Genomic DNA, 59,684 nt, shown 5'->3' on the forward strand with positions numbered 1-59,684 from the left:
GTCTCTGTGGTGTGAGGTGGTATCTCATGGTTGTTTTGATCTGCATCTCTCTGATGATTAGTGATGTAGAGCACTTTTTCATGTGCCTTTTGGCCATTCGTATTTCTTCCTTGGTAAAGTTTCTGTTCATTTCTTTGCCCCATTTTTTGATGGGGTTGGATGTTTTCTTCTTGTAGAGCTCAACCAGTGCTTTATATACCATTGATATCAACCCCTTATCTGATGGGTATTGTGTAAATATCCTTTCCCATTCTGTGGATAGTCTTTGTATTCTGGTCACTGTATCTCTTGCGGTGCAGAAGCTTTTTAGTTTAATGTAGTCCCATTTGTTGATCTCTGTTTTTACTAGATTGCTTAGTTCCGTGTCACCTTTGAAGATACCCTTATCTTCAATATCGTGGAGGGTTTCGCCGACCTTGTCTTCAATGTACCTTATGGTTTGTGGTCTAATGTTGAGGTCTTTAATCCATTTTGATCTGACTTTTGTGCATGGTGTCAGGTCAAGGTCTAAACCCATTTTTTTGCATGTGGTTGTCCAGTTGTTGTGCGTGCTGATTTTATTGCCTCCTACTTTATCATACTGGTTGTTACAATTCTATTGTCTTTTGTAGTTTTTTTTTATCTTCTCATCTGCCAATAGTATCTGATGACTTCTGTAACGTTTAATTTCATTTTCATACCCAGTTTTTATGGCTAGGATTTCCTACATTTTTTCCCCTAACCAATCAATGAGTAAATTTAGTTCTAGAAGGATAATTATTAAATTAAATTTAATTTGGGGAGAGATACCAATTGGTACTATTTCTGGGGACTAATAGGGGACTATTTCTGGCTAAGTGCTTGGAGTGACCATGTGGTGCTGGAGACTGAAAGAAGAACCAAACTTTTAGAAAGAGCCCATTGAAGTTCCTTAGTTAGATTTTAGAGCTGAAGTTAAATTTTATCTTATAACTCCTTAAATTTCTGTTTCTTTCCCTAAAAGGGCAAAAGCACCTCAAAGTAGAAAATATTAAAAAGTATTGGTCTGGAGCAATAGTACAGCAGGGAAAATGCTTGCCTTTTACCCAGCTGACCAGGATTTGATTCCTAGCATCCAATATGGTCCTCTGAATCTGTCAGAAGTGATCCCTGAGCTCAAAGCCAGGAATAACCACCCCTGAGCAATGCTGGGTGTAGCCCCCCCAAAAAGACTAAAATGTTTATATTGACCTTCAATATGGGTCATGCCTAATCCATAATTTGTCATATTCAATCAGTGCCCTCTTTATATATATCCTTAGAATATCTGGAATTTCTGAAGAAATGAGATTCAGATACATCAAGAAGAATAAACTACATTTTATAAAGGTAGTTTATAATTATAAAAACATTTATCTTTAATTATAAAAACATTTAATCTTTAATTATAAAAACATTGACAAAAAAAGGAAATTTCCATAACTGAATTTTAAGTGATTTTTTTTAAAAGAAAATTATTTAAAAAGGATAAAAAATACTTAACAAGAACAGCCCCTCTGGCTACTGATTAAGCTGCTTAACGGTCATGATCCCAGAGACACATGAACGAATCTCTGAACCCAGTAGCTTTTGGCAGAAATGCATCCGGACTTCACATTAGGTTACCTGCGCTGGGCCGACCCAGGTGGGAAAAGGTGTCATCCCTCTGCCTATTCCTTCTGGAGACTTGGTGGCCGCCATCTTCCAGAGGTCATTGGACAGTCAGGTATCGGCTAGCAGTGACGAGACACACGGGGCCTCACGGGGTGGGGGTGGAGCCGGCCCTTGTCCTCCCCATCCCAGGGAGACCCCAAGTCACCACCCACAAACGGCCCCTCTGGCTACTGACTAAGCTGCTTAATAGCCACGATCCCAGAGACCCATGAACAAATCTCGGAACCCAGTGGCTTTTGGCAGAAATCCCTCCAGATTTAATTATTAAAATTTCAGAATTCCAAAACCACATGGACGCAATAACTATTCAAAATCAGCATAATGAGCAACAGAAAGCAAATTGTCTAATGTTGCCTTTTCGGCAGGTCTGAGTGTTGGGTGAAAATCCCAAATAATAATGGTGGGTCTGGTGTCGAAATACTGAATGTAATCAAAATAGAGAGTAATGTGGAAATCATCTGCCACACAAGCAGGGAGAGGGTGTGTGATGGGAGGCATACTGGGGGTTTTTGGTGGTGGAAAATATGCACTGGTAAAGGGACAGGTATTTCATCATTGTATGACCGAGACTTAAACCCGAAAGCTTTGTAACTGTTCTCATGGTGATTCAATAAATAAATTTATTTTTAAAAAAATACTTAACAAATACAATACCAATTAAATGTTAATGGAACTGTATAAATAAGCCTTACCAACATAATCTGAGTTTACAGTCCTAAATATGTGAATCCAAATCCCACACATATTTAACAATAACTTTCCAATAAACTAACATATAAAGGAAAAATTTTATGTACATACATTTAAAAACACACTGGGGGGCCACACCTGGCTATGCTCAGGGATCACTCCTGGCACTGATCTTCGATTGGGCTCGGGAAACTCTACGGAGCGCTGGGACTGAACCTGGGTCCGCTGCAGCAAAGCAAGCACCTACCATTGTGCTATCTCCTTAGCCTCCCCGGAATATTTTTTCAATTTTACAGTGTAAGTGACATAAACTATATTTTGCTTTGATTAGTAAGACACATAACTGCCTTTCATTAAAAACAAATAATGAACATAAATGATACCAATTCTTTTAAATTGAAACATATAAACATACGTGTGTATTCATGGTGAGGAAGATATACGTATAAACTCTAAGATAAAGTGAAATAGGTATATACTCTTTACATAAAGGCAAAGAACTTAAAATTCCTAGACCCCTTAAAACCTGACATCTTTATCCACAGAATAATCCCTTGAAAGTTGCCGTTTGATAAAAAAAAACTAAAATTCTTTGCAAACTTTTTAGTCTTTATTGTCTTTTTTCATGATCCCATTTCAAAAGATAAAATTATGTATTCTTTGTATTTGTAAACATCATACTTTCACATTATATGGCAGTCCTTTAGAAACAATTTCGTTTCACTTTTTAAAATAGGAGCCACACACAGCAGCACTGGGGGTGAGGAAGTCAGGCACTGACAGTTCAGCGCTGGGGTCCAGTGGTACTGGGGGCCCAACAGTTCTACCTCAAACACATCTGGTAGTGCTCAGGGGCCATGTGGTGCCAGGGATCAAACTCGGTCTTTGAGTCATATCCCCAAACCCCCGAATAATTCATCTCTTCAGCTCATGATACACATCTAGTTTAGTGAAGGTTTCAGCTTGGAATTATTTTATTTCTTCTTTTAAAACAAGTTCATCAGGTACTATTTTTTCCTGATCTCCAGATTTCACAGCATGAGCTGCATAGTTAAGACTGGTATTTTCTGTCCAGTGCCAGTGGCCTGAGAAAGGGTTGTACAGCATGCCCGCCACCATTTGAACTGATAGACCATCTGAAAAGAATCAGAAAGAGTACATTCATAATCAGAAATTGAGGTTTCTTTAGAGTAAACTGAGGAGGGAACTCATCCTGAGCTGAAAACCAGCAGCCTAATAGCATTCATTGATCACTTATGATTTGCTTTGCTTTGGGTTAGGAACCACATCAAATTAGTCCTAACTCTAATGAGTTTATGATATAGTTGAGATGAAACTAGCATCCAAAGAACAGTGGTCTATTTAATTAAATACCAGGTTGTATGATTAGTAACGTTAGTTCAGTTACACCTTGGGAACTGCAAACATTTTTAATACTTACTTGATTCCAGAATGCTCTCAAGCTTTTCAGGTGAAACAAACTTCTCCCAGGAATGAGTACCTCTTGCTACCAAACCAGCAATTTGCTCTGCAAAAACAATTCCCAAGACATAGGACAGCTGTGTTCTGTTGATTGTAGTAATGAACAAAGAACCACCAGGCTACAAATATATACATAAACAGAAGTAAAAATATTAATGTCAAGAGTCCCAGTCAGGTAAAAATGAGCTCATAGTCTGGCCTTCCTTTTAAATCATTTTAGTGGTTAAAACCCTTAAGGGGCCACTGGCAGTGGTCACTAGACACTGCACCTTAAGTATTAGTAAAGCGTAATTTACCCAAGTAGTATTGTTGCCTTGGGAAAGTGATTTTTAGAGGCAGTCTACCATGAACACACTGCATTATGCAAAAGTGCTTATAAATCCTAAAATCTTACATTACTATGACACACTTATATCAGTTCTTTCATACATATTAAATACTCTAATATCTAGGAATTCACGGCCAGGTTGTTTTCCTTGCTTTACATTTACATTTAAATTTTAATAAATAAACCAACATCTATTCTTTGAGTGGTGACCTCTTTTGACCTGGTTAGTACAAATGCAGCTATGCATCTTAAGGAAGCATGCACTGCCAAGAAGAAAGTCTGACCAAAACCAAAAATGACTAAGGTTCGAAAATTCTGTTTTGCTTTTATTTCATTTACATAAAGAAAATAACAAGGTCAAGATAAGCACTTGAGTAAATGCAAAATGTCAATGGGACTATCAAGTCTGACATTTTTTAATTAAATAACAGTATTTTCCAGCAAGGATAACTCCAGCAAGATTATTGTCCCCTCCCCTTTTACATACCCCAGTCTCGTTAACTTGATAGAGTCCCTCAAAATAACATAAGTTCTATAAGAGAGAAAGAGAGAGAGGAGATAGAGAGAGAGAGAGAGAGAAAGAGAGAGAGAGAGAGAGAGAGAGAGAGAGAGAGAGAGAGAATATTAAGGGGTGGGTCAGGGAGATCGCTCAAAGTGCTGGAGCACATACTGTCAGAATCTTATGTCTGCTCCTGGCACCACTGGGAATGGCCCCTAAACACTGCACCTGAAGAAGCCCCTGAGAAATAACAGATATGGCCCCCAAACCAAAATAAAGAAAGAGAGAGACACAGAGAGAAAGAGAGAGAGAGAGAGAGAGAGAGAGAGAGAGAGAGACAGAGACAGAGACAGAGAGAGAGACAGAGAGATGGAGAGAAAGAGAGAGAGAATATCAAATACCATCTTGAACCAAAATAAAAATGGTAAGAAGCAGTCCTAAAATGTATCTTAACTAAAAACTAAAACAGCAAACTGTTTTCTCTGTAAAACTCTAGTATACTAAAATACCTTATTAAGAAGCATTATGTGTGGATTCTCCCTCAACAGAACTAGGAAAAAAACACTGTATCAAAATCTTACTTTTAGGAAACAGTAACAGGAAAGAGTCTGGGACTTTTGTCCACTTGTTTTGGGGGCACCCTGCTGGTGCTCAGGACTGACTCCTCGCTCTGTGCCCAGGAATCACTCCTGCTGGTGTTCAGGGGACTACAAGTGGAGGCAGGGATCAAACCAGTGTTGGCCACTTGAACATTCCTGGCCCTAACGGCTTTCTCCTAGACCTTACAGTATCACTCTTGAATAAACAACAGAGTTGATACAGTAATAATAATAACAATGGCTGAGAGTTATTAGTTTTGAACCACCTTCAAAGGATTAAATTGTGGCAAATTAAATTAGCATCAGGTTCATGCAATGGCAAGAACCAACCATAATCGTGACTCCCACTTTTATGCCTCATGACCTTTGACTTAAAGACCTTCATTGTTTTGCTTTGTTTTGTGGTGCCAGAGATCAAACACAGGGCTTCACACATGCAAGGCAGTGCTGTGCCTCTGAGCCATATCTCCAGCCCTGACCATTACTGAGCTTAAAGAAAGTCAGAACAATACTTACCCTAACCTCCCCATTAACTTGTAGCTAAGAAAACAAGAGATCATATATTTGAAATATTCCTTTATGAGCTGAAAACTTTTAGAAGCATCAAGTCATTTGAAAATTCTATATAAAACCCAATAATGCTAATAATGGCTTTTATTGATTTTTAGGAACTACTACAAATCAGTATTTCAGAAATTTTCATTTAATAATACCTATCATGTATTTAATACTGATGCTACATTATTTGCAGTAAAACACCCATAGCTTCCACAACAGTGGATCTGGAAAATTCCAGAATTGAGGGCAAACTGAGAGGCAGACAGAATCTCTAGAAGATCTGCAGTCCCCAGTCCTGGTTTCGTGTATTCAAGTGCTATCAAACAACTTACTGCTATGAAGATTCACACATGTACTCAAAAGGGAATTCAATTCCGAAAGTCTTACTTTTAAAACTTGATAGCAGCACTGCACAAATGCTTCTTGATCGGTCACATGTTCTATAACTTCAGACGCTACTACGGCATCAAATGTTTCTGCAGAATCTTCCACAATGTCTTCCAAGGCACACACTCTGTACTCGACCCTCTTATCCAGGACTGGGTCAAATATTTTATGGCGCTCTGCCGTTTTAATGTTCTCATCCACGGGATCAATTCCAGTAACTAAAGCCCCAAGTCGCCCCAGAGGCTAATGGCACACACAGAAAAAAGAATCCCCCCCACAAAAAATGGTTAACTTCAGGAACAAATACAACACATTAGCAATAAAACAGTTTATCAGAAAGGAAAGGATGAGCTGAACAGGGTGATAATTGGAAATTATTTATGGGTATAAGCAGCTCATTATGACATCTTCTCTAGCTTGCAAATATTCTAAATTTTCATAATAGAAAGGTTAAACCTAATTAGAGAGAGAGAACAAAAGGGAATACCCTGCCACAGTGGCAGGGTGGGGTGGGGGGAGATGGGATTTGGGGGCTAGGAGGGATGCTGGGTTTATTTGTGGTGGAAAATGGGCACTGGTGAAGGGATGGGTTCTCGAACTTTATATGAGGGAAACATGAGCACGAAAATGTATAAATCTGTAACTGTACTCTCACTGTGACTCACTAATTAAAAAAAATAGAAAGGTTAAAAGAATAATCACAACAATAATCTATTTAAACTACTTAAGAAGCGTGCAATCTAGGTACTTTTACCTGCACAAAATACAGCATTAATATATGTAAGCACAGTAAACGTAAGGTCAGTTGCAAAAACAAAAAATTCAAGATAAATTTCCTGAAGATAAGTTTTCTTGACAGTTGCTTTTTCAAGTGCTTCTTCATATTTTAACTCTTATATTCAGTAACTTCCTCTGACATGTCAAGTTTTTAAACAAAGCTTTAGTTTCAATCAAAACTTGTATGACATTTACTTTATTTTTGCAGGGGGTGGGATGTTCCCAAGCAGTGCTCAGAGAATTGGGAGGCCACTCCTGGAGACAGCTGGCTGGCAGCTTGAAGGGTCAGTGCTCCAGCCCAACAATGTGGTGCTCAGGGGCCACTCAGGAGGCCATGGCGCTCAGGGCCATGGCAGAAAAGCAAGTGCTCCAGCCCCTGGAGCTATCTCCCAGGCCTTGCTTTTTCTTCTTTCACTTTTGGTGGGATGGAACCCAAGCTTCATGAATGCAAGACTAGTACTTTATCACTTAGATACTTAAAGTACATCTCCAGCTCATGGCACTTATACTGGGTCTTTCCCTTGAGTGGACTTTTAGGCCATGCCCAGTGATGTGCAGGGGTCAAGCTGCACAGTGCTCTGGAGATCATATGTGGTGTATCTCTCTTCTCTATGGAACTTATTTTGAATAAGAGTTAAATCAATAAATGAAAAATACAAACAAAATTATTTTAATTTAGAGATGTAAGAGCTACAAGAATATACTGAGATGACTGAAGAATATGTATGTAATATAATACTCATTTACAATCCCATACACTCTATTTTTTTGGTTTTATGGGCTATGTATCACTTTAGTTCTCCTAAAATTTTATACTTAATGTGAAAGGAGAGGTGCAGTTTTATAAGAGAAGAACATTTCCTATGCATTTGAAATTCAGCTATACCACAAAGACTTCTGTTAGCCTCACTGTTCACTTGGCTATTAAGGACCTTGATATGTGATGATACACATCCCATTGAACCCCAATTTATATTTGCATCCCATACTGTTGGCTAACTTATCTTTCAATTTGATTAAAATGTGCACTCGATGCCCAAGAACAGATGACTGGTTAAAGAAACTCTGGTACATCTACACAATGGAATACTATGCAGCTGTTAGGAAAGATGAAGTCATGAAATTTGCATATAAGTGGATCAACAGGGAAAGGATCATGTTAAGTGAAATGAGTCAGAAAGAGAGGGACAGACATAAAAAGATTACACTCATCTGTGGAATGTAAAGTAACAGAATGGGAAACTAATACCCAAGAACAGTTGAGATAAGGACCAGGAGGTTTACTCCATGGCTTGGAAACCGGCCTCAAATGCTGGGGGAAAAGGCAGCTCAGATAGAGAAGGGAACACCAAGTAAAGGGTTGTTTTGTATGACCTGCTCATGGGAGTTGTATGCCGAATGTAGACTACAGATAGAACACAATGGCAACTCAATGCCTCTACAGCAAACTACAACACTCAAAAGGAAAGAGAACAAAAGGGAATGCCCTGCCACCGAGGTGGGATGGGGAGAGGGGGTGTGGAGTGGGGGTGGTGGGAGAGATACTGGGATCATTGGTGGTGGAAAATGGGCACTGGTGGAAGGATGGGTACTCGAGCATTGTATGACTGAAATGCAAGCACGAAAGTTTGTAAGTATGTAACTACCTCATGGTGATTCACTAATAAAAAAAATTTAATCCAAAAAGAAAAATAATAAAATAAAATGTGCACTCGAGTAAATAGTCGCTGATAGAAGAAAACAAAACAGTGGTTTCTAAGCAGTTCTGAAAGCAGTGGTTTCTAAGCAGTTTTGAAAGCAGTGGTTCTCATCTTTTTTCTGACTATGCTCTCTTTTGGCCCTTCTTTTTTTTTCCCCCTCCGGCTTTTCAGGTCACACCCAGCAATGCTCCTGGCTCTGCACTCAGGAATTATGGTGCCCAGGGGACCATATGGGATGCTAGGGATTGAACCCTGGTAAGCCACGTCCTACGCTGTATTATGGCTCCAACCCCCTCTGCCCTTGTTTCTTCCTGATTCAAACCCCACTCCATCCTATCAGTTAGTGCCCTATTCTCATGCCAAGCCCCCCCACCCATTAATGAAATTTTTACCTAGCCTCCCCTGGAATATTCTAGGACTCAAAGGGCCATGTGGCTCCAGTTGAAAAATTCTGCTTTCAAGTATCTGAGACTAAGCACTCAATAAACAGGCAAAACACACTTTCAGGTTATAATAACACAGCTAGGGTGGGAGACAGGAGGTGGCTTAGAGAGCCACAGCACATGCTTTTCTGTTCTGGCCCCTAAGGGTCCTCTGAGCACTGCTGAGCACCAAGCAGGGCATAGCATCTGCGTGCAGCTGGGTGTGAGTCATATACCATGAAAATAACAACAAAAGCAAAAGGATGGCGCTCACTGAATTTAAATCAGTGAAAACTGTCTAATCTCACAGAACACAAAAGATGGCAAATGTTTAAAGCTAATCAAAGGACCAGTATGCCAATTTTTGTTTAAAAAAATTGCTCTGGTCTGAGAGAAAAAGTACAGGAGGGAAGGCACTTGCCCTACAAATGGCTGACCCAAGTTTGATCCCCAGCGGGTAGGGCGTTTGCCTTGCACTCGGCCAACCGGGTTCGATTCCTTCGCCCCTCAAGGAGAGCCCGGCAAGCTACCGAGAGTATCTCGCCTCCGTGGCAGAGCCTGTCAAGCTACCCGTGGTATATTCAATATGCCAAAAACAGTAACAAGTCTCACAATGGAGACATTACTGGTGCCCGATCGAGCAAATTGATGAGCAAGGGATGACACTGACAGTGACAGTGACCACACAAGGTCCCCTACACATCACCAGGAGTCATTCCTGAGCATAGAGCCAGGAAGAGCCCCTGAGAACCACCCAGTATGGCTCAAGAAACAAACAAAATAAACCCTTCTGGATTTTAGATATATACATACAGGGGCCCCAGCAGGTAGCATGCTTGCCTTGCATGCAGCTGACCAGGTTAGATTCTGACCCCACACCTGGTGCCATTTTTCCCATTTCCCCGCCACTAATAATGACACGGAAACTGAATCACTTACTTCTGTTAACAATCCACCGCCACAGCCAACATCAAGGATCTTCATTCCAGACAAGGGTATTCCTGGCTGATGACTAGCAACTGTTTTTAAAAGATTATCTCTTTTTAGAGGATCAAAAACATAAAAGCAAAAGATTAGTTTTATTGACAAAAATCTTAAAAGTGTATAAACTTGTTTCAGTGCCAAGAATTGAATCCAGAGCCTCACATGGGCAAAGTCACGAGCTACATCCCTGACCAAAACTTCCCCACATATATATATTTTTCTTTCTCTTTGGTTTACACCTCTGCAATGCTCAAGCTTACTCTAGCTCTATATTCAGGGGTCACTCCTAGCAGTACTCAGGGGATATGTAAGTCAGGGATGAACTGGGATTTAAGTGCATGCAAGGCAAGCACCTTAACCCTGTTTTATCTTTCTGGTCCATTAATGGTTTTTGTTTTTTTTTTTTGCTTTTTTTGGGGAAAGGTCACACCCAGTGATGCACAAGGGTCACTCCTGTCTCTGCACTCAGGAATTACCCCTGGCAGTGCTCAGGGGACCATACAGGATGCTGGGAATCGAACCCAGGTCAGCCGTGTGCAAGGCAAACGCCCTACCTGCTGTGCTATCACTCCAGCCATACCATTAACGGTTTAAAGAAAATATTAAACTTTAATTTAAAATTACTCTGAAGTAATCTAGAAGTAATTATGACTTATTACTCTAGTAATTATGGAAATAAAAACTTTTAAATAATGTAGTTTAAGTTAACATACTTTACTTGATATCAATTCCCCTGAGACATCTATTAGGTCAATACCTGTGAAACCATTCATGTCAGCAACATATAGGATATTTTATGAAACTTGAAGAAGCAGTGTGGAGACATGTTTTCAGAATATTTCTAAATTTCTAACTAAACTGGATTTTTTTGTTTTGTTTTGTTTTGTTTTGGGACCACACCTGGCAATGCTCAAAACCACATTCTGACTCTGCACTCGGGGATCACTCCTCGCAGTGTTCGGGGACCATATGCAGTGCGAGATATCAAACCTGGGGCAGCTACATGCAAATGTTCTACCTACTGTACTATCTCTTCAGTTCCATAAACTGTATCTTTTTAGTATTTTAAGTTAATGGAGTTTTCCTAAATGGGTGTATTTGCTTGAGCAGGCACCAGTAACGTCTCCATTGTGAGACTTGTTGCTACTGTTTTTGGCATATCAAATATGCCACAGGTAGCTTGCCAGGATCTGCCATGCAGGCGGGATCCTCTCGGTAGCTTGCCGGACTCTCTGAGAGGGACAGAGAAATCAAACCCGGGTTGTCTGCATGCAAGGCAAACGCCCTACCCGCTGTGCATAAAGAATAAATATGATTCTTTTAAATTTCTGTTTTGGTTTGGGGACCACACCTGGCAATGTTCAGACTCTATACTCGGGAATTATTGCTGGCAGTGCTCGGGGGACCACAAAGGGTGAAACTGGTTCAGCTGCGTATAATGCAAGCACCCTCCCCACTGTACTACCTCCGAGCTGCCTTAGGTGAATGATGGTTTCACAGGAATTTGAACAGCGTAGTTGTAAGCTGAGTATTCATGAGAAGTGCCTCGATGGTCTATTAAAACAGACTGCATACCTCCTGAAGCAGCACTTCCAGGGTCAGAAGTGGGAATCTGCATTTGTAGCCAGCTCCAGGTAATACCACTGTGTGTTCAGCCAAACCAGGACCTATGCTCCCAGTCAGGCACTACCTTTCGAAAACCACCAGACTTATAGATTGACATGTTTTGCTTTATTCTGTTTTTGTATTGGATAATGCAGTGACTCAGTAGTAATAAAATGTCAGTAACTCCCTTTTCTGGTACTTATTCTGGATAAACCTATAAAACCAAATTATGAAGTTCCCTGAGGGAGAACCGAGTCTGACATTCTTTGTCATCTAGAGCATCTTGTGCACACCAGCTGCTTGAAAAGGTTTACTCAATCAATAAATAAATACATAGTCTGTCTCAAATGAACTAACTCTGTAGCTTTTACAGCATCTGTCCCGCAGTCTCTGTAAAAATTTCTGTTCTGAAGATTTGTTGAAATGTCTGATTAGTGTTTCCTGCCTTATCACTTCTCAGCCTTTTGGCTAAGATCAAGCGTAGTGTTTCCTGACTCAAGACTGCTGAAAGGTAAGTCTACTATAAGATGACCCTGATGTCACAGACATCCAGCTCCCTTTCAGAAAGATTCAATTATAATTAACTTGATAATGTCTAAATATTTCAAGTTAATTTGTCACAGCAGCCAAGAATCTGGGTGATGCTATTTAAAAATTAATAATTTCAAACAATGAACATTGAACAGAATCTTCCTTATCTCTAAAAATAAGGCCTGGCTCTCCTTGAGGTTTACTTCTGCCTCTGTTCTCAGGGATCACTCTTGGTCCTTCTCAAAGGACCATATGAGGTGCCAGGGACAGACAGACCCAGGTAGCTATATGCGAGGCAAATGCCTCACCCACAAAACTATCTCTCCTGCCACTCATTTTAGGCCTAATTTTAAGAGAAAACATGAACTCAAAAGAAAATTCATTTTTGAACTGCATTTAAAAGTCTTAAAATTTCTGGAATATTACCTAATAAATGGCACCCTCAGGTCATTCATGGAATGAAGAGGCCCATATACTCCTTGCTCATCCCACCACTTATGTGCCAGGGCCAAGAACTTCTTTACTTCCTCGCTGTCCACAGTGGTTTGGGAAGTACTGTGCAGCCTTACCCAAGGGAGCCTGTAAAGTCCAAAGGAGAAGACAAGCAAAAACGGTTTTTAAAAATATTACAAAGAGGGGCCGGAGCGATAGTACAGTTGGGGAGGACGCTTACCTTGCATGCAGCCAACCCAGGTTTGATCCCCAGCATCCCATATGGCCCCCTGAGAACCGACAGGAGTCACTGCTGAGTGCAGAGCTAAGAGTAACCCCTGAGTGTTGCTGGGTGTGACCCAAAAAGGAAAAAAAAAGTTATCAAGAGGCTGGGATGATCACTCAAAGGCTGGAGTATGTGCTCTGCCAGCAGGAGGCCAGAGTTTGGGTACAAAGCTGGCAGGGTATGGATGCCCAGGCACCACATGGTCCCCTGAGCACTGCCAAGATGACCACTGAGCACTATGTCAGGAGCAGCCCCAAACATCATTGGGTGCGGACCAAAAACCAAAACAGAAAATAAAATACTGAAGTATATTTTGATATAAAATCAGATCTTAGACATATATAGCTCATTTTTGATGTTTCATAAGTTTCTTAAATCAATATATGTGTGTATAATAAATAAAACAATTTGCCTCTGAAATAATTTTCAAGTAAAATGGAATTTATAAAGCTTGGCCTTCAAAATATATGAATTTAAATAAAAAATAAGCAAACCTCAACCTTCTGAATCATATAAGTTATAATTTAGTAAGCACTTACTAGGCATCTGCTGTTTAAAAATTCCACATATGCCAGTCTTTACCCCTCCGCGCAGCCCTAAAAAATAGTCATAATATTATTCCTAACAACACAGGTAAGAACAGGGAGGCGCAGGAGGCAGCTAAGCCAGGATTTGAACGTAGGCACTTTTTTCTCTCCTACTATGTGTACTGCTGTCAAGTCCAAACTCCCATGGTCTCTTGCTTGAACTATGGTCTTAACTTTGTACCTCATTCACTGTTCTCCAAAATACATAAGGGCATACAGACTAATTATTTTGATATATAAATCTGATCAAGCCCTTTTCTTGGGGGGTTGGATGTAGGAGAGAGGAAGTCCCATACCCAGCCGTGCAGAGCTTACTCTTGTCAGCGCTCGGGGGACCATATGGAGTCCCGGGGAACGAACCTGGCTTGGCCGGGGCAGGGTAAGCTCCTTAGCTGCTTTACCATCTCTCTGGCCCCTCTACCGTTTTAAAGCTTCTATTGCTTCCTAAAGACATTAGACGAAACACCAAAGTCCTAAGCGTGACTTAGAATTTGGTTTTCCATTTCCCTCCTCTAAAAACTCAAGTTTCATTTTGTGGGGGACACCCAGCAGTGGTGCTCAGGGGATACGAATGGCTCTGTCTCTAGGGGCTGCTTGCTCAGGGGGACCCCGTGGTGACAGAAGTCAAACAGGCTTCATACATGCAAAGCAAGTGCACTAGCCCTTTGTGTTCTCTCTCCAGTCCCAAGGATTCTACTTTTTGGGGGCAGTAAGGAGCTTTGGGGCCACTGGCAGTGTTCAGGGGACCCTATGCAGTGCCAGGGCTCAAACCAGGATTGTCCGCATGCAAGGCAAGTGCATTACCTTCTGTACTATCCCACCAAGCACCCTCTTGTTTTTCAGCAGGAGGGTTCTCATTTAGGAGCTCCTACATCCTAGGTGCAGCTGAGCGACACCCCCCAGCCCATCAAACCCCACTGCTCCAAGTCACTTGTCCTTCCCACTTGAGCCACGTGGATCTTCTTTCAACTCTTAGCTAACTTGCTGCTGCTTCCTCAGGTACACTGCTTAGGTACAGTCCCTCAGGAATACTGGCTTGTGTCAGAAACGTTCTTCTCACACTCCCCTCTACATACCTAATTCACTTCTCTGAAGATGATATAGAATATCATCTAAGAAGTCTTCCCTGACTCTCAAAACTAGGTTATATAACCCTATTCTAACTTCATAACTGTACTTCTTGGGGCTGTGTGATTTTGCACATTTGTTCCCCTCTAGAGCATAAGCACTCTGAAGACAAGAGATATTCTTTGTCAACTTGTCTCAGCTGCTATCTTATTTCCAGTGACTAGCAAAATTCCTGGTACACAATTTACGCTCAGGAAACATTTGTCGAACAAATATCCAGAGGGAAAAGGCCCAGAAAAGCAGTAGCACTGTATCACTGTGGATTTGCTCGAGTGAGCACGATTAAAAAGTATGTAATTAATTCTGTTTTTTTTTTTTTAAGTGACAGGGATCTAATTCAGAGCCTCCTACATGTGAGGCATACATGCTTGACCACTGAGCCTTCTGTATCTCTGAGTCCCTAAAACTTTTCTTCAATCAAGTGAGATCAATTGGAGCGGTTAAATTAATGTCGTATATATAATGTTGATTTTTAATGGCACAATGTTATATAATATTGTTACTTAAAAATAAAACAGAGTCAAACAGGGAACTAAACAGGGATCATACACATAGCATACTAACTTCCACACCAACATACATGATAAAAAATCCTACAGAAGGGGGCCAGAAAGATAGTACAGCGGGTAGGGCCTTACACACAGCTAGCCCTGGTTTGATCCCCAGCATCCCACATAGACCCCCCAAGCACCACCAGGAGTAATTCCTGACTGCAGAGCCAGGAATAGCCCCTGAGCATTGCCAGGTGTGACCCAAAAAAGCCAGAAAAATAAACAAGTAAACAAACTCAGTGTCTGATTTTATTTAAAAAAAAAAAAAATCCTATATAAGATTTTTGGGCAAAAGAAAATAGTCTTATGTTAGAAAAACTAATGTTACTATATTTTTCATAGTAAATATAGTTAGAGAACAAAAGTATGACAATCTCTTAGTATATTTTTCTTAGCACTTAGAAAGTACCTTCTATAGTGACTAAATATTACTCTTTTAAGACTTGTGTCATTATATTTTAAAACTATCCTATTAATATTCTCATCCTCTTCCATGCCATAACTCAGTAATCAAAGACTAACTTACAATGGATAACAATAATGGTTCCTTAGTTGACTAACAAAGATTTCACATATGACTTCTTAAGAAAATTTACAAGTAAAACTAACGCACCTAAAAACAGTTAAATTAACAATACTATGGAATAATATTTTTATAAGTTAGAAATTGGTGTGTAAAATACAGGAAGCTATTATTTGATTCAATCTAATTATCTAAAACATATACTTATCCACCTCATTAATTCATATTATATAATACACCCACCTCTTTAGATTATCCACCACACTATATGTTGTAGTAATTGTTATATAATACAGAGCATTAAATTATCTGCCTCCTATCATATTCCTAAGAAGTAAAAAGTACTTCCCCCAGTAGTATAGTATAGTATAGTATAGTTTCTATAGTAGAATAGAAACAATCTCTAAATATGGCTGAAGGATATGCACTGATCTATTTAACAGCAGGAAACTATTCTGTAAGTTTGATATTTATAAATATAAACATTTTGGCAAAAATCATAATACTTGAATCAGTAACACTCCCTAATCAAACCACATTTAACCCCTATTACAGGATGATAGGATTTACTAACCACAATTCAAAATTTTAGTTAGACATATTTGGACAATTACAATTATGCAATTATCTGCCACAATAACAAACAAACTTACCTACAATTTTTCATTCTGTTGAAATAGGGAAAAGTCATTCTATAGGATCTGAACCACATAATTCTATAATCACCAAAATCCTGTGGCTTAATTTGTAGGGTCCAACTGAGCTGGTTCTTTGAATGAACTGAAAAAAAGAAACGAAATGTTTAGAGAAAGCAAGTGGTATACAAATCCTGACTTTCTTCTGTTTTGTTTTGATTTTGGGGTTTCTTTCATTTGTTTTTTGGGCCACACCTGGCAATGCTCAGGGGTTACTCCTGGTTCTGCTCTCAGGAATCAGTCCTTGGGGGACCCTACAGGATGCTGGGAATCAAACTCGATTGGCCACACGCACAGCAAATGCTCTACTTGCTGCACTGTTGCTCTGGCCCCTAAATCCTGATTTTTATGTAACTAAAGATTTTATTTTATATTATATTTATATGTATATAAGGAAATTTTTTTTTAATTTTGGATTTTACTGTAAAAATATAAATACTGCATTCTACTATCTAATTCTATAGAATTCTGAAATTAAAAAAATAAGTAATGATATATATGAAAGGTTTTCATTTCATTATTTAAAGATTATTATTATTATTATTATTATTATTATTATTATTATTATTATTAATTTGGCTTTGGGGCCACACCCAGCAGTTCTCAGGGCTTACATTGGGCTACTGGCACTCAGAGATCACTCCTGACAGGGCTCAAGAAACCATATGGGGTGCCAGGGATCAAACCTGGGCTGGCCACATACAAGGCAAACACCTTACCTGCTAAACTATCTCTCCAGTCCCCCCTTTTAAATAAAAAACACTTCCAGCAAAAGCTATGGCCAAGGCTATTACTAGCAATACTTAGGAGCCACTAAGTATACCAGTAAGACTCTGGGGCCACCAGAATCATACCTGGCAGTGCTTAGGGAATCATGATGCCAGGATCAAATCTGTCCTCATTTATGCTAGTGCTCTACTGCGTGAGCTATGTCCCTAGTTCCCATTCCATTAATTAGTTTTTGCATTAATGGAAAATTTAATGTCCAAAATTAAAAGCCATAAAACAAAAAAATTTACATTATCTTTGGGGGCCAAAGAGCTAGTATAGTGGTATAGATAGTATACTAGCCTGCATGCAGCCGACCAGGGTTTCATCCCATCCCATATGGTTCCCTGAGCACCACCAACAGTGGTTTTTAAGAGCATCCCAAGTAGGCCAAAAACAAAATTTACATTAACCTCTAAACTAAGGTGACATTACTTCTAAGGTTATTATTTAGACAAAGTGACCTTAGCTTCAAGAAAATTACCAGGGAGGGGCTGGAGAGATAGCACAGCGGGTAGGGCGTTTGCCTTGCACGCGGCCGACCCGGGTTCAAATCCCAGCATCCCATATGGTCCCCTGAGCACGGTCAGGGGTAATTCCTGAGTGCAGAGCCAGGAGTAACCCCTGTGCATCGCCAGGTGTGACCCAAAAAAGAAAAAAAAAAAGAAAATTACCAGGGAAAACATGATGAAAGATGAAAGGGATAATCCCTTAAAACAACCACCAGAACAACAATAAAACCCACCGCCAATATGCTTGTCTTGCAAGCCACTGATTCTGGCTCAATCCCCAGCACTACATATAGTACCTGAACCCTATCAGGACTGATTACTGAGCACAGAGTCAGAAGTAAGCCCTGAGTTCCACCAGGTATGGCCGAAACACACACACACACACACACACACACACACACACACACACTCTCTGCCTCACATGTGTGAGACCCCCAGATTCAATTCCTGAAAAAAAAATTAATTCCTTATAAAGATGAATAAAATTGATAAACTTTTACCAAGACTAACAAAGAAAGACTCCAACTATGAACACCAGGAGCTAATTGGGCTATCACTACATATAAAAGAACAAGAATACTATAAACAACCCTACATACTAAAATTCTACAAATTAGACAAATGCACTAATTCCATGAAAACCACAACTACCAAAACCCATGCAAGATGAACTTGGTCTAGAGAGATAGCACAGTGGGTAAGATGCTTTCCTTACACAGATGGAGCTAACCCAAGTTCAATCCCCAGCATCATGTCTGATCTGAGTCCTACCAGGAGTGGTCTCTTAGCACAGAAGTAGGAGAAGCATTCAGCACAATGGGGTCTGGCCCCAAAACAGAAAAAGGAAGATGAACCAGGTTGGCTAAATAGCAGTAGAAACTACAAAATTCAGTTTACACTTTAAAATCCTTTGAAAAATATTACTTCCAGGCTCAGATAACTTCACTGGTAAATTCTGCCAAACACATAAGGAGAAATAATCAATTCTACCAAATCCTTCAACAGTAACAACACTCCTGGTAGTGAGGGTAACATACAATGCTAGGGATCAAACTGGGGTGAGTACTGCACGTAAGCCAAGTGTCTTAACCCTTGTTCTATGTTTTGGCCCCAATAAAAACATTTTAAAATTTGTTGTTATTTTTTGGGGAAAGGGATGTGACACCCAGAAGTGCTCAGACTGACTCCTGACTCTGCATTCAGGGATCACTTCTGGCAGGGCTTGGGAAACCATATGAGGTGCCAGGGATCAAACCCAGGTCAGTCATGTGCAAGCTAAGTACCCTACCCACTGTACTATTGCTTTAGCTCCCAGCCTCATTTTTAAGAGATGGGGCCAGGGTGATAGTATAGGGGTTACAATGCTTGCATTGCACACATTGACCCCTGGTGTGGCATAAGCCCTACCCCCTATCTGCCAGGGGTCACTCCAGCACAGAGTCAAGCCCCTTAGTACTTTGCGTGTAGCTGAATACTCATCCCCCTAAAAATTTTTAAAACTTTGGCTTTGGTTTTTCTTTTGGGGTTGCAGCTGGCTGTGTTAAGGACCGACTCCTGGCTTTGTGCTCAGGGAACCATATTGGGTGCCAGGAATCAAACCTGAGTTGGCTGAGTAAAAAGCAAACATCTCCCCTGCTGGACTATCTCTCTGGTCCCTAGAAATTATTTTTAAGAAAGAGGCCACATCCAGTAGTGCCCAGGGGGCAAGGAACAAACCCAGTACATAGGAGAGAAGTGAAAAGTTCAGTGAGTTAGTGCATATGCTTTGTTCTGGCATCTCATTCCTCCTCTTGCCCCAGGCTCCCGGCATCTTCAGGAGTGACCACTAATCACCGCGCTGGGAGTAACCTTGATCAGATGATCCCGAAAAGAAACAAAAGAGCACCCAGGACCACGTACATCCTAGGCATCTAGGCATGTTTTCTTCCACTTGAGCCGTCTCCCCAATCCAGTAAATTTTTCTTGAATATTAAAATCCAAAAGGGTACACCATAAAGTACCTCTCCTCCTGACTACAGTTTTCAGTCTCCCTCTCAAGAAGCAACCAATACTACATGATTACATGTGCAAGCTTTAGGAGACATTCAATAAGTCTTTTTTTTTTTTTGCATCAATTTTGTATCCTGTAGAAATGTTCCACAACACAGTAATTATCTGTTGTTCCCTGGTTTCAATTTACCCAAGGTAAACGGCAATGCAAAAACAGGATACACAAGATTTGTTGTGGGGGAGGGGGACCACAGTGCTCAAGATTTACTCTTGACTGTGCTCAGAATAGAGCTGGGATCAGTTGTGTGCAAGACCAGCAGCTTAACTTGTGTACTAGCTTGCCAGCTCCTCGACAATAAGATAACTGAGTCACATTCACACAACTTTTATTATAGCATATCTATTTTTGTTGTTTATCTCCTACTGCATCTAAACTTAGCTTTACCACAGGTATGTGTGTGTGAGAGATATACACATATGATGTACTATCCCGGCTCAGGTATCTACAGGGATTACCAGAACATAAAGAGGATACCGGAAGGGTCAAGAAGGGTGTTTTCCCAAAAGGAGAGAGAACAAAAGGGAATGCCCTGCCGCAGAAGCAGGGTAGAGTGGTGGGGGATGGGGTGGGTGTGGTGAGAGGGATACTGGGAACATTGGTGGAGGTGAATGGGCACTGGTGGAGGGATGGATAAATGATCAATGTATGACTGAAATGCAAACACAAAAGTTCCTAAGTTTGTAACTGTACATCACAGTGATTCTCTAATGAATTCTCTAAAATTAAAAAGGAATTCTTTGTTATGGAAAAATCTCCATGATACATTAATAGAAGAAAAAGCATGGTACAAAAGAATGTATCTGCATAGAAATATCCTTCTTTTTAAAAAGAATTTTTTTTTAATTTTAGAACTGCATGGCAATCTATTTTATAGGTATCTCATAATCTATTTAAGCAGTCTCCTATTTGTGTTATTTGCTACTTTTATAATTTTGTGGGAGGCCACACCCAGCAATGCTCAGGGGTTACTCCTCGCTCTGCACTCAGGGATCACTCTTGGGAGGCTCAGGGGGACCACATGGGGTGCTGGGGATTGAACCTGGGTCAGAAGTGTGTAAGGCAAGCACCAGTCCCTAGATATCCTTTTGAAAATTTGGTTCAAACTGGAGGTCCTCAAATATATATGGCTTGCCACCCCCTCTTTAGAAATAAAAATATTTCAGCACCTTCACTGGAAAGCCTATGTTCACTGTTTCACGGCCATACCTAGTATCGCTCAGGGATCGCTCCTGGTATAGCTGGGTAGACCATGTGGTGGCAGGCATCACACCCAGGGCAAGTGCCCTACCTGCTTGTACTATCTCTCCAATCCTTAAGAGAACAAACAGAATAACATCCCCTGCATTCCCCAATCCCACAATCGCTAGTACCTGCTTTGGGGAACAGGTCTAGATTCTGTGTTCTCCCAAATTCATGTTGAAATCTTAACCCCTCAGATGGCTGCAGTAGGACTGTACTGTATAGGCAGCAGGGTGTCTAGGAAACCATCAGGCCATGAGGATAGCCCTTACAATTGGAATTACAAGTGACCCCAAGAGTTACCTCAACCCTGCTATCACGTGAGACAGAGCAAACCAGAAAGCAGGCTATCATCTTTGTGGGATTTTTTTTTTTGGGGGGGGGTCTATTAGTTTGTTTGGGGGCTACACCCAGCAGTGCTCAGGACTTACTCTTAGGTCTGTGCTCAGAGATCACACCTGAGTAATTAGTACTGCCAGAATTCTGAAGAATTTTTTAAAACCACCTCAAACTAAAAGTGAGCTTGTATTAATAGATTGTTACCAATCCTTCTCTACCTTAAATCTGTAAATCTTCAGGTACCTAAGATTTAAAACGATGAATGGGGAAGTTTCATTTAATTTACTCAAAAACTCATTCATAGAGTAACTATCAGTCACCATGTTGACAGTGATCAAGATCTCTTCCTTACCAATATATTAGTTCCAGCAATCAACATTTATTGTCTGGATTAATCTAAGGAGGCTAATTTTGCTTCTCTAGGTCCTATATTCTAGACAGCTGCCAAACGTCAGATTTTAAATCTAAGTCTGATTATGTTGCTACCTGAGTGCCCTCAGGGTGAGATGTCATAGAAATGCCAAGATCTGGAAACTCTGTCATCCCTTTCAACTCCCCACCTCCCCTTCCTACCTTTCAAAGGACAATTCCTTTTCAATTCCCCAGAAACCTCACATATGAGTAGCCAGAACTTCTGGTTCCTGTATGGTGTGGGCCAATAGCCAAAACCCAAGCCCAAATCGCGTCCTAATCATTTTACCATGTGGATTTTCACATAAATTAAAGCTTTTTTCTTAGCTCCATTATTTTTCATTATGAATACCAATTTATGAACTTTATTGGGAGCCTTTACTATTAGGGGCCCACTTCTTACTACAGCTTGATCTTAGTTCTAACGTTTTTAATTATCAATCAAAACCGCCACTGCTCCTTACACATTACGTTAAATGAGTTTTGGATAAACTGAACTTTCGGTTAAGGCTGGGACTTAACTTTCAGATTGAGTCGTTGGCAAGCAGGTTCAGGGCGTTTATTAAAAATCTTAATTGGCAAGAGTCGGTAGTTGTAACCTAGAAATGAAAGCGTAATTCAGCTGCCTTCAGTGCTGATGAAGTTCTGCTGTGTGCACACGAAAGGCGAATGCAGGAGCGTGGGTACTGAGCGCAGCTGGTGTCCTTCCTCGCCTGGCGATGGAAACGCGCGACCTTGCTACGACGCCGCCCCCGGACGCACGGAGACTGGCACGAGTCGCGGGATACAAGGCGGCGGTCCCCGGGTCCGCGACCCCCCACCCCCCGCTCCCGCGCCCAGGACGGTACGAGGGCCCCCAGGTGTGTTCCACCGCTGGGAAACGGAGGGCTCAAGCGGGCCGACGCCCGGAGTGGCTCCGACACGGATGTCGAGGTCTACGCGCCGCCCACCCCAGACCACGGTGCAGGGCACCTCCATACCCACCTGCCGGGCCTGGGCGCGGCCGCCGGGCCGGGGTCCCGCGGCAGCCGGGGAACCGGAGCGCTCCTAAGAGACGGCCGCCGGACGAGCTCCTCGCGCCGCCGCCCCGCAGAGCGCTGGCGGCCCCGCCTCCTCGCTTCCGGTCCCCCCGGAAAAACCGTCCCCTCCGGAAAGTTAAGTTCCCAAGTCCTCCCTCGCGCGGCCAGGCGCAAACTGCGGCTGCTTCACGAATGGATACCATATATATACATGTGTGTGTATGTATACATACATACGTGTGCATATATGCACATACACATGTGTATATGTTACTCTTATGGTCAACACCTGGCGGATACAATTACAAAATGTTCCTATCAAAAACGATCTACCTCAAACTTCCTGAATAAAAGAGACACCAATCATATTTCTTGTTCTTGCTTTTATTCCGGTCCGAAGTGTTTCACGGATATACACAGTATAAATACCATTTCTACTCTTCTTAAGGCATTGCATTGCAAAAGCACCTTTCGTTCCTGAAGGTCGAACTGCTTCCCCTTTTAAGGCTTTGGAGGGGCCAAGAGGATAAATTAAAATTTTATTTTCCACAACTGACCAGCTAATATTGTGGGCAGGGAAAACACTGTTGAAGGAAACCTCAATCGACTCAAAATAGGCAAATTTTGGACAATTTTGATATTTTCCTTTTCTATAGGTTTTTGTATACCTGGTGGCTCACAGGGCTTACTCCTGTAAGAATATGAGTCACGTGCAAGCACTCCCTTGGGCCATAAATCTTACTTTTAAAGGCTTACTTTTTCTCCCCTAGGAAAAAAACTATGAATTCTCAATATTATAGGCAAACTAATTTGTTAGTCAAATTAATAAAGTGTTTCCTGTATTCGTGAAATTTATTGCTCAGTAATGCTCTTTCTAGTATGGCTTCTTAAATTACTGACTTCTTCCTTAAGGTGGCTGCTTAAGTCTTTAAGGTGACTTCTCAGGTGTTAAGGTGTCTTTAGAGCTCCTTTAAAGATACAACATCTGCCCAACTTAAGGCAGAAAGCTCTGCACAAAACAATTTGGCATGTATTACAATATTTGGAGTGACAGACACAAGGAGAAAGTAAAATGCGCGATTAAATGAAGTTTTAAGAGCTGTTATTTAAATACACTACACTTTAGTGAAGCAAAATAAATTTTATTGCAAGAAATTTACATGGAGAAGTGTGAGAGGAACTTAGGAGAGATAAGTGCTCAAGAACATACAAGGGGGAAAAAAACATACAAGGGCTTCTCCAGAATCTGAAAACTCAAAAAGCCTAAATGTATTGTATTTATTTAGTTGGTTTTGAGGGCCACACCTGGCAGTGCTCAGGGATCACTCCTGGCCTAGCTCGGAGTACCACATGCAATGCCAGGGACTGCACACAGGTTAGTAGCATGTAGGGCAAGCACCTCATTGCTGTGCTCTCTCCAGCCCCAACATTTTCAAACAAAGACAATAATTTGTCTTAATAACCACAAGAAACAAAAGCCTCTTAAATACCTACCCACCTGGCCCATAAGATAGCATGTAGTAATTTACTGACAAATAACAGGGCTTTCCTATGATGAATAATGCTGAGATCTATTGGGAATACTAAATAAATTGTGGGTAGTACATAGCTATTGTTAAAGTTATTTCCCAGACCATCACTATATTACTAATAAAACATGTTGTCATTTTAAGTTAACGAATTCTTCTATAAGACTAGACCTACTGAATATTATAAAATTCAGCTTTATAACTTTGTATCTGGACTTTTTCCTTCACGCTAAGGGCACAGAGGCTCCCCCCTTACAACCAACAGTTTTTGTCTTTTTGAAATTGAATACTCCATCTCCACCTGTAATTAGTAAGTTCCAGTTACATAATTCTATCTTGATTTACCCTACTATAATCAGAATGTGACAGATTTAATTTCCAGAGATGTAATGGAAAATATGTGGTAAAACTTTATAGTATAAATAACTCATCACATGTACGTTAAAAGTATGAGTAACTTAGAAACAATATCTGAGAAATCTTTACTTATGGTATAAATAGCATTATTTCAAAGTTAAAAAAATTAAAATATTATTTTTAATTTAAAAAATTTCTCTCATTTAGAATTAAACATTACAACCAAGAATAACTAATTGGTAGAACTATTCAAGACTTTAAGAGATCTAATCTAATTCCTCTGTAAATAACTGAAGAAACTGAGGTCAACTGTGGTTAAGTGATTGTCCCAAAATCTAGCAAGCAGCAGAGCCAGGAATCTAATACTATCCTTTAAGCCATATTTCATATGTTTAGTATAATTCAATAAATTAGGTTTTCATGTATTTGAGGAAAAAGCCAGTTTAAATGTAAACGTTTTTATAAGACAGGAACTTTGGATCTTATGTAATTCCTACATTAAATTAAAAAATCTCACCTATTAATATTTCATGTGTATCTTTGAAGAAATATGAAGTTCATCTACTGTGTGTTACACCATTAGAAACAGATGCTAATAAAAACATTTGACAATGGCAAAAAAACATACACTGATATTCCACACCAATCTTTATTTTTATGATGGGGTCTGAAACAAATCTTTTAACTGCCTCTTCAAATTACATTTTATCCTCTTAATGGTGTGGTTTACCTCAATTCCACAAACAGTATGATTAATACACTAGGAATATTTTAAGAGAATCTCTTAAGACAGCTTTTATTAATCATCCCAGACCAATGATTGTCTTGAAAACAAAGCTACTAAATTTCTGGTAGTGTCACTTTAGAGATTTCATGACCCAATTATGCATCCAATTAACTATGTGTAAATTTTATCATTCACATGCCAAATCATGAAAGCCCTATTTCATAAATATCTTCCCAGTAGGTAAACATTTTTTTAATCAATAAAATTGTGAATTCTCTGAATTATCCATAAAATTTTGAAGAGCCCAAATATCTAATTATAACACTGATATCATAATCACATACATCATTACTTTTGTTAAAAGCCTACAGATTTAAATAATAAGAAGCTTGCATACTATGGCCGAATAAATAAAGTTGTCAGCTACTACTTTTGGCTCTCATTCTTATATTGCCCCAAAATGTGCATATAATAGCCAGCTGAGCTTTTCTATAGAATTTTATTTTGAAAATATTATTTCACTTGAAGATTGATCTAAAAAACATATTAAGATATGAAAAAGTTATACAACTATCTTTTACAAATTAACTGAATAGTTAATTCTGAAATTAAGTACAGTGTTAGCTAATCTACATAAAAAATATTGCACATTTTCCTTTGTCTCTAGGTGTGAATGACTCAAAACTAGGACTCCAAACTAATTAAAGTTCCTCTGTGAAATGTTAATTTTATAAATATCAGAACGAAAATGCACTGTAAAACAACCAAAATGGTAAACATGCATGTATTCACAGTTGATTTATTTCCTCTAGATAAATGCATAATTGCTCGAAATTATTAAGAACTTATGTTAGAGGTATAAGAGTGCACTATACAAATCTATCTTCATTTTGAGGAAATACTGATCTTGGCAAAATCTGGCTTAGTTTAAAATAAACTATTGCTGGTAAGAAGGCATATTTTAAACTTTTCTAATAACTTGCTCCTGCTTTTCTCCTTTTAAATTTAAAAAAAAAAATGTATAAGAGGTTTATCTATTGCCATGTAAGTGAACAATCGTAAACAGACCCTGAAAGCAGTTGAAAACTTAAATGCCTTTCAGAGTCTCATTTCCTCATAAGTAATGACTACCTCAAATTGATATACCACTCTCACTGATCATAATTTTAAGAAATGGACAAAACAAGACCATTTAAATTTAATGAAACTGACAAACCTGCTTATAATACAGTATTCTTCCACTTAGCTGAGATTATACTAATACTTAAAAAGAGTAAGTATACTGAGTTGTGAATCTTATTTTCATAACCCAAAGTGTTAACAATATGCTTCTAAAACAGAAGTGTATGACTGCAGAAAATAGTTTCAGACTTGACTAGCGTCAAACACAATTGTTTCTTATAAATAACTTGAATGAACTGTCTTAATTCCAGCAATTTCATCTTACAGGAGTGAACCATATACACATAAAATAAATTATTTGAAAATCCTCAAAATAGAAAGAAAAGTTTAGAAAGTTGTTGGCTGTGAAAGTTGTTGGATGCGTCCAGTGAAAAGTAAACATCTATTTCTGGCCCTTTTCATATCCTTATGTTAGAATTTGACAAAGATTCATGGGTACAATTTACAAACATTGACAAGCTATTAAGCTAAAACCATTTTCTTTGGGGGAAATGAGAGGAAGTACTTTTAAAACCTGTTATACAAAATTCCAGCTGCCTTTTAATAAAAGTACGTTCCTTCAATTAAAATCATAAAAGTAAGGTGCAAGAGGTTAACAAAAATGAACTAAAGAGCTTTATTGACATCACAGTACATTCAAGAATAGTTTTATGAACATTACAGCTGAAAGAGAATGGCATGTTTATAGTCTTATTATGCACTATTTTTTTTGGAAAAAAAATGCAATATAAAGAAATCCTATTAAGTAACTTGGAGCAGCATTTGGAAAAAGTACACCTATTTACAGATTAAAAAAAAAAATTCTGGTTTCACCTACACAGCCACAATGTGCCTCTATAATGAGACAAGCCCTTAAAACTCATGGAATTTTTTAAAACATCATGGCATTCTTGCCACATCATTCCTCAACGTTTACGACGGGGAGGGGTTGTTGATCTGAAAAAGAAGGGAAAAGACAACATTTAAAAATAAAAATGTATTTTAAACTAAACAATCTGCAATTTTAAAATAAATATTATATAGGATATCTAAAATTACTTAAGATTATGATCATTTATCAAGTACCAAACTGAGATTTATTAATGAGAGAGAGAGAGAGAAAGAGAGAGAAAGGACACTTTCAACTTTGACAAATTCAATTTTTGTTTTTAAAATCAGACAAAATACTTTAATAAGTATACTACCTTGATCGGGACTTAGACTTGTGTTTGCGGCTTGCCTTCTTACCAGACCTTTGAGATTTCTCCACGGATCGCGATCGACTATGTTTAGGCTTCTTAGCCTTCTTTTCTTTGCTACTTCCTGGGGATTCAGAACTGCTTCTTCCACTAGAATCAGAGCCTGAATGTTTTTTACTATCTTTGGCAATACTTTTCTTATTATCCTGCCTAGAATCATGTCTGATGATTTTAACAGATATAGAACCACTCCGAGAGAATGTTCTTTCACTTTCTCGTTTCCTTTTTAGCCTATCATCTTGACTACTAAACTTATCTTTTTCTTCCCTCTTTTGTTTCTCTTTCCTTTTATCCTGTTCACGCTCCCTTTCTTTGTCTTTCTTTTTCCTATCTTTATCTATACTTCGACTTCTCTCCTTTTTCCTCTCTTGTTCTTTAGCCTCACCTTTATGCTTATGACTGCTCCCACTAAGAGTTCCACGTTGATCATCAAGTTTACGTCTATCTCGACTCCTACTTCGACTGGATCGATTGGCTCGCCTATCCCTTGAGCGACTTCTACTTCTACGTCTCTCTCGGGAAGGACTTCGATTTCTCCGTCTTTCTCTTTCAATGCTATTTCGATTAGATCTTCTCCTATCTCTAATCTTTACTCTAGCCCTATTACTCTCTATTTTAATTCTGCGAGAGTAACTTCTACTCCTACTACGTCTAGCTTTAATTGTTGGAGATCTACTCCTACTGTGTCTCTTTTTCCTTTTAGGAGAAGAAGATCTCGAAGAAGTGCGACTACTACCTGAGCTAGAACTATATGAAGAGCTAGAAACAGAACTACTAGTACTACTGCTTCTGCTATTGCTACTGGAACTACCACTACTAGAACTTCCTGATCTACTCCGTCCTTGTTTCTCTTTATCTTTATGTTCTTTTTTTGATTCTAAATTTGATGTCGTTTCATTTGGAGTTCTTTTCTTTTCGTTAACCACATCACCGTCTGCTTCTCTTGCTTCTAGTAGTGATAAACTATTTTGCTCTTTATGGATAAACTCATTCATCTCTTTTGTAACCCTTTCTGTTTGTTGCTTTTCTTCTGAAAGAGAAAATTAAAAAATACTAAGTCAAAGGTACAATGAAAATACTAACAAATTTCAAACTACCAAACTATAATAGACCATTATTATTCAACAAAATGTAAGCCACATAAGCAAGTCAAGATTTTCTAGTTAGTACTCTAAAAAAAAAAACAAACCTTACAAACCATTGTTGTATTATTATTCAGTGATCAGGAAATAGTACAGTGGTTAGGGTACATGCTTAAAATGTACTGGACAAAAGCTTGATTTCTGGCACCACATGGTTCTCTGACTACAGAGGATATGGCCAGCACAACAGGACCCAAGCAGCACTGCATCTTCAGGCCCTTGCAATAAACCAAGGATCAATTGGACAAAAGTCCCCAACACTCTGGAATTGCTTAAAAACTCTCTCTCTGCCCCAATAATTACCACTTAAGCACAAAGATAATCTACTTTTCTTTTTTCTTATGAAAAGCGTGGTATTTAGTTTGTAATGTATGCATGTGCTCAGGAGCTATTCATCGGTGCTTGGGGGTTGCCTTTAGAAATCATTTGTGACACTTTCCACATGGTGACTCAATAAAAAATTAAAAAAAAAAAAAAGAAATCATTTGTGACAAACCTGGGTCTCTATATATTAAATATAAACCCCAGCCCACTGAGCTATATATTCGATCTTAGTGTATAGTTTTCTGGGTTTTGTTTGTTTTTGGATCATACTCTGGTGCTCAGGGTTTACTCCTGGCTCTGTGCTCAGGAATCATTCCTGGTGGTGTCAGGGATTAATCCTGGATCAGCCGCTCTACCTGTCTGCTATAATGTCTCTCCAATACCCTGAGTGTATACCTACATCCTGATCTGGTCCATACACAGCGGCTCCAGAGTACCGAAAACGAGGAGAGGGAGAGAGGAGGGAGAGAAAAGTGGGAGAGGAGGAGAGGGGGAGAAGGGGGAGAGAGGAGGAGGGGGGAAAGAGGTGAAAGAGAGAGCACGCAAGAGCCACCCCAAGAGCCCTCGAACAAAAGAACAACACACATTATATCACCCCCTTACACGTGTGTGTTCATATTTTTTATAGCTGCGCTTTGGAAATACAGATATACTACTCTCCCACATTAATGGTAAAACCAAAGCACTAACCCGTTTCATTTCTTCCTTTTCTCATCTTCTTTCTTCCTCCCATGACTTCTGCCCTTCTCTATCCTATACTCTGAGGTCAAGGATGATCTAGGCACCCAACTCCCTATACTTTATACATTCACTTCCTCAGTGATTCTATATATAGTGTTTTCTATAAAGGGGCAGAGATCACGTAGGGGTTAAGGTGCTTGCTTTGTACAAGCTCCCCAGCAATGCAAGCATCAACCTCCAACAGTTAAACCCCTTGACACTGCTAGGTGTGGTCCAAAATTCTCCCTTCCCAAATAAAAACTTGTAAAAAGTACTTTTGTTTTTAGATTTTCAAGTACAGTAACTACAAATTAAATACCCTAGTTACAAATTATTTTTCATTAATTTACAGATATTACTCAAAACCTAGTCTTTTGCTGTTTTCTTGGGTTTGTTTTTTTTTTGGGTGGGGGTACACCTGGTAATGCCTCAGTTCTGCAGTGAAGAATCACTCCTGGCAGTGCTGGGAGACCATATGGATGATGCCAAGGATCAACCCAAGTTGGTCATGCGCAAGGCTGGCGCCCTCCCTGCTGTACTAGCCTTGTTTCTAACCCTTGATATTTTTAGATTGGATGAAAGATAAAAACAGATACAAGTAAAGCTGAGAAAAATTAAGTGAGATTAAATGATATACCTTCCATCTGTTTGTCATGTAATAGCTGCTGCTCTTTTTCTTTTCTCCAAAAAGCTTCCTGTTTTTGCCGGATTCGGTGCCGTAATTCCTCATCATCAGTGTCAGATGACTCAGAGCCTCTGTCACTCCTCTCATCTTCACTGTCTCCTGATCCATAACCACCCAGTCCACCTGTGTGCATAAAGCCCAGTCTATGACATGGTAAAATAATTCAATGCATTAAAAACTTTTTAAGGTCCGAGAAGAAAGTTAATTTTCTTTACATTGCCTTTTCTTGGAAGAATATGCTTATTCGGGGTGGGGAGAAGTATAAATTCCAATTTTTAGGAGCTCACAGAATCCTAAGGGAAATCTTCCTGTTAGTATCTACTCTTTCTGGAATATGTCATATATTTCTTACCACAAAGGAATCATAATTACGGTTTTACCTTACATTCCAGGCTAACCAAACAAAACCAATTAATAGGACCATAATGCAGCCTTGCTAAAACACAACCAACATAGTTGCCTTAAAAAATTATGATTCTTAAAAGGTATTTCTAAAATGTTATTTAATTAAAGCACAGAAACCCCAGGCAGCATGCCATTTTTCTCTAAAAAAATTAGGATACTGCAATTATCACTAATAGAGAAGTGATATGATGTAAAACTACTCCCCACCCTGAAGCAAACTAAACAATTATCAAAATGTCACTTGGGCATTAGATTTTACCTATTTCTACTGATCCTAAATTTAATTTGAAATAATGATGCGGAAAAGGCAAACCTAAAATTCTGAAATACATCATGCAAACAGCAAACTAGGAACATATTGCTATTATACTACAGAAAGATGAACCCTTTCCTTCTTGTTGAAACATCACTTGCTGCAGCACAATCTAAGTTAAGGTGGTTACAAAGGCATCAACTAGGTTGGTTCTTCCCTGAGACACATACGCAGTAATTTCTGAAGCGAAGTACCATAGCTAAGTTACAACCTTCCTCAACAAACTATGAATCAATTACCACATTTATAATATCCCATGGTGAAGGCTTTAGTTAAAATTAAATATACAGACAAACCTTTGAAAGATTATCCCTAAGACCTAAATTTTATAAGCTGAGTAGGAATAGTACAATTTCAAAGCAGAACATGTAGAGAGACATGGTAAGTGTGCGTTTCCCTTAAGGCCCTCTTACAAATAAGGAGAACACTTACCGAGTCCGGTTAGGGAAGCCAGTGCACTGGACTGTGCCAGCTGTTTTGCAGGAGCTTTGTATCACATCAACAACAGGAACAACATGTTAACACAAATAGCCACGATTTCATAGTCATGAGAGTCTATGGTATTGTTAAATCTACTACTATTGCTGCTTTTTGGGGAGAGAAGAAACATTAAAAACATAGCATTCATTTTTAAACCAGAAGCATGTGTGGCCTTGAGAAATAACAATTCAGACGTGAACTGAAATTGGTTTATAATGAGGAAAAAATGTTGACCAGTACATCAATATTTTTATTTTCAAGATATGGTACATCATTCAAATTTGCTCTCGGTACTTTTCCAAGTGCTATAAAGAATATAGGGAGTCAGGGCAAGAATCACTTGCTTTTGGAGGAAATATGACTGGCACACAAAAAATTCACAAGGTTTGTAATTTAACTTATTAGTCAAGCGAATTGGATCAGAAGTTATATACCAATAACATGGTATCGATAAAAATTGGTGAAACAAATGAAAATCAAAAATTTCCATAGTACACTTTATGAAACAGCAATAATTATTAAATCTGAACTCAGGTTGGATGAAACAAAAATATTTGTGTAAGTTTTAATATGGCGTCTTCAAAGATATCCTTTCTCAAAGAGTTAAAACATGCAAGTAGAGAATATTCAAATAGCTCTTTAGTAAAATTCAACAAGGACAACAACAAAAAAAAGTCCAAAATAGCCACTAAAATCAAAATGCCCCAGAAAAACAAAACCAAGATCACCCACAGTATACCTTTCGTTGCTTTCCGGTGTGCATCTTTGGCTATGTAATAAATTTCTTCATCTGTGACATCCAGTAGAATTTCAGTTAGAAGCATTTTTGTCAGTACCATCTAAGAAAAGATATTAAGAAACTGTCTCTATTTTAGTTATTATAATTATAGCACAGTCTGACATTTTCAGAGGGATGAGCAGATAGCTCAGAGGGCTAGTGTGCCATGCTTTGCATACTCAAAGTTTTACAAATTTCAAAATCAGAGCTAGAGCACTTGTCTTGCACACTCTCGACCCGGGTTCAATCCCCAGTACACCATATGGTCCCCAGAGATCTGCCAGCAGTAATACCTCAGCACCACACATGTGGTCCAGAAACAAAAAAGGAAAATAAGGAAAAGGCATTTATCCTATTACTACCTGAAGACCTTTTTTAACATTCCCATTTCTGGGCCACAGCCAGCTGAGGTCAAGGATCACTCCTGGAGGGCTGAAGGACAGTAGCAGGTGCAGAGTTTGAAACTGGGATGGCTGTATGCAAGGCAAGTTCCTTATCTACTGTACTGTCTCTCCAACTCAGATGAGGACTTTTTCCTTTTCTTGACTACCATGATATGTAATTGAAATAAGAGCTATATTCTAGCCTTAGGCTGACTACCTAGGCTCTGAAAGATGATTACTTAGAATCTGTAGGTTTCAAAATTGTCTTTTAAATGACAGCCCACTGACTCAGCAAAGATCACTGGTCTTTCAATATGAAAAATATATTCCCATCTCAGAAAATGAGAATATAGATTTTGGATACTGAAGACTTTAAAAAGTTTTACAATTAAGAAATATGGGGAAGTTTGGGTGTCAGGGATTAAATCCAGGATCTCACACAAGCAATACAAGTAATCTACCACCATCCTGGTTCTGAAGAAATAAATAAGTGTGAAGATTCAGTATTTTTTATGACACCTTCTAATCTTTCTTAGCATTTCAAAAACACACTTTAGAACAGATTAATATGCTGATCTCCGTGGTTTTATATGGTAAAACAGTTTAAGTACAACATCGGTTATTAAGAAATGGGCTTAAAAAGTACTATATAAACTGCAATTTTTGTACTACTACATGAATTTTACTGGCATTATCACACAGCAAATTTATATATAATTTTGTAGCCTTTGCAACATGTTCATAATCTTCTTGATTTTTGGGCAAGAGCAGGTGGTGCTCAGGGGATACTCTGGCTGGGTATTGACTCTAAATGATGCTCAGTACTATGTGATACTAGGGACTGAACTTAGGCCTCCGACATGCAAATCAATTCCTTAAACCCTTTGAGCTACTTTCATTAAACTGATTTAAATAAGACAGCTAATCAATAGTTTGTTGTTTTTTTTTAAATTGAATTCTAGGGGCTGGATTGATGCAAAGCAGGTAGGGCGTTTGCCTTGCATGCGGCAAACCCGGGTTCGATTCCCAGCATCCCATATGGTCCCCTGAGCACCGCCAGGAATAATTACTGAGTACAGAGCCAGGAGTAACCCCTGTGCAATGCCAGGTGTGACCCAAAAAGAAAAAAAAAATTAATTCTGAACATGGCAAATTTGACAGTCTACCATTTGATACTCTTTCTCTTCTTCTGTCATCTCTGGTTCACTCTGCTCTTCTTGAGGAACTGGTGATGGACTTCTAGTGACTTTTCCACTGCTTGCAGCCTCAACATTTTCCGTGTCTTCATCTTCCTCATCACTGTCCTAAAAAATAGTATAATCTTTTAAATCCCAATTAAGTCTATGAAACACACACATAAAAATAAAATATAGAGGGGCGAGAGTGATAGTACAGTGGGGTACTTGCCTTGCACACAGCTGACCCTGACCCAGTATCAATTCCAGGTACCACATATGATCCCCAGAGTACGACCAGGAGGGATCCCTGAGTACAGAGTCAGGAGTAACCTCTGAGTGATGCCTGGTGATGCCCCCAAAGTAAAGCCCATCCAAATCCCACAAAAGAAAAAAAAATGGAAAAAAGTAAATGTACCTGGGCTGGAGAAAAAAACATAACTGTTAAGACACTTGCCTGGTAGGGGCTGGAGCGATAGCACAGAGGGTAGGGCATTTGCCTTGCATGAGGCCGACCCGTGTTCGCTTCCCAGCATCCCACATGGTCCCCTAAGCACCGCCAGGGGTAATTCCTGTGTGCAGAGTCAGGAGTAACCCCTGTGCATTGCCAGTGTGACCCAAAAAAGAAAAAAAAAAAAAAGACACTTGCCTGGTATTTGGCTAATCAATTTCCTATACTCCAGATGGTCCCCTGAGCACCATCAGGAGTGATTCCTGAGCACGGAGCCAGATGTAGTACAAAATACAAATCAACTAACAAAAGAAATATAACTTGAATTACATTTTCTGTTTTGAAGCCATCTCTCAGCGATGCTCAGGCCTTACTCCTGGCTCTATACTGAGGGATCACTTCTAGTGAGACACAGGGGACCATACAGGGTACCACCAATAGAACCCAGGCTGAGGGGCTAGAGTGTTATCAGTGGGTAGGGCGTTTGCCTTGCACACAGCCAACCCTGGTTCAATTCCCAGGATTCCATATGGTCTCCTGATCCCATATGGCCAGGAGTGATTCCTGAGTGCAGAGCCAGGAATAACCCCTGAGCATTTGCCAGGTGTGACCCAAAAAGGAAACAAACAAAAAACCAAATTAGAATCTGGATTGATTGTGAACCAAGTGCCCTACCCACTGTACTATCTCTACAGTCCCTTGAATTAAATATTTTTAATCCACATTTTATTTGGTTATCTAGAGAGATTATAAAAGAATAAAAATAGCTAATAAGACTATAAGTCAGCTAAGTATAAAAGGAGATAGTACAAAAACTCAATGAAATGAACACCTTACCAAGAATACTCTATTCAGCTAGATTATCATTCATATTTGAAGGAATGATACAAAACTTCATGAAAAGGCAACAACTAAAGTAATTCATAGCCTTGAAGCCAGTTTTTCAAGAAGCATTCAAAACATTTAGAAGACAGGAGAAACTTCCCAACACTGAGTAGTGGCACTCACAAATGGTCCATATGGCCATTCTCTATTTGATTAGAAAAGGTCAAAAACATAATGATCATAAAAAATTTGTATTGATAATTTTATTCACCATTCCTTAAGTTTTGTTAAAGCAAGTAAAATGAAACAAAATTGTTATATGCTTGCCAAGGAGGCAAGCTGGGAGGGGACCTGGAGACAATGATGGAAGGAAAGAGAATTGGTAGTGGGATTGATGTTGGAACATTGTACGCCTGAAGCATATTATAAGCAACTTTGGAAACCATGGTGTTTTAATAAAATTTAAAAAACAATAGCTCATAAGAATTATTTCTGTTACTTTTCTGAATTTGGCATTAGTTAGTAAATGATCAAAGATTATGCTCAGGGGCATGAAGGATAGCTCAGAGTTTCTAGGAGACTGCACACTGACCAGGAAGATAACATGGAAGATAGCCAGGTAGAGTTGAGGGCACATGCCTTACATGTAGCAGACCCAAGTTCAATTCCTGGTACCAGAAGGCCTACTGAGTATCGTTGGCTATCTCCTCAAGGCCTCTGGGCAGCAATCATATCCTCTGGCCATTGGAGTGAACCACTGACCAGGCTACTCAGAATTGCAGGAGTGACTCCCAGGTTCCCTGAGTACAACACAGGAGACTCCCCATCCCTGGCCCCACCAAATAGAAAAGAAATGAGGTATACTTCAGATGAAAGAAAGCACAGCTATTTGTATAGCCTTAGGTTTTCAGTTCATTTCAAAGGATTGAAAGCAATGCCGAGGATGGAACCTGAGATTCCTAAATGCAAAGCACACATTCCACTCCTTTGAGCTATCTCCTGAGGCTCTAGAATTGTTTTTGTTTGTATTTGTAGCATTGTGGATGGAACTCAGGGCCTCCAAATGCAAAGAACACGATCACTAAGCTTCATTCTGGGGGTGGAGAAGTACAGCAGGAGGGTGTTTGCCATGCATGCAGGCAACCTGGGTTTGATGCCTGGCATCCCAGGAATGGTCCCCTGATCACCCTTGATCACCACCAGGAATAATTCCTGAGTGCAGAGTCAGGAGTAAACCCTGAGCACTGTCAGCTATTACCCAAAAAGTCAAATCGCAAAGAAAAAAAAAAGGTCACCCACCTACCTTGTAGTGATTCTAAGTCAAAGACAAGGTGATCATTTAAATAATACTACTGAAAGATTATGCTAGAATACATGTAATACAAATTCAATTACATGTAGAAGAGGGAGAATAATCATGAAACAGTATTTATAGACTTACAAACATCAAATCTGAAAGTCACTATTTGTGTAAAGATTTTTTTTGGGGGGGGTCACACCCGGTGATGCACAGGGATTACTCCTGCCTCATGCACTCAGGAATTAATCCTAGTGATGCTTGGGGCTGGAGTGATAGCACAGAGGGTAGGGCGTTTGGCTTGTATGCCACAGACCCGGGTTCGGTTCCTCTGCCCCTCTCGGAAAGCCCAGCAAGCTACCAAGATTATCTCGCTCACACAGCAGAGCCTGGCAAACTCCCGTGGTGTATTCAATATACTAAAAACAGTAACAAGTCTCACAATGGAGATGTTATTGGTGCCTGTGCGAGCAAATCGATGAGCAACGGGATGACAGTGATACTGACAGTGATGCTTGGGGGACCATATGGGATGATGGGAATCAAACCAGGGTTGGCCGTGTGCAAGGCAAATACCCTACCCACAATGCTATCTATCACTCCGGCCCTGTGTAAAAATTTTTAAAAGTAGGCACTGGCCTTATACACGCAAGGAAGAAGGAAAGAAGGAAGGAAAGAAGGAAGGAAGTTCTAATAGTGGCAGTTTATTGCCTTAGAACATTCAAACATATTATCTTTGGCACAGTACTTCGTAAAAATAAAAAAAAATTGAAAAAATCAATGGAGCTTATGTAAATGCAATTATTTTGTTGTCTTTCAGAAAATGGCCTTGTGAGAAAGTCCTACTGGTATTTCACAGCAGCTATGCCCTGTGGGTGTGCTCAGTGGATAAAATCACCTGTTCTTTCAAGTATGAGACCATGACTTTCCTATTTGGTGCTGACCATACTCCAAGTGCAGTGCCTGAAGCTCTGCTATCTGGGACCACTGGAGCTACAACAGTGATGATGGCTGGTAGCATGCACCCAAGGGTATGGAAGCACTGCAGCCAGGAGTGCAAGCCCCATTTGGTGAGCACAATAGCAACTTCCTATGAGCACAACTAAATGAGGATTCAGATAGTACATCTGTGATCACCAAAACTAAATTGCACAAGCACCAATGAGTATCTCAGCCAAATGTGTAAACACTGCACCAGAAATACAACCCCTGGTGAGCACTACAACCAAGCATGAACTCCCCACCCCCATCCTTGAGGGCCATTGCAACAACAGTAAAAAAGGAGGAAATAAATAAAACAAGTAAAAATAACTAAAACTTCAAAACTACAAAGCCACTCTACCCCACCTACCTGATTAAGGTACAATGACTTAAAACACTTTAAAGAAGTTATATCACTAAAAGTCACTTAAATAAAAAAAGGGAAGATTTCTGTATAGCCACTTTAAAATCAACTTAGTCTGGGGCTGGAGCAATAGCACAGCGGGTAGGGTGTTTGCCTTGCATGCGGCCAACTCGGGTTCGACTCCCAGCATCCCATATGGTCTCCTGAGCACCGCCAGGAGTAATTCCTGAGTGCAGAGCCAGGAGTGACCCCTGGGCATCGCCAGGTGTGACCCAAAAAGTTAAAAAAAAAAAATCAACTTAGTCTAATTTTTAATCCCTCACTGGGGACTTAGTAGTAGTATCACAATTAAAGAAAAGACAGGGTTAGAGAGTGTACAGCAGACAGGGCATTAACCTTGCACACAGCAGACAAGAGTTCAATCCCCAGCATCTCATATAGTCCCCTAAACCTACCAAAATTGACCCCTAAGTGCAAAGCAAAAAACCCTGAGCACCACTGGGTGTGGCACTCCACCTCAAATAAAAAAGAGAGAGAAGAAAATACATTTGTGACTATGCTGTGGTTCAATGAGTAGCATGAATAAGGTGGTTGAGTTTCATCCCAGAACCATCCCACAACATCAAGAAGTATACAATCCTTGGTGAACATCACAATCAAGTGTGCAGTCCATCACAAAAACAAAGAGAATACAGATGTGTTTGTCAAATTAAGATCAATCAAGTATCCCACTGAATAATTTCCCTCTGGAACAAAATATTCTATGAACCTATTGTTTGCTTCTTTCTCCTTGTTCTTCCTATTCGTACATAATCATAACACATAAAAACAATGTACTTACTGAAATTAGTCTCAGACATAATATTAGTTATACTTCAGGGAGGCAGTCGGGGACAGGAAAAAAGAAGGGGCTTTCAAGTGGTGTTCAGAGGGTCTTGGGAGCGTTACTAGCAAAATGAAGTCAACTGGGAATGAGAAGCTGTTTGGGCCCAGCAGCGTTGAGTGGTACTCAGGGACCTCCAGGACTACACACAGTGGTGCTCAGGAGGTCAGATAGCCAAAGATCAAACTCACATCCCTGCTGAGCAAGGCATTCATTCCTATTCCTGGCCTGCTAATTCTAATACCAAAAAAAAAATTTTTTTTTAATGGGCTTCACAGAGATATCACATGGAGGTTTAGTCTAAGTAATTCTACTTACAAATTTACTTCTCTGAGGTAAACGAGGAGCATCTCCTCCTTCAGCATCTTCTGTGGTCTTCTTCTCTTTTTTGGACAACTGTGAACGTTGTTGCTCCATTCTTTCTTTCTCCAACTTCTTCTGCTTTTCACGTTCCATTTTTTCAAGACCTTCCCGAATCCAAGCTGGAAGAGTTCTGCGTTTTACTGCATCTGTTTCACAGAAGATCAACTATGTCAGTTAAATGAAAATCATAACAAATGTGTGAGATCCTAATACTGATTCTCACACTTTGGTGTCAACTGATTATTTCTAACAAATAATACTCTCCAGCAAGATAGCAGCAATAAAAACCCACTGAACAGAACACCATGATTCCCGCTTTTTTTTTTTTTGGGAGGGCATGAGGGATACTAGAGGGGGGTAGCTCCCCAGGTGGTGCTGAGGGATCCTAGGGCCCCCTTTGTTGGCCATACTCAGCTTACTGTGTCTTTCAGTTGAATGCGAGGGTCCAAGGATACAGTGCTGCTCTACGTGGGCATGGCTCTATGGTGTGAGGGACCACCAGGCCTTTTCTGATACTGCCCAGGCATCTAGGGGTGGAACTAGTGATGCTTAAGAGGGCCATGTGGAGCCAACAACTGAACCAAGATTAGCATACACAAGGAATGCACCCTAAAGCAGGCTTTTCTCAACACTAGCAGTGCAATTTGTATAAACTACGCCATATCTAAGTGTAAGTGACTAGTGGCATTTCAATGTCAAGATGTTAAAAATCATCACTTTGGGCCAGAAAGATAGTATAGTACTGTTAAGAAACTTTGCCTTGCATGCAGCTGACCTGGTTAGAATCAGGTTCACATGGTTTCCTGAGCATTGTTGGGAGCAACCCCTTCAACACAGAGCTGGATTAACCAAAGTACTGAAGGGTGTGGACTGGAGCGATAGCACAGCAGGTAGGGTGTATGCCTTGCATGCAGCCGACCTGGGTTTGATTCGGATGTCCCTCTCGGAGAGCTGGCAAGCTACTGAGAGTATCCCGCCCACACGGCAGAGCCTGGCAAGCTACTGGTGGAGTATTCGATATGCCAAAAACAGTAACAAGTCTCACAATGGAGACGTTACTGGCACTCGCTCCAGCAAATTGATGAACAATGGGACTACAGTGCTACTACAGTGCAGTGCAGTGCTACTGAAGTGTGTGATCCAAACCCTAATCCTCTCAAAAATAAAACAAAACAAAAACAAAAAAAACAACACTTTTTTCAAGGATGTAGCTTACAAAAAAGCACATGCCTCATAAGCATGGTTTGGGCTTGACAGCAGCAATGATCACTGTTTTAATGATTGTTATGGCATGATGAAAGCAGAGCAAACCATTATCTCATTTAATCCTAAGAAAGTCTCCAAAGACCATTAAGGAAACTTTTGGTTCGAAGAGATTAAATGATGTGCTCAAGGTACTTAAGTGTATTTAAGTGGGCTAAATCAGAACAAAACTTATTCTACAGAACTTAATACCAAAACTGAACAAAAGCAAGAATCCATTTTCATGACAAGAATTTAGTGCATGGGTACCAGAGTGGTAACAATAGGATGAGGTAGGGTGCTTGCCTTGCACGCAGCCAACCTGTACAAACAGTCCCCCAAACCTTCCCAGGAGTGAATCCTGAGCACAGACCACAGAGTAAACCCTGAGCACAGTCAGGTGTGGCCCAAAAACAAAAAACAAATTTATGTCAATGGGTTATCTCATGATCAACAGCCACAAAAGGAAAAATAAAAAATATAAAAACTTGGGGCTGGAGAGACAGCACAGCGGGTAGGGCATTTGCCTTGCACACGGCCGACCCAGGTTGATTCTCAGCATCCCATATGGTCCCCTGAGCACCGTTTGAGTAATCCCTGAGTGCGTGACCCAGAAGTAACCCCTGTGCATTGCCGGGTGTGATCCAAAAAGCAAAACATAAATAAATAAAATAAATAAAAACTCAGAGGATTGAGCGACAGTACAACGGTGCTTGATTTGCAGGAGGCTGACCTGAGTTCGATTTCCCATATGGTCCCTCGAACACTGCCAGGACTAATTCCTGAGTGTAGATCCAGGAGGAACTCCTGAACTCACTGTGTGTGGCCCAAAAGCAATAAAAAAACTTCAAAAAGCACTAACGTGATAGGACATCAGACAGAACACTTGCCTTGTACACGGTCAACACAGGTTTAATCCCCAACACCATATGGTCTCCTGTGCCCTGCCGGGTGTGATCCCTGATCTAGAGTCATGAGTAAGTCCTGTATACCATCAGTTGTAGTCCCCAAACCAAAAATGTAAAAATAAATCATATATAAAGAATTTGTGAATAAAGTAGCATGCCTTAAAAAAAATTCTGGGGGCTGGAGCGATAGCACAGCGGGTAGGGCATTTGCCTTGCACTCGGCCGACCCGGGTTCGAATCCCAGCATCCCATATGGTCCCCTGAGCATGGCCAGGGGTAATTCCTGAGTGCAGAGCCAGGAGTAACCCCTGTGCATCGCCAGGTGTGACCCAAAAAGCAAAAAAAAAAAAAAATTCTGGGTTGAAACTGAATAAAGTTGGGGACAGTACAGTGGGAAAGGTGTCTGCCTTGTACATTGCTGATCTGAATTAATCCCAGGCATCATATAAGGTCCCCAGAGCCTGCCAAGAGTGATCCTGAGCACAGAGCCAGGAGCAAGCAATGAGCACTATTGAGTGGGGTGATAAACCAAATAAAGTTAAATAATCATGCCAAAAGTAAAAAAAAAAAAAAATTAAGTTAAAACATAAATAAAAAACATTCCTTCCAAGAGCAAGAATGCAAGCTTTGCTTAAAGTCCCAGATTCAATCCTCAAAACTGGAAAGCCCTCTGAGAAATGGCAGAGAAGACCTTCAAACATCAAACACCATGTTAGTAGTCCATAAGCACCAGCGGGTATGGTTCTCCCTCCAAAATAAAAACACACCCAACAAAAAAGGGAATCTTCCTTTTTTGACAAAAAGAAAGACTTAAATATTCTGGTTCATAAGTGATGACTGCAGAACTTTCTAGATATAAATTAGCATTGCCATGTAACTTGTTTTTAGAAATAAGTTCTCATATGTGATATAAAGACCTTTTTTTGGTCAAAATAATAATCAGGAAAATGATCTGGCAACCTTTGGCAAATAAACTCAAGAGAAGAAAGATGAAAGAGGTTAACTAGGCCTTACAATGAAGAAATAGTTCATATATTGGTATCATTATCAGAATATAAGCATTGAAGAAAGTATCAAGATGCTGCCCTGCAGCAGTGTTTAGGGGCCTAGAGGCCATTCCCAGGAATACCTGGACTGCCGACCTGAACAGTTCAGTGCTCAGACCTGGTGATATGTTCATGTGCTGGAATGATGGTGCTATAGTTTATGTATTGGGGACCTCCAGTTAAAGCAGCAAAGATCATGGTGTCATGAAGTGTCATAGCTCATATCTGGGACCTCAACATGCAAAACAGGATTCATTTATCCCTCTGATATATCTCCCCAGTCCAAAATATTTTACAGACAGAACACCGCGGAGACATTAGTCTGAGAATCAAAACTATGATCATAATACATGCATACATGCAAGGTAAAAGCTCTACTGCTGAACTACATCCCAGGCCATTAGCCCAAAACTGTATACTCCAGAGCTTTTTAAGACTTATGATTATAAAATGATAGGGATTTTTAAAAATAGCACTTCCTAATATATCAGGTATTGAAATCATTTTTAGAAACATTCTTTTTCTTTTGGGGCAGGCGGTAGAGGAAGTCATATCCAAAAGTGATTGTAGTATCATGTAGTGCCAACTGACCAGGTCTCCCACATGCAAATCATGCACTCGGCCCTTAGCCCTTTGAGTTATCTTTCCAGCATTTTTTTTTTTTTTTATGATCAAGAAATCACACCAACTGTGGGTCACTAAACTTAAATAGCTACCAATTTGTGGTGGCTCCTGCTTCACAGGAAGTGCAATAGGTGAACGCTGTCGATCTCTGAATGTTGATGGTCTTTCTCTTCGATTCTGAGGAGGTGCTGGAGGTCCTGGAGGTCCTGGTTGCCAATAAGGAGGATGAAATCCACCTTGCGGTGGACCAAAAGCAGCCCCATGCTGAAAGAGTATTGCAGTTTATTTTTCTTCACATTAATACAATACACTCTGTGGGACACACACGTGTTATGAATAGGGACAGTAGAAATCCATGTGTGCAGCAAATCCAAGAATTCCATGGTTCTAATATCCATCGATACTTCTGTAGCCCCTAAAACCTAGGCTTACTTTTCTTAAGAAAGATAAAGATTTCTGACTACACATACATATGCCAATAGCTATCTATATCCATCTGATATTTTCTGCACGTATAGAAAAGGATATACATGTGAACTTTTCCATTCTGAATCCATTTGTAAACTAATCCTTCTACCACCAAGACATCAAATAAATGTTCCTTTTTCTGTAACTACAAAATACAGGGAAAAAATAATGAATTCCAACTTTCTACTTCCTGTGAGCCTAATCTGTTTCTATAATCTTCAAAGAATTATCACCTACATAAGCAATTATTACATGATTAAATCATTATATTAAACATGTTAGAATTCTGCTGTTTTCAGAGGCTTTTCTCAGTTGCCAACAGACATGGTTGTCTTGTCAGCATGGAGATGTTAGCAGATGTGGTTTCAGCAGAATTTCCCTGAGACTACAATTCTCCAAAAACAGAACCAGAAACTGTTGTTTCTACCAACACTGGTATGCTTGAATATAGAAAAGTAAGAGAATTACTCCCTCAAAGTGAATACTCTTTATTCTTATGACCAATACTCACTAGCCAAATAATTAGTGAAAAACTATTCCCAAAAACTTTAAATCACTATAGCTTATATGATAATAACTGCAATCAGTTATTTCAAGATGACTTAGTACCATAATTTGAATGAACAATGGCTTATTGGTAAGAGAAAATATAGTTCCAGATACTATTATTCTGCCACAGAGTTCTATGTCCCTAGAAATGAATTAATGCTACCAAAAAAAGTATATACAATTCCATTAACATGTCAGAATGGCAGGGAGGGCAGAGGGAGACAAGATGAGACAACATCATAAAAAAGTGGCAATTCTACACTGATGAGACTGAATTTAGCAAGAGGACCTATGCTTCTCAAACATTTTTATTAATATATTAACCATAACTATTTATAAATAATATATCCAACTAATGCGCTTCTCACATTTTTATTGATACATTAACCATAAGTATTGATAAATAATATATCCAACTACTGTGCACTTTCTAAACTTTAATATTGATATATATACCACAATGAAAACTATAGAACTATTGCGCTTACATACTTTTCCAAACTTTTCCCTAATGATTCATTACACAATTTTCCTAAGCAAAAGAAAAAAAAAAGAAAAAAAAACCACAACCTGATGATTTTAAAACTAAAAAAATTTGTAACTTTTCTGAGACAGAATATGTGCTAATCTGTACAAAACTGGAAAATGAAACATGTATCTTTTGATACATTGAGATATTCCTTATGAGACATTTCCAAACAATGAATTATGTGCACATTTACAAAATTTAAAGCAACGAAATATCTTTCACCTGATAGTCAAACTGGTTCACTGGCCCCACAGCAAAATTATCGGGTGGTCCACCAAAGTTGTGATTGTTCTGGTTAAATATATGCCTGTTGTCAGGCGCAAATTCCCCACTGTCCTGACTGTTGCTGTCTTCAGAAGGAGGAACAATGTCCATTGGGCCTGGTGTTGGTGGCATCCACGGCTGATCTGGAGGGGGGTGTGGGGGTTGCTGATGCATTCCCCATTCTATTTAGGATTCAGGCATAAAAACATTCAACAGGGGGTTATAACAAAATCAACACACATTTTTAAGAACTCAAGAACGAAAACTAAGTATTTTTCAGTAAATTAAAAAATTTATGACTTCTTAGTAAAGTTCCCCTGTATATCTTAAACATAAGCAACGAATTAATTCAATAAATAATTTAAATGAGCTAACTCCACTTTAAAGCACATCCTAAATATATGGAAACCAAATTCCTTTCCCTCCCTCCCATTTTGTTTTGAGGCCACACCCAGCAGTGTGACTCAGGGGCTACTCCTGGCTCAGGGCTTGGTGGTTGCTCTTGGCAGTATTTGGAGAAACCATGTGGTACCAGGGTTCAAACCCAGGTCTCCTGCATGTAAAGCATGCACTCCAGCCCCCCAAATATTTTAAATGAGTGCTATAAAATTCAAAGCACTTTTGAAATTTCTCTATTTTTTAAGGACAAAACCATAAAATCCTTGAGATTTCATAAAATTTATTTCTTCCATAAACACATTTATCCTCACAACATCCCTGATGAAGTAGGGAGAAGCATTATTGTTGCCAATTTCAAGAAGGGAAATTGCTGAGCAGAGGTAAATAACTTGCTTAGGTCACAAAGAAAGCAAAATAAAATTGGGGAGTGGTGATTTCGGTCAATCATTTATAGACTTGAATTTTCCAAAACATTTTAAAACTTGGGGAAAGTTGTGTACAGTTTAGGAAAACTAGAAATAAACCACCTCAAAATATCAAATATTAAAATATTCATTATTGGCTGAAGTGACAGTACAGCAGGGAGGGCTTTTGCCTTGCACACAGCCAACCCAAACTCAATCCCTGGCATCCCATATGGTCCTCTGAGCACCACCAGGAGTAATTTCTGAATGCAGAGCCAGGAGTAACCCCTGAGCATCACTGGGTGAGTGACTCAAAACCAAAATAAAATAATTCTTACATTGAAAGACAATAATTATTAATACAGAAGGGGGACTATAACTTCATTATCAGCACAATCAAAATAAGATTCTTCTATAATTTAAAGTGATTATTAAGAATAATACAATAGAAAATTGGACTAAAATCAAGAAAACTAAATCATAAAGTATAAAAACAAAAATAAAAGACTGAAATATTTATGAAAGACCTTTACTATCAGATAAAAAAAGTAGAGGAAGATATTGATGGGTGGATGATAGGGGCAGAATGGATCTGACAGGCTAGTCTGTCACAGTGACACAACTTTTCTTTAGCAACTAGACATGTTTTGCTTTGCCAGTGCTGCTTCTGAAAAGAACAGAGGTTGTGACAGAGAGACATAGAATGCTCTCTTCCCTAGATGCCAAATGAGGTTTCCACTGTTCCCAGTCCCTGTCAGCCTAGAACCAAAGAGAATCAAACTAAGTGCCACCAGCTAGCAGTCTGAGCAAAAATTTTAACCACAAAATTTCAAGGTCAATTCAAAATGGATCTACCTATTCTCTAAGAAGTCATAAAACTAAGCAAAATTACCTGTTAAAATTAATTTTAAAAACAGTCCTAAAATTTAGAAAACATAAACAACAAACCTGGTTGCCACATTCTATTAAAGTTGGACTCCCCTTGAAAATTCCCATGATTGTTTGGACCAGATTCCATTGTAGGTATATCCTGTCCATTTGGCATCATTCCTGGTGGTTGTTCTACAATGCTTTGCTGTCCCGAAGCTTCTCTTTGGGCAATCCAAGCTTGAGCCAATGCAGCCCAGTCAATCTGGCCTAACATAATTTCCCATAAGAGAATTTAGCTGTCAGAATGTGAGAGCTAAAAGAACCATGCTCCTATGTAAGACAAGCATCTCATGATTCTTTACTAGAGATTTTAAATATTACAGAAAGTTACAGCCAAAAGATTGCCTAGAAAATAAAACATACTCAGGCTAGAAAATGGTAAGATTCTTAAGACTTTCAGAAAAGGACTCCACAAAAACACTCTTATCTAACTTCTAATACAATTCATAGGAAATGTATCCTTTGAGGGTTTTGGGAGTCTTATTCCCCCTTTTAACCATAAAACCAAACATACTACTTGCTTTCTCACAGGCAGTCTTATCCAGACCAACTCTGTATTCTACAGACCTCAGATAAGTATTGCTATTCATCCCTGCTCCCCTTCGCAGTTACCCTTCATTTAGCTGTCTCCATTCTCAGCTCCTTAACAACTTCTTAGCCATTCTTTAAAATTGTCTCCAACAATGCAAAGTTCTATGTTTCCCTCTCAAATATTTATCAATAAAATTTAAGATTTAATATTATTTGGGCCAGAGTGATAGTACAGCAAGTAGGGCGCTTGCCTTGCATGCAGCCAACCTGGGTTCAATCCCCAGCAACCTATATGGTCCACCTAGCCCACCAAGAGTGACCCCTGAGAGTATAGCCAGGAATAAGCCCTGAGCATGGCCAGGTGTGGCCTGAAAACAACAACAAAATTTAATATTTAATATTAATAAAGGAAATAAAATTAACAGTGAGCCTTATATCAATTTAATGAGGTTTTAGGGATTGTCAAACTTTCAGCAGAAATATAAATTGGTACAACCTGTGAGTTAAACTTGACAATGCATATATAAACCTGCTTAAATGTACTATGTTCTAATAAATTTACTTCTTGGTTTGCCTAAGTAAATAATGATACATATATGTCTTCGACAAGTATTTCAAATAGTAAAGACTTGTGAACCATCATCCAAAAGTGGACTTGTTAAATTACAGTGGTTTTATATGATATGTAGCTATTAAAAAAAAAAAGATCAGAATAACCCAACAAAAAGTTAGCAGAAAGGGATCAGAGAAATTGAAACTGGCTCCCGTTAGCTGTTAGTTAAGTAATAAATGAGGCTCCCTGTATTCTTTTCCATCTCTATACCTTTAAAATATTTCATAAAAAAAATGTTTTAATTTTTCAGGGGCCAGAGTGATAAAACAGCAGCTAGGTGCTTGCCTTGCACACAGCCAACACAGGTTCAATCCCAAGCATATGGTCTCTGAACCTGCCAGGAGTGATCCCTGAGCACAGAGTCAGTAGTAAGTCCTGAGCACTGTTGGGTCTGACACAAAAAACAAAATTAAAAAACAAACAAAAAAATTGTTTAAGAGAACACAGCAAACACAACATTTTTTACTATCACTATTTTGGGGTTTGAGCTAACACCCAGTGGTGCTCAGGGCTTATTCCTGGCTCTGTGCTCAAGGATCACTCAGGGAACCATATAGGGTGCCAGGAATTGAACTCCGGTCAGCTGCTGGCAAAGCAAATGCCCAATGCACTGCACTATTTTTCCAGCCCCAAACACGATGCTTTTAAATGATGTAAAAAAAATTAGATGACCACAGTTAACTATGAATATACAGAAAACTCTAAGAATCAATTAACAAAAGTATGCCTTACACTACTTATTTCAGAAAACTTTACTTCTTCAGGAAAAATAAGCTCTAAATTAGTTTTCAAAAATGTAGAATTTCCACAAGTCATTCTGCTCTTTGATGATGTTTTCTAGGGATATCATTCCCTAATATGTCAGCTAAAACAAGTTAAATTAAGAGAGAAGAGTAAATTCTAACCACAAAATGATTCAAATTCAATTGTGGATGATCCCAATAATAAATTCCAATTTCATTCTCCTTTAATCCCACATACTATCTCCCATTTATGTTCATGCATCTCCCCTCCCACACTGTCCAATTTCAATGTTGTTTCCTTACTTGGATCCTGCTGGTGCTGGAATGATTGCATCCATTGTTGCTGGTTCAAGGGCCACTGCTGCCAAGGCTGTCCTCCTTGATCCCACATCCTGACTTTTAAAAAATATTTGATTTTCTGTCTTCAACAAAATAAACACAGTTTTAAAATGATGAACGTTCATTAATTTTTAAATGCTCACATACAGTTATATGATACATTTATATGATAAGGGTTCCAAAATTCTGATAAATACGTTGCCAAAGGCGACTACAATTTCTATGTCGGCAAACTAGAATTTCTAGGTTGGCAAAAGAATAGAAAATTTCGTATTACCACTAGTGTCAGAATTTGGAGATTAAATCATAGTTATCAATTTTGCTAAAAAAGGCAAAAGACCTATTCTTTCCAATACAAATTTCTAGAAATAAATTTTTTTTTTTAATTTTTTATTGTGGAAAGTTACAAAGTTACAAAGTTTTCAGGTTTAAATCTCAGTTATACAATGCTCGAATACCCATCCCTTCACCAGTGCTCATATTCCACCACCAAGAATCCCAGTATAGCTCCACCCCGCCCCCTCACACCCCAAACACCCCCACGCCCCTAGCCCCCCCACCCTAAGCCCCCCCCCCCGCCTGTGTAACTAATAAATTTCACTTTACTTTCACTTTGATTGCATACAATATTTCAACAAAACTCACTATTATTGTTTGGAGAGTCTCTCCCCTAAAGTCAGACCTGCTGAAAAGGAAGCATTAGGTAATTTGTTTTCCATTGCTGAGGATGAAGAAGTGTGAGGTCGAGTGACCACACTTAGCGGCCTCTCAGTTTTGGGTTTCTGTAATTTAGTTTTTTAGTAACTAAGTCCAGAGAGATATCTGCCAGAAGTTGCATCGTTGCCAACTTGTACTTCTCAGTTACATTATATTCCACATATGAGTGCAATCTTTCTATGTCTGTCTCTTTCTTTCTGACTCATTTCACTCAACATGATACTTTCCATGTTGATCCACTTGTATGCAAATTTCATGACTTCATGTTTCCTGACAGCTACATAGTATTCCATTGTGTAAATATACCAGAGTTTCTTTAGCCAATCACTAGAAATAAATTTTAAGGGAAGATTTCATCCCCTCCCCAGACTCCTGAAAGGAGTAACGAAGTAAATCTAGCTGACAAAAGGAAATTCTTCCTTATATATTAATGACTTTAAAATAAAGAGATAGGGCTGGAGCAATAGTACATCGGGTAGGGCGATTCCCAGCATCCCATATGGTCCCCTGAGCACCGCTAGGAGTAATTCCTGAATGTATGAGCCAGGAGTAACCCCTGTGCATTGCCAGGTGTGACCAAAAAATAAATAAATAAACAATAAATAAAATAAAATAAAATAAAGAGATATAGAAAATCACCACACTGCCAAGCCTAGTAGCAAAACTGTTAATCTTAAAAAAAACTCAAGAGAAAAAAATTATGATCTCCCCAGAATCACCATAAATATTTTCACCAAAAAAGTTTAACAATTCAATTGAGCTTTTGAAACTCTGTTCCAGTGTAAATTATAAAGCTAAATATACTTCTTTTTCTGTGCCAGATCTTCTCTCCTCTACTTTCCCCTCCCCATTTCAACTATACTTTGGGCTGGAGCAATAGTACTGTGGGTACGGTGCTTGTCTGACACATGGGTGACCTCTGTCCAATCCCTGGAACCCCATGTGGTCTCCCCAAGCAAGCCAGGAGTGATCCCTGAGCACAGAGGTAGGAGTAATTCCTAAACACAGCTGGGTGTGGTGCCCAAAAAAAAGCAAAAGGCACAATCCATCTTATTTTTAGAGCCCCAAATACTCATTAGAGCTTTGAAAAGTAACATCACTCACATCTTTAAAAGTTAATAAAGAACAAGCAGCTAGAAGAAATATCAAATGGTACTTCTGACTAACCTCAGAGATTGCCCTTTTTTCTTAAAATTTATGTTGATTCAGACTACAGTTTAGAATCATAGCAGCAAGATTACTTAAGCCCTGGAGAGAAACAAAAAGAGAAAGAGTATGTTTATTCTCAGATTATGAGCTACTAGAAAAAAAAGGTATAGGGCTGTAGCATAAAAGAATGTTTATCTCCAAATTAATATGGACCATTTTCTTCTTTAACTATATAATCAAAATTTTTTCCGTTATAAAAGAAAATGTAGTAAAGTAGAAATGAAAAGGCAAACTATCAAAGAAAAATTTTTCCCTTTCAAACAGCATTTACTTGGATGATTCATAAACTGTGTTAAGTAATTCAGGGTTGTCGTATGTGCTGATCAAAAAAAAGGAATATTCTAAAAGAGCTCATTCAATTGGTACTAACTTAAATGATATAAAAAAAAAACCAAAATGCGATTTAGATTTTCCAATAGAATTTAAATTTTCTTATAGAATTCTAAGTTTAAAAATTAACACCAAATTGTCCTAAAAACTGAAGATAAGCTAATGGTGGAGAGAAAGGGAAGTGGGTTAAGGAGGCACTCTGGTGGAGGACATGGTGTTAGAACATCATATGCAGGAAAGCTATTGACAGTACTGTATATCATGGTGCCTAAAATTAAAAAATCTTAATTCATATTAAAAAAATAACACCAGCAAAAAAAATTTTATTTTCTTTCCATCAGACCATGGCACTTTAAAGTCATACAGTTTATTCATTTATTTTTAATCATCCATATGGTACAGTATAGCTTCTGCATGTAACAGGCACTGAAACACCAAATGAATAAACAAATAATCTGGAGTTCCTTCTTTTTCCTCTATTTAAAGAGGAGTGATAAGAAGCTGCTGACATTTTTCTTTTATGATCAAAAAGCTGATAAAAACCTTACTATTGCTAATTCCCAAGTTCTAACAGCCATGCAGAGTTCCATGCATTTTTTCCTATGGTAGGTTATAAATTCACACAATGTAGGCATTATCAGTACATCTTACAAGCTTATTGGAGTTGCAAATGTGCACTTAAAGCACTTGGTAAAAATGACTTACACTGACTCTCCATAATCACTGCAATACACTGATCTAATTATCCCGAAATAGCTGTGAACAAACTTCTTTTCCTTGCTCATGTTTAATGTTTGCCACAGACATTTTTTTACTTTTCCTTTTAAATTTCCAGGTCATCACTTTTTTGTTTTGTTTTGTTTTTTTGGGGGGAACCACAAACAGCAATGCTCAGGGATTACTTTTGGCTTTGCACTCAGGAATACACTCCTGGCTGTGCTCAGGCAGCTATGTGGGATGCTGGGGATCTAAACTGAGTCAGCTGCCTGTAAGGTGATGCACAGGGTCACACCTGGTGATGCACAGGGATTACTCCTGGCTCATGCACTCAGGAATCACTCCTGGCGGTGCTCAGAAAACCATATGAGCAATAGCAAACCTTCTTTGCCATTGCTCTGGCCCTAGGTCATCACTTTTTTTCTAAATGTAAACTTCAGAGAACACATTGGTTCATCATAAATACCTATACCATTTGATAGTCATGTGAATGAGAGCAAATTAATATTCTTCATATAGATGACAAATTCTTTGTCATCAGTAAATTGAAGGACATAAAAATATGTAATGCAGGGCTGGGGTGATAGTACAGTGGGTAGGGCATTTGCCTTGCACTCAGCCAGCCCGGGTTCCATTCCCAGCATCCCATATGGTTTCCTGAGCACCGCCAGGAGTGATTCCTGAGTGCATGAGCCAGGAGTAAGCCCTGTGCATCACCAGGTGTGACCCAAAAAGCAAAAAAAAAAACGTAATGCAGAGATGTACCATGAGGATTAAGAAACACAAATATTCAGCATAGGAAGTTTCAATAGTAGTTAATATCACCACAACTTTCTCAGTACCATTTATGATATTACTCCACAAATTTATAATTGGGGATCAACAGGAAGTAAGACTGATCAAGATAACCCATTTCTACTCAGTTCCATTTTCTTCACTGAAAAAGACACATTCACAAAAAATTAGTACATGTCTATTTCATTTTCTCTTTTGTTTTTAGGCCACACTCAGTGGTATTCAAGGAATACTCTTAGCTCTATGTTGGGGTTACTTCTGGCAGTTCAGTTTACCTTAAAAAAATCTTCTTGTTTCAACTTGTTATAGGTAGAAGCTTTTATTATATAAAAAGAAAACAAGGTGGGGGGGGGAAACATACGGTACCTACCTTGCATGTGTGAAGCTGTGAGTTTAATTCCTGGCACTGCTGAAAAAACAAACAAACTTCAGTGTTTTTATACTAGAAAATATTCTAACTGCACATTTTCAAGAGTGTGATTTGCATTACTTGTTAAGTCATACTGTTTGTTAAAACTGGTAATTTTACTGTTTTCCAAAGCTCTCTTCTGCCCCCTCAAAGTTTTATGAGTTATTCCTTAATGCTTGATACTTAAGCTGAGAAAAATATGTGAAGTTTTGAAAAGTACACACAAAAAATACAGCAAAGATGGTGAATGTTAAAATCAAGAACAAAATATTTATAGAATGTTTTGATTAAACCTAAAATTGAGGAGGTTGATTTGGCAACAGAGGATAAGTGTTGGATATACGGCTAGAACCCAAATGGTTAGTCAATAGGAGACAATAGAGGATTACAGTATTTTATCAAAATTATAAAGGCCTCTGACCAGCAATTCTACTTCAGGGTTTTAAACCACAGGATTATATACAACATATAACTCAACACAGAATGCTTTCTTCAACAGCAGACACCTACTTTTAGTGACAATCAAAAGGCAACAGTGAAATAAAACGCCGGCAATGAAACTGAACAAGGTCCTCACAGCACAAATAATGATGCCACTTGAGGTTGTTTTTTTTTTTTAAATGCAATTTAGCATAGAAATTCTAGCATAGAAATTCCCAAATGACAAAAAAAAAAAAATTAACACTGGCACAATTGCACAGCGGGTAAAGTGCTTGTCTTGTACGAGGCCAACCAGGATCCAATCCCTGGCATCTCATATGGTCGGTCCCTTGAGTGCTACCAGGAATGACTCCTGCACACAGAACCAGGAGTAAGCCTTGAGTACAAGTAGGCGTGGCTCCAAAAAAATTAAGAAATTTAAAATATTTTACACTACTAAGCAATGGGGAGTGAAAGATAGTAATTTTTGTTTTTAATCTTTCTGTATTCTTTGAATTACTGAGTCACGATTTTGTATATTAGAAATATTTATATTTTACAGGCATATTTTTAAGGAAACAGTATAAAGTATAGAATATAAACTTTTACTTATGTTCCGGCATCTAGCACAGAGATTCAAACACTTATCTGGCCTACTATTAATAATAGTAAATAATAATAAAAAACTATTCAGTGGCTCCCTAGAAATCTACCTTAATTGGGGGAACAAAGAGCATTCCCCAATTATACCTGTGGTTACTACCAGGCCCCATTCCTATCATTCCAGTACACACTTGGAAAAACACTAACTCAGCATGTGCTGAACAGGATTTTGTTTTTCTGTCTTGAGAACATGTATGTTTACAAAGGCCAGACCAAAAAAAAAAACAAAAAAAAACCCAGCAAAGACTCACTGCTAATAATCAATGGTTATGTTTTTGCTCTTTGATTCGTATGTTTTTTATTTGGGCACCAAGCCCGGTGTTACACAGGGGTTACTTCTGGCTCTGTACTTAAGAATCACTCCTGTCAGGTGTTAAGGGTCCATATGGGATGCCAGGGATGAGACCAGGTCAGCTGCCTGCAAGTGCCTTATCCACTGTACTATCATCCAGCCCCCAGTATACATATTTTAATGTCTGGGAGTGATCTCTGGCATAGTCATGGCTCCCTAAGCACTGCCAGGAGACCAGATCGACCGACAGAGACAGACAGAGACAGACAGACAGACAGACAGACAGACAGACAGACAGACACACACACACACACACACACACACACACACACACACGACACAAACCTAACCCCTCAAAGAAAAAAATCAATTTTAATGTATTCATTTTTCCCTTAGTCTTTATTTTAAAGAACCTTAGCCTCTACTTCTCAAGTATGAAGAAAGTTGATTATTCTTAGCTAAGCTGTAAGGATTTCTTCCCTTTATGGGGTCCAATGAAACATTATTTCCTCGGAAACAATTAGGATTACTGTTTGCATTAGATCATCCAAATATGACCCAGGACTATAAAAATACAGCTTATACCTAGAACCAATGTTATGAATTAAATGGTTAAAGGTATGTTGAAGGCTTATTCCCACCCCCATAAACTGTGTCACCAAATTTGGAAAAACGGTTTCTGCGATATATTCAAGTTGAGATACATACATACTGGATTAAAGTGGAACCCTAGCAAATATGACTGGCTACACAGATACTTAGGGTATGCCATGAGGTCAACAGAAGCAGAGATCAGAGAGAGATGTCCAGCATCAGGGAAAGACAAGGAGGAAGGTGGGGAAGAGACGGGAAGAATAAGAAACTATCCTGAAACCTTTATTTCAAATATATAACTTGGGAAACTATAAAAGATTAAATGCTTTAGGTCACTAAATTTATGTGTGACATTTTTCATTGGTGAGGGGCAGAGGTTGGGTACCACCCAGCAGTGCTCAGAGGTCTGTCTACTCCTGGCTTAGGGGTCATTTCCAGCAATAAATACTCTGAAATACTCTATTAAGGCATCAACCTGGGCCTCTTGATCCTCAGCTTGTCCAACTCGCTCTCCTGTCCTAAGCGTAACTTTTTTTTTTTTTCAGTGCTAGGTAGTCAACCTAGGGTCTCACACATGCAAGTTAAGGGCTCAACTGCTACATCCCCACCTATTAGGTCACACAGCTTATAATCTGTTATAACATCCCAAGAATTGAATGTAACTAGAGATGATCATTTATCTTACCCACTTCTTATGTCTTGATATTAAGGGGGAGGATCATTGCTTCAAAGCACTATAATTTTGTTTAGATGATGATAATTTGTTAGCAAAAGTCAACTCATAGACTTGACAAAAGACTAAGAATAAAAAGTAAACTGTTTTAAGATCCTTAAGCAACAACTGGAAACATATAAAACAGCTATCCTATGATACATATGTGGTAAAATGTTACATCAAACACAAAACTTAGAAACCACAAAATCCAACAATTCTCTCACATTTCAGCACTATATATTAGGTGACTGGTGTGCAAAAGTCAAAAAGAATTCATCTGTTCAATTCAGTTTAGGTGAAAATGGCATTAAAAAGAGTTAATCTTGTAATCACCTGGAGAAACTTTGTTTTTATGTTTTGGCTTTTGGGCCACACCTGACAACATTCAGGGAATACTCCTGGCTCAGAGGTACCAGGGAGACCATATAGGATGCCAAATATCAACCTGAGTCGGCCTGTGCAAGGCATAAAGCCCTAACGGAACTCTATTCCCTATACTATTGCTCATCCCTTGGAGAAACTTTTGATAACTTATGTACACTAATTTTATTATGCACTAAATTACTTTATATCCTGCTGATTAAAAATATCAACAAATTGGATAGTTTGTTTTCTAGGTATCTGAAAATAGGCTAATAATTTTAAAAAATGAAAATATAACACTTCAATAGCAAAATATTGATCTTGATTTTGAACAGCTTATTCCTAGTATTTGGGCAAGAATTATCTGAAATGATGACACCCCCCCCACAAAAGGAGCATCCTGAAGTGCCAGGATATAGGAAAGCACCCCACACACACACACACACATACAATGGGGTATGCTAAAAACAGACAACAGAAAGTACTCTCAATGTCCAAAGCTGGAGCAACCTGGGCAACAAAATTGTGCAGTACTAGATTATAATAAATACCCTGATTAATACCTATGCATAAATTAATGATTAAATGGGAGGGAAGTGGGTTAGATCTTGCCTTGCACGCTGCCAAAGCCAGTTTGCTGCCTAGCACATAATGTTCTTCAAGCAACATCAGGAATATGTCCTGATAATATGGGCGCCCAAAGTCGGAAAGACAAAAATGCAAATAATTTCATATAAATTATGTGAAGAAGGGGGCACGAGGCAGATCAAGAATAACTTTAAATAAACACTAAAGTAGGTAGTCAGGCTCCATATCAAAACAATAAATCACTTTCATACCATGTGAAATTTCATACTTTTGACAGGATGTGATGGAAAAGGCACTTGGCCTCTGGAATCATCCTCCCTCAAACCTGTAACTACCAGTCTTAGCAGGGAAAAAACACTAGGCACATTCTAATAGGAACATCCTAAAGTACACAACCAACACTCCTCACAACTGCCAAGGTCAAGTATTAGTTTGCTAAGGCTGCCATGGCAACGTACCCCAGACTGGTGGCTTGAACAACAACCTTATTTCACCAGAAACCTGGAGGTTGGAAGTTCAAGATCAAATGTGAGCAGGGCTCGTTTCATCCTAAGGGCTCTCACCTTGGCCGGGAGCTGGACCTCTGGACTATACGGTCTTTACAGAGTGTTCCCTCTGCGTCCTAATTTCTTCATTCGAGCAGTCACATTGGGCGAGGGTCTACCCTAAGGACCTCATTCCTCTGAGGAACTGATGTGAGGGCATCGAGTCACTGAAAACCACACAGGCCTAAAAATTGTCCTGGGATGGAATGAAGACAACTTGAGTGAATGAGAGTGTCAACACTGTCCTTCAGTAGTTAAGAAACGGCTGAGTGGAGGGTGGAGCTAAGGCACTGGCCTTGCAAGCGGCTGACACCAGCACGCACGCAGAGCAAGGAAAAGCCCATAGGCAGGCCGGGGCGCCCCTCCCCCCGCCCCCCAATGCACCACAATGGTAAGAACAGGAGAAACTGGGGGTGGGCTGGAGGATTATATGGGAGTTCTGTGCCTCCTACCCAATTTCCCTGTAACTCAAAAGCCTCGAAACGGAAAACACTTGAAACCGCCAAATAAAATTACATTAAAAGCCAAGTGTCTCAAGACCATCTCCAAAGAAATGCCATGCTGCTACTTCTCCTCTTCCTACACGCCACAGGAAAGTCCTGGCGGTGAACTTTAATTAATGCCACTGATTTTTTTTTCTTTTCTTTTTCTTCTTTTTTTTTTGCCTTGCCCGGCCACACTCAAATTAGAAATTAATTCTAAACGACGAGTCCGAAGTTGACGTCGCTCGTCGCTCCTCTGGGATCAAGCACCGGCGCACCAGTCTTGCCGAGTGTGCCCACGATCCTCACGTGACCACTGGCACCCCGAGGAGAGCCAAGTCCCGCACACAATGTCCATCTGTCTATCACCGGGGGAAGACTCCCCCAACACGAGCTAAGCAACCTAATTGTAGCCAAGAGAACGCATCGGCCCTAGCCTGCGCCTGCGCGGTCGGCGCTGCGCGTCCCAGACGGTCCGGGTGAAAGGGGGGTGGGTGTGGGGGGGGGCCCGGGGGGGACCCTCGGCTTCCCGGACCCCTTCCCCAGAAAGGGAATCCCACTGCGCACGCGCACTGCTTAACGGCCAGTCAGGCGCCCAACAATTAGTCCCTTCTCAGCCCCGAAGAAAAGTCGGGAGCCAGGAAGAACGGGCTGGGAGCGCTCTCTCGAACAAGACCGCCTCCTGCTCGCGCACAGCACCGCTCCGATTCACCAAGTCTGGCGCCCGCCGCCGCTTTAAGGGGAGAAGGTGTCAGCGGTGGCGCCAAGCAGCTTACGCAACCTACGTGCTTAAATTACGCTGCCTCCGCCGCAGAAACGTGTGAAGCGTGTGACGGCCCGGAGAGCCCCCACACGGAACGGCCCGCGCCGCTACTTACCCACTCCGGTTCCGGAACAGCCTGGCCGCCACCGTTCCCGTAATGCCTCCCCAACCCTTTCGATGCTTCTTCTACTTCACGAACAAGACAAGATGGCGCCTGATTGGGCTCCCCCGGAAGTGAATCGAATCACATCCGCGTGTCACCTGAAGCCCGACCGTCTCCCCGCCGGGTCTCGGCGCACGTGACTGTGCCGGTTAACACGTTTCCGCGCCATTCTGGTTAAGGGCAAAACCACAACGACTCTGTGGTGGTCGTGCAGACGGTGGAAGACATCTCTGTACGTGACCTCCTGATATAGTCAGCGCCAAACTCGACCAGTTTTATCTTTACCCTGGGCAGGATGCCAAGAGTTTGTGCATGAAGCGTCCTTTTTTTTTTTTTTAATTTCAGCAAAGTGATGCCTCAAGAGGCGCTCGGGTCTCCCCCGCCCCTCTCGGCTCTCGCTTCGAGAGCGGAAGTTTCGTTGGTGGCGCCGCTTTCAAACTACGGCAGGGCCCCGGGGCCAAACTGAAGCGATCCGGCCTGTTGCTTCAGGGCGCCGAGTGGCAGGGTAGGCAAATTCGAGTCCGGTCGCAACGGCCGACACTCCCTGGGCGCCGCCGACGGAACTGTACCCCGGGCCGAGGGGACGTTAGTGAAGACGCCAGCCAGGACCGTCGCTATAGCGAGGGCTTTCGCAGCCGCCCCAGTCGCAGATGCTCTTTTGTTAACTTGGAAACTTTGCGCCCCCTTCCGGAGACATCGATTCCCTCCGCGGTCCCCTCCCCTCCCCCCTCAGCTAGGCGAGGTTACTTGGTTCTCGCCGGGCGACCTGTAGGAAAAGTGGCGCGCTGAGTGCCTGCTGTTTCGGGCGCTGGACAAGATGGCCTCCGGGAAGGACTTCTGCTCTGTAATTCTCCGAATAGAATGCTTGGATTCCACGGCGTTTTCCTGATCGGGGCTTGGGTCGGGGAAGTGGCCGATTTCCAGACCAGGGTCTCCTCAATGAACACAGCCAGCA

General features: G+C 39.8%; 2 protein-coding genes across 20 annotated transcripts; both read right to left on the bottom strand.

Moving 5' to 3' along the window:
* Positions 1–2,271: 2,271 nt before the first annotated feature.
* Positions 2,272–22,862, bottom strand: COQ3 (coenzyme Q3, methyltransferase). Its single transcript, XM_012932113.2, has 7 exons — positions 22,739–22,862; positions 16,394–16,520; positions 12,660–12,812; positions 10,053–10,152; positions 6,215–6,457; positions 3,803–3,962; positions 2,272–3,497 (listed from the first exon to the last, which is right to left on the bottom strand). Exons 2-7 carry the CDS (start codon positions 16,450–16,452, stop codon positions 3,331–3,333), a joined length of 882 nt encoding a protein of 293 aa, XP_012787567.2. The 5' UTR covers positions 16,453–16,520; positions 22,739–22,862; the 3' UTR covers positions 2,272–3,330.
* A 2,427-nt stretch (positions 22,863–25,289) lies between these two features.
* Positions 25,290–58,819, bottom strand: PNISR (PNN interacting serine and arginine rich protein). 19 transcript variants are annotated; one of them, XM_055134339.1, is made up of 15 exons: positions 58,682–58,819; positions 57,340–57,517; positions 53,103–53,138; positions 50,849–50,929; positions 48,929–49,043; positions 46,757–46,945; positions 44,964–45,187; positions 43,288–43,459; positions 39,331–39,521; positions 34,203–34,340; positions 32,615–32,714; positions 31,828–31,881; positions 30,630–30,800; positions 27,753–28,836; positions 25,290–27,504 (listed from the first exon to the last, which is right to left on the bottom strand). In XM_055134339.1, exons 5-15 carry the CDS (start codon positions 49,014–49,016, stop codon positions 27,474–27,476), a joined length of 2,442 nt encoding a protein of 813 aa, XP_054990314.1. In that variant the 5' UTR covers positions 49,017–49,043; positions 50,849–50,929; positions 53,103–53,138; positions 57,340–57,517; positions 58,682–58,819; the 3' UTR covers positions 25,290–27,473. The 19 variants fall into 19 exon arrangements, with proteins under 19 accessions (XP_054990314.1, XP_054990310.1, XP_054990312.1 ...); XM_055134335.1 differs by having other exon boundaries at positions 48,929–49,047; XM_055134337.1 differs by having other exon boundaries at positions 53,103–53,141.
* Between the last annotated feature and the right edge of the window lie 865 nt (positions 58,820–59,684).

This window comes from Sorex araneus, chromosome 4 (genome assembly GCF_027595985.1).
Source record: "Sorex araneus isolate mSorAra2 chromosome 4, mSorAra2.pri, whole genome shotgun sequence".
Lineage (NCBI taxonomy): Eukaryota > Metazoa > Chordata > Mammalia > Eulipotyphla > Soricidae > Sorex > Sorex araneus.

Coding starts and splice junctions, on each gene's coding strand:
- COQ3 (XM_012932113.2), bottom strand. CDS start 16,452: ATGTGGTTCAGATCCTATAGAATGACTTTTCCCTATTTCAACAGAATG. Junction 3,963..6,214: donor GCTGCTATCAAGTTTTAAAA/GTAAGACTTTCG, acceptor ATATATTTGTAG/CCTGGTGGTTCTTTGTTCAT. Junction 3,498..3,802: donor TGAGAGCATTCTGGAATCAA/GTAAGTATTAAA, acceptor GATTCTTTTCAG/ATGGTCTATCAGTTCAAATG.
- PNISR (XM_055134344.1), bottom strand. CDS start 49,016: ATGTGGGATCAAGGAGGACAGCCTTGGCAGCAGTGGCCCTTGAACCAG. Junction 34,341..39,330: donor TACCTCAGAGAAGTAAATTT/GTAAGTAGAATT, acceptor ACTATTTTTTAG/GACAGTGATGAGGAAGATGA. Junction 27,505..27,752: donor AAGTCTAAGTCCCGATCAAG/GTAGTATACTTA, acceptor CTTCTTTTTCAG/ATCAACAACCCCTCCCCGTC.